We start from the raw sequence: 51,393 nt of genomic DNA on the forward strand, positions 1-51,393 counted from the left end.
GGGGTGGGCTATGGATAGAGTTGTGCGCAGGAGGGTGGATGTGCTGGAAATGAGATGTTTGAGGACAATGTGTGGTGTGAGGTGGTTTGATCGAGTAAGTAATGTAAGGGTAAGAGAGATGTGTGGAAATAAAAAGAGCGTGATTGAGAGAGCAGAAGAGGGTGTTTTGAAATGGTTTGGGCACATGGAGAGAATGAGTGAGGAAAGATTGACCAAGAGGATATATGTGTCGGAGGTGGAGGGAACGAGAAGTGGGAGACCAAATTGGAGGTGGAAAGATGGAGTGAAAAAGATTTTGTGTGATCCGGGCCTGAACATGCAGGAGGGTGAAAGGCGGGCAAGGATATGACACGCATGTTGTAGAAGGCGACTAAACGGGAAGGGAGCGGGGGGCCGGAAATCCTCCCCTCTCTTTTTTTCCCCCCCCCAGAAAAGAAGGAACAGAGAAGGGGGCCAGGTGAGGATATTCCCTCTAAGGCCCAGTCCTCTGTTCTTAATGCTACCTCACTAACGCGGGAAATGGCAAATAGTATGAAAAATATATATATATATATATATATATATATATATATATATATAGCAATACAGTGAATTGGAACAATGTGGTATACCGGGGTCGACGTGCTGTCAATGGACTGAACCAGGGCATGTGAAGCGTCTGGGGTAAACCATGGAAAGTTCTGTGGAGCCTGGATGTGGAAAGGAAGCTGTGGTTTTAGTGCATTATACATGACAGATAGAGACTGAGTGTGAACTAATGTGGCCTTTGTTGTTTTTCCTAGCGCTACCTCACGCACATGCGTGGGGGAGGGGGTTTTCATTTTCATGTGTAGCAGGGTGGTGATGGGAATCAATAAGGGCAGACAGCATGAATTATGTACATGTGTATATATGTATATGTCTGTGAGTATATGTATGTATACGTTGAGATGTATAGGTATGTATATGTGCATGTGTGGACGTGTATGTATATACATGTGTATGTGGGTGGGTTGGGCCATTCTTTCGTCTGTCTCCTTGCGCTACCTCGCTAATCCGGGAGACAGTGACAAAGAATAATAAATAAATATATATATATATATATATATATATATATATATATATATATATATATACACACACACAAGTTATTGACTAATTGGTTAGGGTATCTAATGTATGTATGGATCATGGTGAAGTGCCTGAGAATTTGCAGAATGCACGTATAGTACCACTGCACAAAAGCAAAGGAGATAAAGGTGAGTGTTCAAATTGTATGAGAGGGTATTGAATGAAAGGGTGTAGGCATGCACAAAGCATCAGATTGGGGAGAAGCAGTGTGGTTTCAGAATGTGTGGTGGAGGATGTGTGGATCAGGTGTTTACTTTGAAAAATGTTTGTGAAAAAAATTAGAAAAACAGATGGATTTGTATGTGGCTTTTATGGATCTAGAGAAGGTATATGATAGGTTGATACAGGTGCTTTGAGGAAGGTCTTAAGAATATATGGTGCGGGAGGTCAGATGCTAAAAGCAGTGAAAAGCTTCTATCAAGGATGTAAGGCATGAGTACGAGAAGAAAGAGAGGAGAGTAAATGGTTCCCAGTGAAGGTTGGTAAGTGGTAGGGGTGAGTGATGTTCCTATGGGTGTTCAATTTGTTTATGGATGGGTGGTTAGGGGGGTAAATGCAAGTTTTGGAGAGTGGGGCAAGAATGCAGTCTGTTAGGGATGGGGGGGCCTGGGAAGTGAGTCCGTTGTTGTTCGCTGACAAAACAAAACTCGCGGCTGATATGAGTAAGAAATTGCAAAAGCTGGTGATTGAGTTTGGGAAAGAAAGTGAAATGAGAAAGTTGAGAATAAATGTGAAAAATAGCAATGGTGGGGGTCTAGGGAGGGAGGAGCAATGCTAACAGTGGGAATCTTGGAAGGGAAAGACCATGCAGGGAATATGAGTTCTGGATGAGGAGGACTACACATGGTTGGGAGTTGTCCTAGGGTAGAGATATGCTGATGGTAGAGTTGTGGGGGTGGTTAGTGATAAAAGGTGGGGCTTGTGGATGTCTAAAGGGTGGGGGTTCTTGGAAGGGGAGGGTTATTCTAAGATGAGGAACTCAGTGGAGGGGATGGCAGTTCAAGGAGTTGGGGTTGGAGATGGGAAGGCCATGCTGGAAGTGGTTGCTGGAGGAGGGAAAGAGGCATTATCCTGGCCACTCTTCTCATGAACTCTCAGTATGTGTCACCATCCCCAAGGTTTGGGCCCATGGCATGCACTTGGCTGCTGCTGTCCATAGATTATGTGTAAAGACCAACCACTCAAGGATTTGCCGTTATGATATCTCTTTCTTCCCTTAAAAAGTTAAGCTGTGGAAACCTCTTCCTTCTTTAGTCTTTTCCTATACATATAACCTTTTTTCCTTTGACAGGTAGGTCTACAAACACTTGCAGAGCCCTGATTAATATCTAATTTTCCTAAATAACTTTTTTCTTTCACCTGAGATGTCTTTGACTGAGACATGTTATCTACTAATGCTATGCCAGTAAAGAAAGGGGAGGAGGGGTAAGGCAAGGAGTATGGATCAGGGAAAGGAAGGTCATGCAGGAAGTGGAGATCAGTTCAACAGTTGTGGGTCATGTTCAGGAGGGTCATTCAGGTGGTTGGAGTCTGGGGAAAAGAGGACAGTACATAGGGGGTGCTATGCTGGAGTGCAGGTCAGATAAGTGCTGGGGGTGATGGTCAGGGGAAGGGTAGGTTTTCCCACTGTTAGAAGTCAGGGAATAGAAGTAGTGCAAAGGTTGAGGGTTTGCGAGGATCATGCAAGGGGTAGGAATCATACATTGGAGGATATGTTATTCTGACCACTAAAGCATCCAGTGACAAACGCCTCAAATTATGTTCAAGGCAGCCTAAAAAAATCTACTGAAATTAATGCTACAATTCATGCTCAACAACTTTTATTCTGACTTCTAAAAAATTATACTACTACAGCTAATAATACCATTCAATATCTAAACCAGTTTCAGTGAGCAGTTGAACAAGTAAATTACCAAAATAAGATAAATATTAGATGCTAGGAACTGTTAAGTGTTGATTTCAGGTGTGTTTCACCTACTTTTATGTTAATCAAATCTAAATTTCATTAAGCACTACATTAAATTACAAAACAAAATCACATAATGTCCAAAGCTATTAGCACTACATGGCTAAAAAATAAAATATTTTGCTGCTGCGGGACGTACAGTTTTCATAGGTTCTGTTAGTTTCAAACACAGTGCACCAAGACTATATCAATTTACCTTAATATCAATAACCCTGTTCATTACTGCCTTATTATAATAAAATTTCAACATTCCAAATCGCGATCTGCAATTCATATTCAAAAACACCACACTGACTCAACATTCAAAGGTATTTTCAAAGTGTATCCAGTTATATTCTTCTGAGGATGATAATGGAAAATTATAATGTTTTCATTATCCTTGGAATTTATTGTGATGTATATGTTGATCTTCTTTGCATATAATTGGTGTATAAATTCTAAATACACAACTATTACTACAACTAATGCTAAAACTAAAAACTGTGGCTGCAACAATTGCATCACAGACATCACTCATAATGTACCAAATTGAACACTAATGTCATGTCTTACCTTAAAGTTCATGGCTAACTCTTGCATCAATCCCGCGCGATACTAACATACGAGTCCTGTAGAAATCAACATCCTCCGAAATCACGCTTTACAAACACCTTGTAATTTAACAAACTACGTGACAATCAAGTCAGGCAACAGAGCAGGGTCTGGCACTGCTGTTTCCACTCCACGATAAACAACGATATTTTTCCTTCCACTGCACTCGTATTTTCACTCACTTTATATTATATATAATACATCTCTCACATTACTTGCTGACTTACGGAAATTCCATCTTCAATTTGAATATAAGGCCAAGAAATAGTACAACTCAAATGAATTTCCACTGAATAAAAGGAAATTTTCTATCTGTCAACAATGATTACACTTTTGATTATTTCCCACTTCTGATATCATTTGCTCCAAGAATATTTCTTTATTATTCTCCGAAGCTTCAACTTACTTGATGAATCGTGGAAAATTGCTTGCTCGTCTCGTGTGTAGCAGAATCGTCATTTTTATTATCACTTTGACCACCCTCTTCATCCGAGGCAGCCATCTTCCTTTCTCAGGCTCACACAGCTCCGCGCATTGTGATTGGTCAGCCCAAAACATAACCTCTACTACAATATATTTGTAAAAATTGAATTACAAAGTGTTTATTCACTGAAATAAGTTATTTGTCCATAATCCTGTTCATATTCAGTGACACGACCACAAATCATAACACATTTAATTCATGAGATCATAAGATTTCCACAGAGGAGCATTGCGGGAATAGACATGATAAATGAGGAACATTATAGGAACGTGCCAACGCTGTTGTTGTTATTACCCAGCAGACGATGCCTGGCTACCTATTGCTACACATGTAAGTTCTTTACACTCACATTCTACTAAATGACCAAACGCAACATTTCTTATTTCTTCCATTGACTGTGATAGCTTGTATTTTTTTATTGCTGAACTAATTCGCCGTATGACGAGTAAATTATGCTCTGATTTTGTGAAACGATAATGGAAGGCCAGTTTTTTAAGGAAATGCGCGAATAAGTGTAAACAAGAAAATTGTAAGTCTGGTTCTTTACGTTACGATTTCTCCAGATTATTATAACGATCTTCGTAACATTATGCCACCATTTTTTTCAGTAACCCGTTTGGTGACACCTTCTGTAATATGTGTGTGTGTGTGTGTGTGTGTAGAAACGAGAAATAGAGTGTTATTAGGAACGTTTTATTGTATAGTATGATAGAAAGTAATGCAGGCTATGAAGTTCATCGAAGAATATTGAAATTTGAATGATCTTACAGCTTTCCATAGTGTAAATAAGTATCTGTAAATGTACTCGGTGTCCTTTCCTCAGTGTATTTTACATGTATATTTTACCAAAATAAACGCACACATATACATTATGCCTTTTATTTAACAAATATCTAAGTCATGATTACCAAAAGACTAGAAAATGGCCAAAGTGTGCTCTCTTTAAACATTGTTTCACTGAACAAATACCGAATGTCACCTAAACCAAACCACACAATAAATGTGAAACATAAAAGTAATGGAATAAGGGCTTTACGAATTTTCAGCACTACTACTATAAGATCACTGCCGAAATAACTTAAAAATTTGTATGGCAAACATATCAGTGGATTTGTGTTTTGATAGGTGTTGTAAACCCGATTTTGTATTTGTTACATTATTTTTCGGTGTTTAAAGAAATATGCAGACTATGATTAGGTAAAATGTGGATTAAAAGTAAATGATTCATTAGCAGCAATCAGCAGAACCCACCGAAAATCACAATTAACCTCATGTAGCATACAAGATTTACTAAATATTTGTTAGTATCATACTTAAAATATACCAGACAATGTCATCTTCCCTCTGCCACATCGGTTGGATCCAGTTGTAGAAAGTAAACACTCATAAAACATTAAATATGGTAAACAAACATTAAGCAACTAAATGCAGCCATGTTGACATGTTCTTTTTTTGAACTTACACCGAAAATATTGTAAATTTAGGTTTCCGGGGGAGATGATGTGATGTTTTCATGAGTGTTTTGAATGTAAAAACATTTCCTAACTTTACTTCATATTTTCTCAGATCATCGTATCCTACAGTCATCAATATATAATGTAGCATAAAATGTTTTGCTTTAAGTCACATGCCTTTAATGTAAAACAGTCTTTTTAAGTTTGTGTATTTCATTGATATACATTTCAAATTTATAGGTTGTTTCTGTGGTGCCCCTAAACTGGCAAATTACCAAACAAAATGCCACCTGGAGAGACATTTTGCCACCAGACTGTGAAGGACTTACTGCTGCAAGTAATACAGGCACCTCACCCTATTATGGATGGGGGTTCCATTTCTCTGAAATCTGAAACCTGTTATCTTTAGTAACACTCTTACTATAGAAAATGAATGAGGAAAGTTTGACAAGAGGGTATATGTGTCAGTGGTGGAGGGAACAAGAACCAGAAGACCAAGCTGGAGGTGGAAACGTGCTGTGAAAAAGATTTTGAGCGATCGGGGCCTGAACATACATGAGGGTGAGAGGCATGCAAGGAATAGAGTGAATTGGAATGATGTGGTATACTAGGGTTGACTTGCTGTCAATGGACTGAACCAGGGCATGTGAAATGTCTTTGGTAAACCAGTGAAGGGTCTGTGGGGCCTGGATATGGATAGGGAGCTGTGGTTTCAGTGCAATTCACATGACATCTTGAGACCGAGTGTGACTGAATGTGGGCTTTTTTTGTCTTGTTTTCCTGGTGCTACCTAGCTGAAGCAGGGGGTAGCAATGCTGTTTCTTGTGGGGTGGGGTAGCTCCAGGAATGGATTAAGGCAAGTATGAATATGTATATATGTATATGTGCATGTATGGGCATTTTTATATTCATAAATTTAGTTAATTATACTTTGTCACTGTCTCCTGCATTAGCAAGGTAGCGCAAGGAAACAGACGAAAGAATTGCCTAACCCACCCACATACACATTTACATACATGTCCACGCACGCACATATACATACCTATACATTTCAACATATACATATACACATGTACATAATTCATACTTGCTTCCTTTATTCATTTCCGTCGCCACCCCGCCACACATGAAATGACACCCTCCTCCCCCTGCATGCATGCGAGGTAGCGCTAGGAAAAGACAACAAAGGCCACATTGGTTCACACTCAGTCTCTAGCTGTCATGCAATAATGCACCAAAACCACAGCTCCCTTTCGACATCCAGGCCCCACAGAACTTTCCATGGTTTACCCCAGACACTTCACATGCCCTAGTTCAATCCATTGACAGCACATTGACCCCGGTATACCACATCATTCCAATTCACTCTATTCCTTGCATGCCTTTCACCCTCCTGTATGTTCAGGCCCCAATCACTCAAAATAGTATGTTTGAGGAAGGGAACCTGGATGTTTTTGGAGCAGCTGAGTGAGTGTGTTAGCAGCTTTGGTGCACAAGACCAGGTTATAGTGATGGGTGATTTGAATGCAAAGGTGAGTAATGTGGCAGTTGAGGATATAATTGGTGTACATGGGGTGTTCAGTGTTGTAGATAGAAATGGTGAAGAGCTGGTAGGTTTTTATGCTGAAAAAGGACTGGTGATTGAGAGTACCTGGTTTAAAAAGAGAGATATACATAAGTATACGTATGCAAGTAGGAGAAATGGCCAGTGTTATTGGATTACATGTTACCTGATAGGTGCATGAAAGATACTTTTGGATGTTAATGTGCTGAGAGGGGCAACTGGAGGGATGTCTGATCATTATCTTGTGGAGGCAAAGTTGAAGATTTGTAGAGGTTTTCAGAAAAGAGAGAATGTTGGGGTGAAGAGAATGGTGAGAGTAAGTGAGCTTGGAAAGGAGACTTGTGTGATGAAGTTCCTGGAGAAATTGAGTGCAGAATGGAAAAAGGTGAGTGCAAATGACATAAGGGAAGTGGGGGAGGAATGGGATGTATTTAGGGAAGCAATGACGACTTGCACAAAAGGTGGGAGGCGAGCATATTAGAAAGGGTAGTGAGTGGTGGGATGAAGAAATAAGAGTGTTAGTGAAAGAAGAGAGAGGCATTTGGACGATTTTTGCAGGGAAGTAGTGCGAATGACTGGGAGATGTATTACAGAAAGAGGCAGGAGGTCAAGAGAAAGGTGCAAGAGGTGAAAAGGAGGGCAAATGAGAGTTGGGGTGAGAGAGAGTCATTAAATTTTAGGGAGAATAAAAAGATGTTTTCAAAGGAGGTAAATAAAGTGCATAAGACAAGAGAACAAATGGGAACATCGGTGAAGGGGGCTAATGGGGAGGTAATAATACATAATGGTGAAGTGAGAAGGAGATGGAGTGAGTATTTTAAAGGTTTGTTGAATGTGTTTGATGATAGAGTGGCAGATATAGGGTGTTTTGGTCAAGGTGGTGTGCAAGTGAGTGGGTCAGGGAGAATGGTTTGGTAAACAAAGAAGAGGTAGTGAAAGCTTTGCGGAAGATGAAAGCCGGTAAGGCAGCGGGTTTGGATGGTATTGCAGTGGAATTTATTAAAAAAGGGGGTGACTGTGTTGTTGACTGGTTGGTAAGAATATTCATTGTGTGTATGGTTCGTGGTGAAGTGCCTGAGGACTGGCGGAATGCATGCATAGTGCCATTGTGCAAAGGCAAAGGGGATAAAGGTGAGTGTTCAAATTACAGAGGTATAAATTTGTTGAGTACTCCTGGGATATTATATGGGAGGGTATTAATTGAGAGGGTAAAGGCATGTACAGAGCAACAGATTGGGGAAGAGTAATGTGGTTTCAGAAGTGGTAAAGGATGTGTGGATCAGGTATTTGCTTTGAAGAATGTATGGAGAAATACTTAGAAAAACAGATGGATTTGTATGTAGCATTTATGAATCTGGAGAAGGCATATGATAGAGATGCTTTGTGGAAGGTTTTAAAAGAATATGGTGTGGTAGGTAAGTTGCTAAATGCAGTGAAAATTTTTTCCAAGGATGTAAGGCATATGTAAGAGTAGGAAGAGAGGAGAGTGATTGGTTCCCAGTAATTGTTGGTTTGTGGCAGGGGTGAGTGATGTCCCCATGGTTGTTTAATTTGTTTATGGATGGGGTGGTTAGGAAGGTATATGCAAGAGTTTTGATAAGAGGGGCAAGTATACAGTCTGTTGTGGATGAGAGGGCCTGGGAAGTTTCGGTTGTTTTTCGCTGATGATGCAGTGCTGGTGGTTGATTTGGATGAAAAATAGCAGAGGCTGGTGACTGAGTTTAGTAAAGTTTGTGAAAGGAGAAAGTTGAGAGCAAATGTGAATAAGAGCAAGATTATGAGGTTCAGTAGGGTTGAGGGACTAGTTAATTGGGAGGTAAGTTTGAATGGAGAAAAATTAGAAGTGAAGCGTTTCAGATATCTGAGAGTGGATATGGTTGTGGATGGAACTATGGAAGCAGAAGTGAGTCACACGGTGGGGGAGGGGGCGAAGGTTCTGGGAACATTGAAGAATGTTTGGAAGGCGAGAACGTTATCTTGGAGAGCAAAAATGGGTATGTTTGAAGGAATAATGGCTCCAACAATGTCATATTGTTGCGAGGCATGGGATATAGATAGGGTTGTACAGGGGAGGGTGGATGTGTTGGAAATGAGATGTTTGAGGACAATATGTGGTGTGAGGTGGTTTGATCATGTAAATAATGAAGGGGTAAGAGAAATGTGTGGTAATAAAAAGTGTGGGTGAGAGCGCTGAAAAAGGTGTGTTGAAATGGTGTGGACATATGAGAGAATGAGTGAGGAAAGGTTGACAAGGAGGATATATTTATCGGAGGTGTAGGGAACATTTAGAAGCGGGAAACCAAATTGGACGGGGAAGGATGGAGTGAAAAAGATTTTGAGCGACTTGGGCCTGAGCATGAAAGAGGGTGAGAGTTGTGGAAAGAATAGAGTGAATTGGAACGATATGGTATACTGGGGTTGACATGCTGTCAGTGGACTGAACCAGGGCATTTGAAACATCTGGGGTAAACTATGGAAAGGTGTGTGGGACTTGGATGTGGATAGGGAGCTGTGGTTTCAGTGCATTACACATGACAGCTTAAGACTGAGTGTGAACAAATGTGGCTTGTTTTTGTCTGTTTTCCTGACACTACCCCGCTGAAGCGGAGGATAGTGATGCTGTTTCCTGTGGGGCGGGTTAGCATCAGGAATGGATGGAGGAAAGCCTGTATGAATGTGTATATATACATATTTATATGAAGAATGTGTGGAAGGCAAGAATGTTATCTCGGAAAGCAAAAATGGGTATGCTTGAAGGAATAGTGGTTCTAAGAATTTTATATGGTTGCGAGGCATGGGCTATAGATAAGGTTGTGTGGAGCAGGGTGGATGTGTTGGAACTTGAATGTTTGAGGACAATATGTGGTGTGAGGTGGTTTGATCGAGTAAGTAATGAAAGGGTAAGAGAGATGTGTGGTAATAAAAAGAGTGTGGTTGAGAAAGCAGAAGAGGGTGTTTTGAAATGGTTTGGACACATGGAGGGAATGAGTGAGGAAAGCTTGACAAAGGGGATATATGTGTCAGAGGTGGAGGGAATGAGGAGAAATGGGAGGTGGAAGGATAGAGTGAAAAAGATTTTGAGCAATCAGGGCCTGAAAATACAGGAGGGTAAGAGGCGTGCAAGGAATAAAGTGAATTGGAACGATGTGGTATACCTGGGTTGACGTGCTGTCAATGGATTGAACCAGGGCATGTGAAGCATCTGGGGTAAACCATGGAAAGTTTTCTGGGGCCTGGATGTATAAAGGGAGCTGTGGTTTTAGTCCATTACATATGACTGTGAGAGACTGAATGTGAACTAATGTGGCCTTTGATGTCTTTTCCAAGTGCTACTTCAAGCACGCATGGGGGGGGGGGTTGTTTCATGTGTGGTGGGGTGGCAACCGGAATGGATGAAGGCAGCAAGTCTGAATATATACATGTGTATATATGTATATGTCTGTGTATGTATATGTGCGTGTGTGGGCGTTTATGTATTTTTTTTTATTATTTTGCTTTGTCGCTGTCTCCTGCGCTAGCGAGGTAGCGCAAGGAAACAGATGAAAGAATGGCCCAATCCACCCACATACACATGTATATACATACACGTCCACACACGCAAATATACATACCTATACATCTCAATGTACACATATATATACACACACAGACATATACATATATACACATGTACATAGTTCTTATTTCTGCCTTTATTTATTCCCATTGCCACCTCGCCACACATGGAATAACAACCCCCTCCCCCCCTCATGTGTACGAGGTAGCGCCAGGAAAAGACAGCAAAGGCCCCATTCATTCACACTCAGTCTCTAGCTGTCATGTAATAATGCACCGAAACCACAGCTCCCTTTCCACATCCAGGCCCCACACAACTTTCCATGGTTTACCCCAGATGCTTCACATGCCTGGTTCAATCCATTGACAGCACATCGACCCTGGTATACCACATCGTTCCAATTCACTCTGTTCCTTGCACGCCTTTCACCCTCCTGCATGTTCAGGCCCCGATCACTCAAAATCTTTTTCACTCCATCTTTCCTCCTCCAATTTGGTCTCCCACTTCTCCTCGTTCCCTCCACCTCTGACACATGTATCCTCTTGGTCAATCTTTCCTCACTCATTCTCTCCATGTGACCAAACCATTTCAAAACACCTTCTTCTGCTCTCTCAACCACACTTTTTCTATTACCACACATCTCTCTTACCCTATTATTACTTACCCGATCAAACCATCTCACACCACATATTGTCCTCAAACATCACATTTCCAGCACATCCACCCTTCTCTGCACAATTCTATCTATAGCCCATGCTTCGCAACTATACAACATTGTTGGAACCACTATTCCTTCAAACATACCCATTTTTGCTTTCCGAGATAATGTTCTCGTCTTCCACACATTCTTCAATGCTCCCAGAACTTTCGCCTCCTCCCCCACCCTATGATTCACTTCTGCTTCCATGGTTTCATCCGCCACCAAATCCACTCCCAGATATCTAAAACACTTTACTTCCTTCAGTTTTTCTCCATTCAAACTTACCTCCCAATTGACTTGACCCTCAACCCTACTGTACTTAATAACCTTGCTCTTATTCACATTTACTCTCAACTTTCTTCTTTCACACACTACCAAACTCAGTCACCAGCTTCTGCAGTTTCTCACATGAATCAGCCACCAGCGCTGTATCATCAGCGAACAACAACTGACTCACTTCCCAAGCTCTCTCATCCACAGCAGACTGCATACTTGCCCCTCTTTCCAAAACTCTTGCATTCACCTCCCTAACAACCCCATCCATAAACAAATTAAATAACCATGGAGACATCACACACCCCTGCCGCAAACCTACATTCACTGAGAACCAATCACTTTCCTCTCTTCCTACATGTACACATGCCTTACATCCTCAATAAAAACTTTTCACTGCTTCTAACAACTTGCCTCCCACACCATATCCTCTACCACTTCTGAAACCACACTGTTCTTCCCCAATCTGATGCTCTGTACATGCCTTCACCCTCTCAATCAATACCGTCCCATACAATTTACCAGGAATACTCTACAAACTTATACCTCTGTAATTTGAGCACTCACTCTTATCCCCTTTGCCTTTGTACAATGGCACTATGCAAGCATTCTGCCAATCCTCAGGCACCTCGCCATGAATCATACATACATTAAATAACCTTACCAACCAGTCAGCAATACAGTCACCCCCTTTTTTAATAAATTCCACTGCAATACCATCCAAACCTGCTGCCTTGCCGGCTTTCATCTTCCACAACGCTTTTACTACCTCTTCTCTGTTTACCAAATCATTTTCCCTAACCCTCTCACTTTGCACACCACCTCGACCAAAACACCCTATATCTGCCACTCTGTCATCAAACACATTCAACAGACCTTCAAAATACTCACTCCATCTCCTTCTCACATCACCACTACTTGTTATCACCTCCCCACCTCACTGAAGTTCCCATTTGCTCCCTTGTCTTACGCACTTTATTTACCTCCTTCCAAAACATCTTTTTATTCTCCCTAAAATTTAATGATACTCTCTCACCCCAACTCTCATTTGCCCTCTTTTTCACCTCTTGCACCTTTCTCTTGACCTCCTGTCTCTTTCTTTTATACATCTCCCACTCATTTGCATTTTTTCCCTGCAAAAATCGTCCAAATGCCTCTCTCTCTTCTCTTTCACTAATAATCTTACTTCTTCATCCCACCACTCACTACCCTTTCTAATCAACCCACCTCTCACACTTCTCATGCCACAAGCATCTTTTGCGCAAGTCATCACTGCTTCCCTAAATACATCCCATTCCTCCCCCACTCCCCTTACGTCCTTTGTTCTCACCTTTTTCCATTCTGTACTCAGTCTCTCCTGGTACTTCCTCACACAAGTCTCCTTCCCAAGCTTATTTACTCTCACCACTCTCTTCATCCCAACATTCTCTCTTCTTTTCTGAAAACCCCTACAAATCTTCACCTACGCCTCCACAAGATAATGATCAGACATCCCTCCAGTTGCACCTCTCAGCACATTAACATCCAAAAGTCTCTCTTTCAAGCGTCTATCAATTAACACGTAATCCAATAACGCTTTATGGCCATCTCTCCTACTTACATACGTATACTTATGTATATCTCGCTTTTTAAACCAGGTATTCCCAATCACAGTCCTTTTTCAGCACATAAATCTACAAGCTCTTCACCATTTCCATTTACAACACTGAACACCCCATGTATACCAATTATTCCCTCAACTGCCACATTACTCACCTTTGCATTCAAATCACCCATCACTATAACCCGGTCTTGTGCATCAAAACCACTAACACACTCATTCAGCTGCTTCCAAAACACTTGCCTCTCATGATCTTTCTTCTCATGCCCAGGTGCATATGCACCAATAATCACCCATCTCTCTCCATCAACTTTCAGTTTTACCCATATCAATCTAGAATTTACTTTCTTACACTCTATCACATACTCCCACAACTCCTGTTTCAGGAGTAGTGCTACTCCTTCCCTTGCTCTTGTCCACTCACTAACCCCTGACTTTACTCCCAAGACTTTCCCAAACCACTCTTCCCCTTTACCCTTGAGCTTCGTTTCACTCAGAGCCAAAACATCCAGTTTCCTTTCCTCAAACATACTACCTATCTCTCCTTTTTTCTCATCTTGGTTACATCCACACACATTTAGACACCCCAATCTGAGCCTTCGAGGAGGATGAGCACTCCCCAATTGACTCCTTCTTCTGTTTCCCCTTTTAGAAAGTTAAAAGACAAGGAGGGGAGGGTTTTTGGCCCCCCACTCCCATCCCCTTTAGTCGCCTTCTACGACACGTGAGGGGATGCGTGGGAAGTATTCTTTCTCCCCTATCCCCTATGTATATGCATATGTATATGGGTGGCTTGGGCCATTCTTTCGTCTTGTTTCCTTGCACTATCTTGCTAATGCAGGAGACAGCGATTAAGTATGATAATAATAAAAAAAATAAGATATGTATTTGTGTGTGTGTGAGGGTAGCGATGCTGTTTCCTGTGAGACAGTAGCGCCAGGAATGGACAAGGGCAAGCATGCATGAATATGTACATTTGTATATAGGTATATGTCTGTGTATGTGAAACGTCTGGGGTATATATGTGTGTATATGAGTGGATGAACCATTGATCCATTCCTGGCACTACCCCATCCCACAGGAGCCAGCATCGCTACCCCCTGCTTCGACGAGGTAGCACCAGGAAAACACAGAAAAGGCCACATTCATTCACACTCAGTTTCTAGCTGTCATGAGTAATGCACCAAAACTGCAGCTCCCTATCTACAGCCAGGCCCCACAGACCTTTCCATGGTTTACCCCAGACGTTTTACAGGCCCTGCTTCAGTCCACTGATGGCATGTTGACCCCAGTATACCACATTGTACCAATTCACCCTATTCCTTGCATGCCTTTCACCCTCCTGTATGCTCAGGCCCTTATTGCTCAAAATCTTTTTCATTCCCTCCTTTCACCTTCAATTTGGTCTCCTGCTTTTCCTTATTCCCTTCACCTCTGTCACATGTATCCTCTTTGTCAATGTTTCCTCACTCATTCTCTCCATGTGTCCAAACCATTTCTATCTCCTAGCCTCATATATGGCCTATTGTACATGTGTATCTCACTAGAAGTTCATTTCAAAATTATTACATTTGATTCGTAACTTAAATTATAGTACCTGGGATTTTGCAATTAACTACTATAGTATAGGTATACAAATCAAAGGTCATATGACATTTGCTTTTTTTTTTTTATTTACATGAATGATAACTCTGAGCAACTTTTGGCTTTATTTATAGGCTATACACAAACTTCTAATTCTTCTTATGGAATGTTACATACTGCTTTGCATATAAACTATCTAGAGTCCTGCCAGTCTGCCTTACATGAGCATAGTTATATATCATGCTCAAGCTTAGTTGACTGTCCCTCTTTTGATACCCTGAGATGGAGAGGGTTAGGCTCTCATATGCCATTAATGGTGATTAATATGGATGATGTGAATTTTTTGTGAAAACTATATGTAGACATTTAAAGACCACATTATCCTTATGTTTTCACTGAACATAATAAAACTCAAAGCTAATAGAAGATATATCTAATGTATAATATACAAATGTGTACTAACAAACAACAGTACATTACTTATCATTGTGCTTTAGGTATCACAGAAACTATCCAATGCTTGTTCAAAGGATGACTTATTGATTATTCTAATAAGACTTTACTTTCTAGATTTTATCAGAGGAAATTATAGGCACTCATTATAAAGAAATCATATGAACTCTTAAAAGTAATTGAAGATACTGCATTTATTAAAATATGTGCTTGCACTTCATATAAGTTTACATAATATATATACAAAACAAATTTGCTCCAGAAATATAAATATGGTGTACTTATCATCTACAATGAATATAAGCATTTATTTTTATAACTATCAGATGGTCTGGTTCACCTTAAGGCTTTTCTAAAAATGCAAATAAAGACAGTATTTATATATGACATTTAATATATGACTGAGGTCTCCTACAATATTTATAGAACCCATAGAAGAAACAGGTTATAGCTAGTACTCAAGAAGTTTCAGATTTTTTGGCCTCTTGTTGCTTATATTCCTTTATCTTAAGGGTATCCCTTACAGTATTTCAGGATCTTTTCCTATACAACACCACATCAGTAATTACATACACTGACTAGACATACTACCAGAGACCATGTATGTCATTATAAAGGACATGAAAGTTTTTCCAGTACATAACATGATGGAATGAAAAGATCCTTACTTAAGTAAAAACAGAACTTGTTTTTCACCATATACAAGTCTCAAATACACACCTTAGTAATTAAAGAGCTAATGCAAAAAATAAAAAAATTGCTAATTTAATACATATCATTGATTTTCATCAAAAGTTTAGCACAAAACAGATCTGATAACACTGCATTGTTACTTCTTGAGGGGAAAACGATTTTCCACATATTCAAAGACCCAGCATGTTTTATCCTACTAAACAGACTTAACTTTTCATATTCCATTTTTTCCACATTTCAGTAACATTATTTTTATTAGCAGCATTCTCCTGTGTATTTAAATACCTATTTGTACTGTATGGGGAGGGAGTTCTATACTCATGGGGCCCCAATCTCTTAAACTTTCTTTAATATCATACAACTTTTTAAACTTAAACTGCATTCACAATTTCTTCATTCAGGTTATTCCATTCATCCATAATACTTATACTATAAAAGTAACCCTACATCTTTTCTATTAAGTTTGCTACTTCATTTCCTAATGTGGCCTCAGGTTGTTCTATTTTCCATCTTTCAAAGAAATGTTCACTTCAGCAAATAGGTTAAAAAACAAAAAAATGTGACCAACCAACCCTTACCCCTCTGTCTCCAATGGTGGGCAAATCTAAAGCCTCTCAGTCTTTCCCTATACTTCATCTCTTAATTTTGGTACCATCTTCATTACCCTCCTCTAGACTTTTTGTATTTCTTTTAAGTGCAAGGGCCAAAGTTGAGAGATATATTCTAGTTTTGGCCTAATGTATGATATAAATTGCATGCTGAATATTTCCATTTCCATTCTTGAATAATATTCTAATATATGCTAGCAGACAGATGGGGCCCCATCTCTTGAACAAAATCTATTACACAACTTTTAAAATTTCTTCATGCTCTCTGCATTTACCATGTCTTCATTCTTCCATTCAACCACCACTCTTTTTTTTTTTTTGTAATTTTCCAAAAGAGGGAGCAGAGAGGGGGGCCAGGTGAGGATGTTCCCTCAAAGGCCCAGTTCTCTGTTCTTAACGCTACCTCGCTAACGCGGGAAATGGCGAATAGTTTGAAAGAAAAGAAAGAATATATATATATATATATATATATATATATATATATATATATATATATATATATATATATATTTTTTTTTTATACTTTGTCGCTGTCTCCCGCGTTTGCGAGGTAGCTCAAGGAAACAGACGAAAGAAATGGACCAACCCCCCCCCATACACATGTATATACATACGTCCACACACGCAAATATACATACCTACACAGCTTTCCATGGTTTACCCCAGACGCTTCACATGCCTTGATTCAATCCACTGACAGCACGTCAACCCCGGTATACCACATCGCTCCAATTCTCTCTATTCCTTGCCCTCCTTTCACCCTTCTGCATGTTCAGGCCCCGATCACACAAAATCTTTTACACTCCATCTTTCCAAAATATATATATATATATATATATATATATATATATATATATATATATATATATATATATATATATATATATATTATATATATATATATATATATATATGGTTGCGAGGCGTGGGCTATGGATAGAGTTGTGCGCAGGAGGATGGAGGTGCTGGAAATGAGATGTTTGAGGACAATGTGTGGTGTGAGGTGGTTTGATCGAGTGAGTAACGTAAGGGTAAGAGAGATGTGTGGAAATAAAAAGAGCGTGGTTGAGAGAGCAGAAGAGGGTGTTTTGAAGTGGTTTGGGCACATGGAGAGAATGAGTGAGGAAAGATTGACCAAGAGGATATATGTGTCGGAGGTGGAGGGAACGAGGAGAAGAGGGAGACCAAATTGGAGGTGGAAAGATGGAGTGAAAAAGATTTTGTTTGATCGGGGCCTGAACATGCAGGAGGGTGAAAGGAGGGCAAGGAATAGAGTGAATTGGAGCGATGTGGTATACCGGGGTTGACGTGCTGTCAGTGGATTGAATCAAGGCATGTGAAGCGTCTGGGGTAAACCATGGAAAGCTGTGTAGGTATGTATATTTGCGTGTGTGGACGTATGTATATACATGTGTATGGGGCGGGGTTGGGCCATTTCTTTCGTCTGTTTCCTTGCGCTACCTCGCAAACGCGGGAGACAGCGACAAAGTATAATAAAAAAAATATAAAAAAATATATATATATATATATTTTTATTATTATTATTATTTTGCTTTGTCGCTGTCTCCTGCGTTAGCAAGGTAGCGCAAGGAAACAGACGAAAGAATGGCCCAACCCACCCACATACACATGTATGTACATACACGTCCACACACGCAAATATACATACCTATACATCTCAATGTACACATATATATACACACACAGACATATAAATACATACACATGTACATAATTCATACTGTCTGCCTTTATTTATTCCCATTGCCACCTCGCCACACATGGAATAACAACCCCCTCCCCCTCATGTGTGCGAGGTAGCGCTAGGAAAAGACAACAAAGCCCCATTCGTTCACACTCAGTCTCTAGCTGTCATGTAATAATGCACCGAAACCACAGCTCCCTTTCCATGGTCTACCCCAGACGCTTCACATGCCCTGGTTCAGTCCATTGACAGCACGTCGACCCCGGTATACCACATCGATCCAATTCACTCTATTCCTTGCACGCCTTTCACCCTCCTGCATGTTCAGGCCCCGATCACTCAAAATCTTTTTCACTCCATCTTTCCACCTCCAATTTGGTCTCCCACTTCTCCTCGTTCCCTCCACCTCTGACACATATATCCTCTTGGTCAATCTTTCCTCACTCATCCTCTCCATGTGACCAAACCATTTCAAAACACCCTCTTCTGCTCTCTCAACCACACTCTTTTTATTTCCACACATCTCTCTTACCCTTACATTACTTACTCGATCAAACCACCTCATATATATATATATATATATATATATATATATATATATATATATATATATATATACATACAGGGTGTTAAAAAACGATAGGTACAAAATTTGACAGTAGACAGGGACACCCAAAGCAAACACTTTTTCAAGAATACCAAATATTGCAAAACTAGTTAGTTTTCGAGATACCGAGCTTTAAAGTTTTAACTTTGGTATGTCTGAATTGTAAACTTTAAATGTAATATTAGTTTACAATCTGGCAACACTCAGTTGATTAAGGTGTGGCAACACTCGGTGTTTACGAATTAGTTCACCGTTGCATGTCGTGGTGACAACGTGGCATATTTGTCTAATCAAGAAATCATTGCAGAAGATCCAAGAATGTTGTCTCGTGTCCAGCAGTCCTTTCAGAGGAGGTGTCAGGTCTGCATTGAAGCAGAAGGCAGACACTTCGAACAGCTATTGTAGATTGTGATCGATAATACATCTGTTTACACAATATTTGTTTCATTTTTCACTATATCATCTGTTAGAAACGAAAATGCCTGTGAATAGGTGTCAAGTTAAAACTTTAAAGCTCAGTATCTTGAAAACTAACTAGTTTTGCAATTTTTGGTATTCTTGAAAAAGTGTTTGCTTTGAGTGTCCCTGTCTACTGTCAAATTTTGTACCTATCGTTTTTTTTAACACCCTGTATATATATATATTTATATATTCATTTATTTTATCCCTGGGGATAGGGGATTAAGAATACTTCCCACATATTCCCTGCGTGTTGTAGAAGGCGACTAAAAGGGGAGGGAGCGGGGGGCTGGAAATCCTCCCCTCTCGTTTTTTTTTTTTTTTTTTAATTTTCCAAAAGAAGGAACAGAGGGGGCCAGGTGAGGATATTCCAAAAAAGGCCCAGTCCTCTGTTCTTAACGCTACCTCGCTAACGCAGGAAATGGCGAATAGTTTAAAAGAAAAGAAAAATATTTATTTATTTTGCTTTGTTGCTGTCTCCCGCGTTTGTGAGGTAGGGCAAGGAAACAGACGAAAGAAATGGCCCAACCCACCCCCATACACATGTATATACATACACGTCCACACACGCAAATATACATACCCATACATCTCAATGTACACATATATATACACACACGGACACATACATGCACATGCACACTTCACACTGTCTGCCTTTATTCATTCCCATCGCCACCTCGCAACACATAGAATAACATCCCCCTCCCCCCTCATGTGTGCGAGGTAGCGTTAGGAAAAGACAACAAAGGCCCCATTTGTTCACACTCAGTCTCTAGCTGTCATGCAATAATGCCCGAAACCACAGTTCCCTCTCCACATCCAGGCCCCACAGAACTTTCCATGGTTTACCCCAGACGCTTCACATTCCCTGATTCAATCCATTGACAGCACGTCGACCCCGGTATACCACATCGATCCAATTCACCCTATTCCTTGCCCGCCTTTCACCCTCCTGTATGTTCAGGCCCCAATCACTCAAAATCTTTTTCTCACCATCTTTCCAACTCCAATTTGGTCTCCCACTTCTCCTCGTTCCCTCCACCTCCAACACATATATCCTCTTGGTCAATCTTTCCTCACTCATTCTCTCCATGTGCCCAAACCATTTCAAAACATCCTCTTCTGCTCTCTCAACCACGCTCTTTTTATTTCCACACATCTCTCTTACCCTTACGTTACTTACTCGATCAAACCACCTCACACCACACATTGTCCTCAAACATCTCATTTCCAGCACATCCATCCTCCTGCGCACTACTCTATCCATAGCCCACGCCTCGCAACCATACAATATTGTTGGAAACACTATTCCTTCAAACATACCCATTTTTGCTTTCCGTGTAGGAAGAGAGGAAAGTGATTGGTTCTCAGTGAATGTAGGTTTGCAGCAGGGGTGTGTGATGTCTCCATGGTTGTTTAATTTGTTTATGGATGGGGTTGTTAGGGAAGTGAATGCAAGAGTTTTGGAAAGAGGGGCAAGTATGAAGTCTGTTGGGGATGAGAGAGCTTGCGAAGTGAGTCAGTTGTTGTTCGCTGATGATACAGCGCTGGTGACTGATTCATGTGAGAAACTGCAGAAGCTGGTGACTGAGTTTGGTAAAGTGTGTGAAAGAAGAAAGTTAAGAGTAAATGTGAATAAGAGCAAGGTAATTAGGTACAGTAGGGTTGAGGGTAAAGTCAATTGGGAGGTAAGTTTGAATGGAGAAAAACTGGAGGAAGTAAAGTGTTTTAGATATCCTGGAGTGGATCTGGCAGCGGATGGAACCATGGAAGCGGAAGTGGATCATAGGGTGGGGGAGGGGGCGAAAATCCTGGGAGCCTTGAAGAATGTGTGGAAGTCGAGAACATTATCTCGGAAAGCAAAAATGGGTATGTTTGAAGGAATAGTGGTTCCAACAATGTTGTATGGTTGCGAGGCGTGGGCTATGGATAGAGTTGTGTGCAGGAGGATGGATGTGCTGGAAATGAGATGTTTGAGGACAATGTGTGGTGTGAGGTGGTTTGATCGAGTAAGTAACGTAAGGGTAAGAGAGATGTGTGGAAATAAAAAGAGCGTGGTTGAGAGAGCAGAAGAGGGTGTTTTGAAATGGTTTGGGCACATGGAGAGAATGAGTGAGGAAAGATTGACCAAGAGGATATATGTGTCGGAGGTGGAGGGAACAAGGAGAAGTGGGAGACCAAATTGGAGGTGGAAAGATGGAGTGAAAAAGATTTTGTGTGATCGGGGCCTGAACATGCAGGAGGGTGAAAGGAGGGCAAGGAATAGAGTGAATTGGATCGATGTGGTATACTGGGGTTGACGTGCTGTCAGTGGATTGAATCAGGGCATGTGAAGCGTCTGGGGTAAACCATGGAAAGCTGTGTAGGTATGTATATTTGCATGTGTGGACGTATGTATATACATGTCTATGGGGGTGGGTTGGGCCATTTCTTTTGTCTGTTTCCTTGCGCTACCTCGCAATCGCGGGAGACAGGGACTAAGCAAAAAAAATATATATATATATATATATATATATATATAGGGGTGTGTGATGTCTCCATGGTTGTTTAATATGTTTATGATTGGGTTGTTAGTGAGGTGAATGCAAGGGTTTTGGAAAGAGGGGCAAGTATGCAGTCTGTTGGGGATGAGAGAGCTTGGGAAGTGAGTCAGTTGTTGTTCGCTGATGATACAGCACTGGTGGCTGATTCATGTGAGAAACTGCAGAAGCTGGTGACTGAGTTTGGTAAAGTGTGTGAAAGAAGAAAGTTAAGAGTAAATGTGAATAAGAGCAAGGTTATTAGGTACAGTAGGGTTGAGGGTCAAGTCAGTTGGGAGGTAAGTTTGAATGGAGAAAAACTGGAGGAAGTAAAGTGTTTTAGATATCTGGGAGTGGATCTGGCAGCGGATGGAACCATGGATGCAGAAGTGAATCATAGGGTGGGGGAGGGGGCGAAAATCCTGGGAGCCTTGAAGAATGTTTGGAAGTTGAGAACATTATCTCGGAAAGCAAAAATGGGTATGTTTGAAGGAATAGTGGTTCCAACAATGTTGTATGGTTGCGAGGCGTGGGCTATGGATAGAGTTGTGCGCAGGAGGGTGGATGTGCTCGAAATGAGATGTTTGAGGACAATATGTGGTGTGAGGTGGTTTGATTGCGTAAGTAATGTAAGGGTAAGAGAGATGTGTGGAAATAAAAAGAACGTGGTTGAGAGAGCAGAAGAGGGTGTTTTGAAATGGTTTGGGCACATGGAGAGAATGAGTGAGGAAAGATTGACCAAGAGGATATATGTGTTGGAGGTGGAGGGAACAAGAAGTGGGAGACCAAATTGGAGGTGGAAAGATGGAGTGAAAAAGATTTTAGAGTGATCGGGGCCTGAACATGCAGGAGGGTGAAAGGCGGGCAAGGAATAGAGTGAATTGGATCGATGTGGTATACCGGGGTCGACATGCTGTCAATGGATTGAATCAGGGCATGTAAAGCATCTGGGGTAAACCATGGAAAGTTCTGTGGGGCCTGGATGTGGAAAGGGAGCTGTGGTTTCGGGCATTATTATATAACAGCTAGAGACTGAGTGTGAACGAATGGGGCCTTTGTTGTCTTTTCCTAACGCTACCTCGCACACATGAGGGGGGAGGGGGATGTTATTCCACGTGTAGCGAGGTGGCGATGGGAATAAATAAAGGCAGATTATGAATTATGTACATGTGTATATATGTATATGTCTGTGTGTGTATATATATGTGTACATTGAGATGTGTAGGTATGTATTTTGAGTGTGTGGACGTGTATGTATATGCATGTGTATGGGGGTGGGTTGGGCCATTTCTTTCGTCTGTTTCCTTGCGCTACCTCGCAAACGCGGGAGACAGCGACAAAGCAAAATAAATATACATATATATATATATATATATATATATATATATATATATATATATATATATATATATCCCTGGGGATAGGGGAGAGAGAATACTTCCCACGTATTCCCTGCGTGTCGTAGAAGGCGACTAAAAGGGAAGGGAGCGGGGGGCTGGAAATCCTCCCCTCTTTTTTTTTTATTTTAATTTTCCAAAAGAAGGAACAGAGAAGGGGGCCAGGTGAGGGTATTCCCTCAAAGGCCCAGTCCTCTGTTCTTAACGCTACCTCGCTATTGCGGGAAATGGCGAATAGTATAAAAAAAAAAAAAAAAAATATATATATATATATATATATATATATATAAATAATAGATAATATATATATATATATTATCCCCGGGGTTAGGGAAGAAAGAATGTTTCCCACGTATTCCCTGCGTGTCGTAGAAGGCGACTAAAAGGGGAGGGAGCGGGGGGGGCTGGAAATCCTCTCCTCTCGTTTTTTTTAATTTTCCAAAAGAAGGAACAGAGAACGAGGCCAGGTGAGGATATTCCCTCAGAGGCCCAGTCCTCTGTTCTTAATGCTACCTTGCTAATGCGGGAAATGGCGAATAGTCTGAAAAAAGAAAAATTATATTTTTTTATATATTATTATACTTTGTCGCTGTCTCCCGCATTTGCAAGGTAGCGCAAGGAAACAGACAAAAGAAATGGCCCAACCCCCCCCCCCCCTCATACACATGTATATACATACGTCCACACACGCAAATATACATACCTACACAGCTTTCCATGGTTTACCCCAGACGCTTCACATGCCTTGATTCAATCCACTGACAGCACGTCAACCCCGGTATACCACATCGCTCCAATTCACTCTATTCCTTGCCCTCCTTTCACCCTCCTGCATGTTCAGGCCCCGATCACACAAAATCTTTTTCACTCCATCTTTCCACCTCCAATTTGGTCTCCCTCTTCTCCTCGTTCCCTCCACCTCCGACACATATATCCTCTTGGTCAATCTTTCCTCACTCATTCTCTCCATGTGCCCAAACCACTTAAAAACACCCTCTTCTGCTCTCTCAACCACGCTCTTTTTATTTCCACACATCTCTCTTACCCTTACGTTACTTACTCGATCAAACCACCTCACACCACACATTGTCCTCAAACATCTCATTTCCAGCACATCCATCCTCCTGCGCACAACTCTATCCATAGCCCACGCCTCACAACCATACAACATTGTTGGAACCACTATTCCTTCAAACATACCCATTTTTGCTTTCCGAGATAATGTTCTCGACTTCCACACATTCTTCAAGGCTCCCAGAATTTTCGCCCCCTCCCCCACCCTATGATCCACTTCCGCTTCCATGGTTCCATCTGCTGCCAGATCCACTCCCAGATATCTAAAACACTTCACTTCCTCCAGTTTTTCTCCATTCAAACTCACCTCCCAATTGACTTGACCCTCAACCCTACTGTACCTAATAACCTTGCTCTTATTCACATTTACTCTTAACTTTCTTCTTCCACACACTTTACCAAACTCAGTCACCAGCTTCTGCAGTTTCTCACATGAATCAGCCACCAGCGCTGTATCATCAGCGAACAACAACTGACTCACTTCCCAAGCTCTCTCATCCCCAACAGACTTCATACTTGCCCCTCTTTCCAAAACTCTTGCATTTACCTCCCTAACAACCCCATCCATAAACAAATTAAACAACCATGGAGACATCACACACCCCTGCCGCAAACCTACATTCACTGAGAACCAATCACTTTCCTCTTTTCCTACACGTACACAAGCCTTACATCCTCGATAAAAACTTTTCACTGCTTCTAACAACTTTCCTCCCACACCATATATTCTTAATACCTTCCACAGAGCATCTCTATCAACTCTATCATATGCCTTCTCCAGATCCATAAATGCTACATACAAATCCATTTGCTTTTCTAAGTATTTCTCACATACATTCTTCAAAGCAAACACCTGATCCACACATCCTCTACCACTTCTGAAACCACACTGCTCTTCCCCGATCTGATGCTCTGTACATGCCTTCACCCTCTCAATCAATACCCTCCCATATAATTTACCAGGAATACTCAACAAACTTATACCTCTGTAATTTGAGCACTCACTCTTATCCCCTTTGCCTTTGTACAATGGCACTATGCACGCATTCCGCCAATCCTCAGGCACCTCACCATGAGTCATACATACATTAAATAACCTTACCAACCAGTCCACAATACAGTCACCCCCTTTTTTAATAAATTCCACTGCAATACCATCCAAACCTGCTGCCTTGCCGGCTTTCATCTTCCGCAAAGCTTTCACTACCTCTTCTCTGTTTACCAAATAATTTTCCCTAACCCTCTCACTTTGCACACCACCTCGACCAAAACACCCTATATCTGCCACTCTATCTATCATCAAACACATTCAACAAACCTTCAAAATACTCACTCCATCTCCTTCTCACATCACCACTACTTGTTATCACCTCCCCATTTGCGCCCTTCAATGAAGTTCCCATTTGCTCCCTTGTCTTACGCACTTTATTTACCTCCTTCCAGAACATCTTTTTATTCTCTCTAAAATGTAATGATACTCTCTCACCCCAACTCTCATTTGCCCTTTTTTTCACCTCTTGCACCTTTCTCTTGACCTCCTGTCTCTTTCTTTTATACATCTCCCACTCAATTGCATTTTTTCCCTGCAAAAATCGTCCAAATGCCTCTCTCTTCTCTTTCACTAATACTCTTACTTCTTCATCCCACCACTCACTACCCTTTCTAATCAACCCACCTCCCACTCTTCTCATGCCACAAGCATCTTTTGCGCAATCCACCACTGATTCCCTAAATACATCCCATTCCTCCCCCACTCCCCTTACTTCCATTGTTCTCACCTTTTTCCATTCTGTACTCAGTCTCTCCTGGTACTTCCTCACACAGGTCTCCTTCCCAAGCTCACTTACTCTCACCACCCTCTTCACCCCAACATTCACTCTTCTTTTCTGAAAACCCATACAAATCTTCACCTTAGCCTCCACAAGATAATGATCAGACATCCCTCCAGTTGCACCTCTCAGCACATTAACATCCAAAAGTCTCTCTTTCGCGCGCCTGTCAATTAACACGTAATCCAATAACGCTCTCTGGCCATCTCTCCTACTTACATAAGTATACTTATGTATATCTCGCTTTTTAAACCAGGTATTCCCAATCATCAGTCCTTTTTCAGCACATAAATCTACAAGCTCTTCACCATTTCCATTTACAACACTGAACACCCCATGTATACCAATTATTCCCTCAACTGCCACATTACTCACCTTTGCATTCAAATCACCCATCACTATAACCCGGTCTCGTGCATCAAAACCACTAACACACTCATTCAGCTGCTCCCAAAACACTTGCCTCTCATGATCTTTCTTCTCATGCCCAGGTGCATATGCACCAGTAATCACCCACCTCTCTCCATCAACTTTCAGTTTTACCCATATTAATCGAGAATTTACTTTCTTACATTCTATCACATACTCCCACAACTTTCTTATATATATATATATTTTATTTTTTTTTTTTACAAATGTTTTGCTTAATGGCTTATTTCCTCTGGTTGCTCTACCCATATGTCTCTTGATGAACTTCATCCTCTAAATCAGTGATCTGTTTAAAAAACTTAAAGACTGCGATTAGGTCAACCCTTATTCTTCTCTTGTCCAAAGCAGGTAATTTCATTAGCCTTTCCCTGTAATTCAGCTATCAATTCTGGTACCATCTTTATTGCTCTCCTTTGGACCTTCTTTATTAGTTGTTTATGCTTCTTTTGGTATGGCAACTGAACTTGAGAAGCATAGCAAAGTTCTGGGTTAATGTTGGATATGAACAGCTTGTTGAATCTTTCCTTATCCATGAACTTTGATAGAAATTAAATCTTTGTAAGCAGAAAGTTGTTTTCATAACTTTCTTAAGGTGGGGCTCTGGGGACACTTAGGGATGATGTTGACTCCCAAATTTTCTCCCATACAGATTCCTGCACCTCATTTCCTACTAAATGATAAACTCATTTCCTACTAAATGATAAAAATATCTATGTCTTTCGCTGTGACCCTTCCTCATTACTTTACATATACTTGGGTTGAACTTCATAAACCATGTAGCAGAACAAATTTGGTGTTTGTCAAGATCCCTTTGTAAACTGATGCAATCTTCCTCACTTTTAACTTCCCTCATAATCCTTGAATCATCTCCAAATATATTCAGGTAGGAGTCCTTACCTTTTGGCAAGGCATTCACTTAGATCAAGAAGAGTAACGATTCCAGAACAGAACCCTGTGATACTCCACTGGAGACCTTCACATATTTCAAAACTCCTCTGACAATTCTTTTGCTCCCTTTCCCTAAGATAATTTCTATTCATTGGAGTCTCCCTCTTATTCATGACTGACGATCCAGCTTCTTACCCAGCCTCCCAATTGGTACTATGCCAAATGCTTTCTGGCAGTCCAGATACGAACAGTCCCATCCCAGCCATCCCTTTTGTCTAAGACAAAGCTCATTCTGTCTGAGAAATCTAAGAAGTTCATTACACACAACCCTTTTTCCCCTAAAACTGTACTGTCTCTCACTTAAGTAATTTCTCCACTGTAGAAAGTCATCCATTTGCTTTCTGGTTATCTTTTCTAGAACCTTACAGACCACGCTCATTAGGGAACTAGTCTGTAGATCAGTCTTTTCTTATCGATAGGCATGATGTTTGCCCCTTTTCCCTTCGCTAGGCACTTTGACTTTCTCAGCAATATCTTGAATAGTATTTCAAGAGGTTTATCTAGATCTAGTATCTCCACACACCTTAGGAACATCAGGTGAAGTTTTATCAGGATCATGAGCTTTTGTATGGGTTAATAATTAATGTCTTTTCTAAGTATCTCACTGCTTTTCAAAACTTTCCCATTCCATCTTACTGGTGTTGCCTTTCTTATCTTAATATAAAGTCTTACATCTTGCAAGAAGGAGTCACGCGGGGAGTGCTCATCCTCCTCGAATGCTCAGACTGGGGTGTCTAAATGTGTGTGGATGTAACCAAGATGAGAAAAAAGGAGAGATAGGTAGTATGTTTGGGGAAAGGAACCTGGATGTTTTGGCTCTGAGTGAAACGAAACTCAAGGGTAAAGGGGAAGAGTGGTTAGGGAATGTCTTGAGAGTAAAGTCAGGGGTTAGTGAGAGGACAAGAGCAAGGGAAGGAGTAGCACTACTTCTGAAACAGGAGTGGTGGGAGTATGTGATAGAGTGTAAGAAAGTAAACTCTAGATTGATATGGGTAAAACTGAAAGTGGATGGAGAGAGATGGGTGATTATTGGTGCATATGCACCTGGGCATGAGAAGAAAGACCATGAAAGGCAAGTGTTTTGGGAGCAGCTGATTGAGTGTGTTAGTAGTTTTAATGCACGAGACTGGGTTATAGTGATGGGTGATTTGAATGCAAAGGTGAGTAATGTGGCAGTTGAGGGAATAATTGGTGTACATTGGGTGTTCAGTGTTGTAAATGGAAATGGTGAAGAGCTTGTAGATTTATGTGCTAAAAAAGGACTGGTGATGGGAATACCTGGTTTAAAAAGAGAGATATACATAAGTATGTGTATGTAAGTAGGAGAGATGGCCAGAGAGTGTTATTGGATTACGTGTTAATTGATTGGCGCGCGAGAGAGACTTTTGCTGAGAGGTGCAACTAGAGGGATGTCTGATCATTATCTTGTGGAGGCGAAGGTGAAGATTTGTAGAGGTTTTCAGAAAAGAAGAGAGAATGTTGGGATGAAGAGAGTGGTGAGAGTAAGTGAGCGTGGCAAGGAGACTTGTTTGAGGAAGTACAGAATGTAAAAAGGTGAAAACTAAGGATGTAAGGGTAGTGGGGGAGGAATGGGATGTATTTAAGGAAGCAGTGATGGCTAGCGCAAAAGATGCTTGTGGCATGAGAAGCGTGGGAGGTGGGCAGATTAGAAAGGGTAGTGAGTAGTGGGATGAAGAAGTAAGACCATTAGTGAAAGAAAAGAGAAAGGCATTTGGACGATTTTTGCAGGGAAATAATGCAAATGACTGGGAGATGTATAAAAGAAAGAGGCAGGAGGTCAAGAGAAGGGTTCAAGAGGTGAAAAAGAGGGCAAATGAGAGTTGGGGTGAGAGAGTTTCATGAAATTTTAGGGAGAATAAAAAGATGTTTTGGAAGGTGGTAAATAAAGTGCATAAGACAAGGGAACAAATGGGAATATCTGTGAAGGGGGCTCATGGGGAGGTGATAACAAGTAGTGGTGATGTGAGAAGGAGATGGGGTGAGTATTTTGAAGGTTTGTTGAATATGTTTGATGATACAGAGGCAGATATCGGGTGTTTTTGTCAAGGTGGTGTGCAAAGTGAGAGGGTTAGGGAGAATGATTTGGTAAACTGAAAAGAGGTAGTAAAAGCTTTGCGGAAGATGAAAGCCGGCAAAGCAGCGGGTTTGGATGGTATTGCAGTGGAATTTATAAAAAAAAAAAGGGGGGGGGGTGACTGTATTGTTGACTGGTTGCTAAGATGATTTAATGTATGTATGACTCATGGTGAGGTGCCTGATGATTGGCGGAATGCTTGCATAGTGCCATTGTACAAAGGCAAAGGGGATAAAAGTGAGTGCTCAAATTACAGAGGTATAAGTTTGTTGAGTATTCTTCGGAAATCACATGGGAGGGTATTGATTGAGAGGGTGAAGGCATGTACAGAGCATCAGATTGGGGAAGAGCAGTGTGGTTTTAGAAGTGGTAGAGGATGTGTGGATCAGGTGTTTGCTTTGAAGAATGTATGTGAGAAATACTTAGAAAAGCAAATAGACTTGTATGTAGCATTTATGGATCTGGAGAAGGCATATGATAGAGTTGAGAGAGATGCTCTGTGGAAAGTATTAAGAATATATGGTGTGGGAGGCAAGTTGTTAGAAGCAGTGAAAAGTTTTTATTGAGGATGTAAGGCATGTGTTCGAGTAAGAAGAGAGGAAAGTGATTTGTTCTCAGTGAATGTTGGTTTGCAGCAGGGATGCGTGATGTCTCCATGGTTGTTTAATTTGTTTATGGATGGGGTTGTTAGGGAGGTGAATGCAAGAGTTTTGGAAAGAGGGGCAAGTATGCAGTCTGTTGTGGATGAGAGAGCTTGGGAAGTGACTCATTTGTTGTTCACTGATGATACAGTGCTGGTGGCTGATTTGGGTGAGAAACTGCAGAAGCTGGTGAATTAGTTTGGTAAAGTGTGAGAAGAAGAAAGCTGAAAGTAAATGTGAATAAGAGCAAGGCTATTAGGTACAGTAGGGTTGAGGGACAAGTCAATTGGGAGGTAAGTTTGAATGGAGAAAAACTGGAGGAAGTGAAGTGTTTTAGATATCTGGGAGTGGGTTTGGCAGCGGATGGAACCATGGAAGTGGAAGTGAATCATAGGGTGGGGGAGGGGACGAAAGTTCTGGGAGCATTGAAAAATATGTGGAAGTCAAGAACGTTATCTTGGAAAGCAAAAATGGGTATGTTTGAAGGAATAGTAGTTCCAACAATGTTATATGGTTGTGAGGCATAGGGTGTAGATAGAGTTGTGCGTAAGAGGGTGGACGTGCTAGAAATGAGATGTTTGAGGACAGTATGTGGTGAGGTGGTTTGATCGAATAAGTAATGAAAGGGTAAGAGAGATGTGCGGTAATAAAAAGAGTGTGGTTGAGAGCAGAAGAGGGTGTTTTGAAATGGTTTGGTCACATGGAGAGAATTCTTGAGGAAAGATTGACAAAGAGAATATATGTCTCAGAGATGGAGGGAACAAGAAGTGGGAGACCAAATTGGAGGTGGAAAGATGGAGTGAAAAAGATTTTGAGTGATTGGGGCCTGAACATGCAGGAGGGTGAAAGGCATGCAAGAAATAGAGTGAATTGGAACGATGTGGTATACCGGGGTCAATGTGCTGTCAATGGATTGAACCAGGGCATGTGAAGCGTCCGCGGTAAACCATGGAAAGTTTTGTGGAGCCTGGATGTGGAATGGAGCTGTGATTTCGGTGCATTATACATGACAGCTAGAGACTGAGTGTGAACGAATGTAGCCCTTGTTGTCCTTTCATAGCACTACCTCGCGCACATGCAGGGGGAGGGGGTTGTCATTTAATGTGTGGTGGGGTGGTGACGGGAATGAATAAGCGCATCTTGCAAATGCTAACTGGCTTGAGAGCCACTTATATTTTTTCCATCAGTAAAGCTCCTTTGCTTTTAGATATCTTTTATGAAACCACTCTTCCCTCTTTCTTAGCTTTTTCCATGTGTTTGAGACCAGAGGTACCATTGTTCCAATTCCTTCATTATAAATTTAACAAACACTTTTGCCACAATGCCCTGATTTGTGGCTACTCAACTTCATTTTTTAATCAAAGTTAGCACAGAAAGTGTTGAAGTTTGTGTAATTTCCATAATGAATTCTCTCTTTAGGTCTTGTCTAATCTAATTTTCTTTCAACATCCTCATTTACCAAAATAAACCAGCATAACATGATAATTTTTCTTATTGGCATATCATATATAATACTCTCAATATCCATACTAGTGTCTGTGAAGATAACATCTAATGTGTTCAATGTATACACTCAAAAAACTTGTCTCCATAACTCCATCACTGTGGGAATCCAATTTCCCATAGCCTTCCTCCTTATAATTAAAAGCACTTATTATCAGAACATTGTCACTGTTGTCATTGTGCATTTGCTCCTGGGGTGTTAAAATTCTCTGAAGGATTATGTAATACAAACACTATATACTTCTTTTTTACATTTACTTTTCCCATTATATGTGTGTGTTTTTGCTTAAAAGCAGGGTTTACCTAACCTGGACTGACTGACTGGCCTGATTTTTGTTGCATTATCTTATTTGCCTGATACGTGCAGTAGTAAAGGTCTTAATTTGTCCCCTAATTCCTTATATTAATAGTAAGCATTTTAGCTTAAAATACTATCTGTTCAGAAAAAATGTAGGTATATCACTGGTATATCAATTGGCAGTCATTTTTTTCACATTCACTCTATAGGATTTCTTTAATAAACCTCTTTATTCGCTCCATGTAAGTTATTCAGTCTTTCTTCTGGCTGGATATTCTTTACATAAACAATCATTTAGAATCTTAGGTGGATGACTTTGGCAACACTTATGAGCATTTGATCAGAATTTTCTGATCTTTCCACCCCAACAGCAATTTCATTCCTTAATTTGCCTTTGTGAATTCATATTTTTCAAGAGAAGTGTCATTGAGGGACCCCATAACCCCCCCTCCCCTTGCACAAAATAAGCATGGGAAGCTGAAACCCCTCCAAATCTTGCTAAGAATCATGGCAATCCCATTTGCAACTGCTAGCATTTGTAATTACCATCTTGTACTGTACAAGGATGGAGTTCTACGCTTGTGGGGCCCCATCTCTTAAATTTTCTCTCCCATCAAACAGCTTTACAAACTTCTGTATGATGTACTCAGTTTATTCCATTCATCCACCATAATTCTGTCAGAAAAGTACTTTTAAACATCTTTTCCAAAGGCTTCTTCCTAAATTTAATGTTAAGGCTTCTGATTTCTCTATCCCTGTATCTTTCAAAGGATTTTTCACTGCTGACTTCATTGAACTGGAAAAAAAAAATCAAGTCACCCCTGACTCTTCTTTCTTCCAAAGAGGGTAAATTTAAGGCCTATAATCATTCCCTGTACCTCACCTTTCAGCTCTGGGACTATCATATTGCCCTCATGAAGATCTTTTCTATTATTTCTTTGTTGTTATTAAAATGCAGTCACTAAACTTGGAAGCATAGTCTAGTTTTGGCCCAATATAACATGTGAACAGCATAACAGCATGATGAATATTTCTTTATACTTAAATGCGATTACTTGTACAATTTGTTAACTATTCTCCTAAGGTAGGACTCTGGTGACTGGTTAGGTCTGATGCAAATCCCTCTCACACACCAATTCTTGTAGCCTATATCCTATTAGATGCTATTCGTACTGAAGCCTTCTTTCACATCCTTGGGTTAAATTTCATCAACCACAAATCAAACCAACTTTGAAGATTGTCTATATTCCCTTGTAAATTGATGCAATCCTTTCTAATTTTTACTTCTATCTTGACATTGGCATTCACAACATATTCAGGAGGAAGTCCCACCCTGCTAGAAAGTCATTCACATAGAACATCAGTCCTACTAGACAGAACCTTACGGCATGCCAATGGTGACCTCGATCCATTCTGACAAGGCTCCCTTGACATGCTTCCTTTATTTTCTTTCTGCATGATAATCTTCAATCCATTAAATTAGTCTCTCATCTTATTCCTACTTGAAGATCCAGCTTCTTTACCAAACTCCTATAGTTTCTCCTCTGTAGAAAGATATCCTGTAGGTAGTATTTGGTAGGCAGTCAATGACCAGGGAGGTATATTACCAGTTCTACCTGCCTAGGTATCATGAGGGTTAGTGACATTTGCTTGGTGATCCAGCAATTTACTGGTTGTCAAGTTGCACTCCTCTGACCTAGGTAGTTGTCTTTTTTTTCTGCCTCACTAACATGTGGACTACTGGCATTCTGTCCACAAACATAAAATCTCTCCTTGTCATATGTAACACTTGAAAATGCAGAACTCATTCTAATCATTCTTCATTGATATTCCTGTGGTGAGCACTATGCACTAGCCCTGCCTTTTGGCAAAATAGTAGAAACAGTAGATAGAAGGTAGGAACATTAAGTAGAAACATTAGGTAGAAGTAGTAGGTAGGAGCATTATGCAGTAGTCAATAAGATCATTAGGTAGGAGCCTCTGCAAACAGTGCACTTGATTTGCCCTCTGCCAGTGGCCTGTTAAGGTTCTGGCACTGAATGCTAAGAAGCAGGACTGGAGTTCTTTAGTTATGGACCTCTAATGCCATGGCTACCCCTTTGAGGGAGTTCCAATTGGAACAGGCATCAGAGATATAAAGATATCTATTTTCTTTCTGATTATCTTTTCAAGTACCCAATAAACCACACTTGTCAGGAGGGCTAGTCTGTAGTTCAGGCCTCCTTTCCTATAGATAGGTAAGATGTTTGCCCTCTCTCCACTACCATGGTACTCTACCTTCATTCAGTAACACCTTGAAGAACATTTCAAGCAGTCTGTCAAGTGTTTCTGCATGCATCTTCAGTATATACGAAGAAATTTCATCAGAACCATGATATTTAAATATTTTTATTATATCTTCTTCAGATATTTCAATGTTCTCTCATACCTCCTCTCCATTTTACCTCTGGTGTTGGGCCTATATTATCTCTCATTGTGAAAACACAAATTTGTCCAGTTTCTTGAACAGCCTCATATTTACATCATCCATTATGATTCTTTCTCTAGAATCCTTTGGCCTGGTTAGCTGATCTTTACCTGATAATTCTGATTAAGAACAAGTTTTGGATTATTCCCAATCTTGTCCACAATTATAAAAAAAAAATTCTCTTTGTTCCTCCTTTCTTGTTCACATGCAAATGCTAGCTGGCTGGAGTTCCAACTATGTCTTCAACACATCACCATGAAATTCCGTCAGTTTTTAACATCTCTGACTGAAACAATCATCCCTCTTTATTTGAGGCTACAGGTACCCATGTTCCCACACCTTCACTGCAGTAATTACATATTTGTATTGTACAAGAAAGGAGTTTTATGCTCATAGGGCCCGATCTCTTGAACATTCTCTACTAACATATAGCTATTTAAACTTGTATGCTTCTGCAATTACCACATCCTCAGTCATTTTCTTCCACTCATCCACCACTCATATTATAAAAGCATTTATTTTAAGTTTTTTACTTAATTTCATGCCTTGTGCTTTGGCTGTCCTGTCCCATCTTTCAAAGAGCTGTTCATTATGTAAATACTTAATCAGTTTTAAAAATGGTAAGGGTTGTAATCAGGTTACCCCTCACTCTTCTCTCTTCCAAAGTGGGCAAATTTAAAGCCTATGACCTTTTCCTTTAATTATCTTTCTTAATTATGGTACCATCTTTGTTGTTCTCCTGTGGACCTTTTCTGATGGTTCAATGTGCTTTAGATTTGATCAAACCTAAGAACCATATTCTAATTCTGGCCTTAAATATCCAAGAACCTGAATGCTATAGTACTTGCTAACAGAAAGTTGATCTTAACTATTCTCCTAATGTGGGGCTCTGGCATCAGGTTAGGACAATGTCAACTTGCAAATCCCTCTCACACATGGATTCCTGCTACCTGTTTCGTGCTTGATGATAATCATCTCAGGGTCTAGTTTCCTTTCACTTTGACCCATGTTCATTACTTGAAATTTACTCAGGTTGAACCTAAGCAATCACATATCAGATCAGCTTTGAAGTTTAAGATCAGTTACCATGCAAGGTGATGCAATCTTCCACATTCTTCACTTACTTCATAACCTTTAAATCACCTGCAAACATATTCAGGTATGAGTTCATACTTTCATAAAAGTCATTTCTATAGATCAAGAAGATTAATATTTTCAAAACAGAACCTCTGGCAGAACCTTGACTCTTTTGGAGGGATCCTTTGACATGCATCCTTTGTTCCACTAAGATACTTGTCTATCCACTGAGGGAATTATCCCCTCAATACTGCCTGGTGATCCAGCTTCTTAATCAGCCTCTTGTACAGTACATTGCCAAATACTTTCTGGCAATCGAGGTACACATAATCTGTCTAGTCTTCCCTTTTTGTCCAAAACAGAGTTCAGTCTCCTAGAAATCTAAGAGATTTGTTACACATGACCTCCTTTCCCTTAAATTGTGCTTTCTTTACCTTACATAATTTCTCCTTTGCCAGAAGTCATCCATTTGCTTTCAAATTATCTTTTCCAGAACATCACGGACCACACTCAGTGTGTGTGTGTGTGTGTGTGTATAATCACCTGTGTATGTATTATGGGGATAAAGGTTTTCACTCATGAGGCTCCATCTCGAGCTTCTTATACCACCAAGAAGACTTTTAAGTATTTGTATGCTGGCATTCACTTTCTCCTAGCTTGAACAATTCAAATCATCCTTCATTATTAAAATAGACCAGTATTTCTTTTCCTTGACCAGCCTCTTACTCTGCTTCTCCATCCTTAAACTACACCATTTTTGTTTCACCAGCTTTCCCCTCAGCTTCTGATCTTCACGTCTACTAATGCTGATACCAGACCTCATAAACAACAATCTATCTATCTGTCTATATTTCTGATGGCTGTTCCCTCCAGGAACTCCCATCAAGTTGGTGGCCATAGCAAAAGTCTCCATTTTTTCCTTACAAGTTACCCTAGCACACATCATTCCATGCATTCTTCCACCTTTTCTCTATTACTCTACCACTCCATTTCCCATGTCACTGGTGGTCTTACTCTCACACCAACCCCTTTAATCATACTATTAGACATGCTCCTTGTAAACTCCCCATCCCCATCTTGCATTCTTTCCACATGCCCAAACCATCTCAAAATATTACATTTCACCCACTCTACAACTCCACAATCCACTCCCTTTGTGTATTTCCAGCCATTCTGGATCTCTCATACACCCCATCATTTCTTTCCATCCAGTTATACCACAAGCTCCTCTCAAATAGCTTATTTCTACAGCCTGGATTCTTGACTTCTGTAGCTCATTCCACGTCCATGTTTCAGCTACACAGGTCAGGCTCGGGAGGACTATGCTGTCCCTTAATCCTTTCTTCATTTATGTGCTTACACCTCTAACCTTCATTATTTTATTAAGGAAACCCAGTGACTCTTCTACCCTTACTACTATCTCCCTTATTTCTCCTACCATATCACCAAACTTCCCAAGATAGCTCTCAAATACCCAAATTCTGTCACCCCTTCCAGTCTTTCTCCCCCTTTATCTATACTGCAGTTTAGTACACTTTCTTCTCTCACGTTATTTCTTTTTAAAGCCAGACCACCTCACTTGGACCTTGGGGCTGTATCTATGTAACTCTATAGGGCTTGGCAAAATCAATACTTTCACTTCGTTTCCTTTCAAACACTCTTACTGTAACTCGCATTTACCTTCAATTGCTTACACTTACACACATCATAAAGGACACTTACGACTTTCTGCAACTCCTCGTCACTCTCTGCGAACAACATAGTATCAACTACAAACAGGCATGTCTCTAGCCACCATACTTCACCATCAGGCTCCATCTCTGCACCCCTTTTCCCTAGTTTTGCTTTCATCTCTCATATCACTTCATTCATATATATGTTAAAGAGCCATAGTGACCATCACACAGCCCTGCCTCACATCCACATGGATACACAAACTTTCACACAGTTTTCCATCCACAGTAACACATTAATTTGCTCCTATATACAGGGCTTTTACACCATCCAACAGTTGTATCCTTATCCCAAATATCCTTAACACATCCCAAAAGCACTCCACTTGAGTCTGTCATACATGTTTTCCAGATCCATAAAAGCTGCATGCATCTTCTTACCTTTCACTAGATACTTTTCCACAGTCATTCTCATTGCAAAAAATCTGATCCACATATCCCCTACCTTCCCTGAAACCTCTTGGTCCTCTTTTATTATGCATTCAGTCACTTGCATCACTTTTGCTTAAACTATTTCTGGTATACTTAGGCTTATTTCCCTATAATTGCAACATAACATTCAAGCACATTTTCTTTTGAAACGAATAATAATAGCTTTCACCTAATCCTCACGCACAAACTTCTGCTTCCATGCTAAATTACATTTCTGTCTTCTTGTCTCATTTGGCTTCTATCATTTTTTGCCTTCTGACTCTGTACTTTACTTTTTCCCTATCTTCCCTTGGTCTATCACACTTTATTAATGTTCTACTGTATTCCACCTTGTTTACAACTTTCTCAACTCGTCTTAGATGATTCCAAATCAAATGTAACTATAACTGGTCATCCCTTTATGTCTGCCTATTTCTATTATTACTGAAATTGTATCTGATAATTCTATTGTTTCTAGTAACCCTTTAATGAACACTACCTCTTCTTTTCCCTCTCCTCTTTATTCAGTTTGTGTTCTTCCTCTAGTTAAAAAATAATCAAAGATTTGAGCTTGTCAAACTCCTGTTTACTTAACTTTCTAATTCGGGTGCCACCCACGTACATCAGTTTTGGTTCATCAAGCTTTGTGCCACCAGCTTTCTCTGTAATCTCCCTTTTTGCTAATAAGCATCAATCCTGTGTACTCTGCACTTTTCTGAAATTCTCATCTATCAGACCATAAACTGCTCTAAAATTCAAACAGAACATATTCTGTTTATTGCTTTACTCAGAGCCCTAAAAGCCTCAATTTTGTTTGTGTGCCTGTGTAATTACCTATTTGTACAGTACAAGGAGAGAGTTCTACACTCATGGGGCCCCATCTAAGCTTTCTATTCCACTCTAGTAGCTTTTTATACTTAGTAAACTGCTAGCATTCACAGACACATTGGTTAGTTTGTTCCAACCTTCCTAACTACCCTAACTCTAAACCAGTAATTGTTAACATCCTTTCTAACAGACTGTTTACCCAATATTTTGTTATGGCATTTGGTTACTCTGGTGCTGCATCTTTTGAAAATGTTACCTCTTCAGTATCATCCAGCTGATTTAAAAATTTGAAGGGCTGTTATTAGATCCCTCTTCTCTTTTCTCTCCTGCACAGTGGACTGCTTTGTAGCCCCAAGCCTCTCATTGTAGCTCAATTAATCCTTTATCTCGCTCATGATCTTAGCATCATCCATAAAGCATGTTTAGATATGATTCAAGTCCAATAGGCAAGTCATTTATAGACAGCAAGATCCACAGAGTTCCAATGCTGAGCCCTGTGGACTCAATAATAATTTCATGAGATCTTCCTGCATTTATTTGGGGTGAATTTCATCAACCATATATATTACACCAACTTTAGAGTCTAAGTTCCCTTGTATATGCAGTCCTACTTGCTTTTCACTTCCCTCATGACCCTTCCATCATCTGCAAATATATTAGGTAGGAGTCCATACCTTAAGGCAACACATAGATCAAGATTAACAGTCCCAAAAGAGAACACTGGGGCACTCCAACCTTCCCATTTGAAGAAGCTCCTCTGACATGTCCTCTGTTCCCTTCCATTAAGAAAATCAGTCCGTCAGTCTCCACCTCATTATTGCTTGGTTATCCTGCTTCTTAATAATGTGGTACAGTGTCAAATGCTTTCTGGCAATCAAGATACAAACAGTCCACTAAGCTTTCTCTTTTGTCTGAGATAAGAGCTCACTCTCTCATAGCAATCTATGATGTTTGTTAAATGTGACCTCCTGTACTTAAAACTGTGCTATTACTCACTTTGGTAATGTCATCCAATTGCTCTCTAATTATCTTTTCCATAAACTTACAGACAACACTCATCAATAAGAATGATCAGTAGTTCAGTGCTTCTTCCCAATCCTTTTAAAAGTATGCTGTTCACCCTTTTAAATCCCTTGGGGCTCTGCCTTTCTTCAGCAACATCTTAAGCCCTATTTCAAGAGATTTTTCTAGTGAATCTGCAAACATCTTCAGCACGAATGATGAAATTTCTTCAAGACCATAAGCCTTGTACGGGTCATAACTGATTAGGTTTTGGTTAATGTCTTTTCCAGGTATCTTAATCTGTGTGTAATTATCAATTTGTAGTATACAGAGAGGGAGTTTTACTCTTGTGAGATGCAATCTCTAACATTCTTTTTAATTCATGGGAACCCATCTCCTGAACATTTTCTATCATACAACTTAAATCTATGTATTCTGTTTGCATTAACCATGTCTTCAGTCATTTTAATCTATTTGTCCAACACTCTTATATTACCAAATTTAAGTTTCTTGCTCAGTTTCATGCTATGTTCTCTGGCCCTTCTATACTTACATCTCTTGAAGAACTGTTCACCGTCTCCATCATCGATGGATCACGTCACCCTTCACTCTTCATCTCATTTAGACAAAAGGCATCCTTGAGGCTGCACACTTATTCTTTGATTTATATAACTTTTTCTCCTTTTCAAAATATTCCATTTCCTGTTTACCTCTTCTTTGTCTGTTACCACTTTTCCATCTGTCCCCTTCAACTGGCCCAGTAAGAGGGAGGGAGTATCGCTGCTTAGGAACTCAGACCTAAGTTCCTATTTTTTCCAAAACCTAATTTAAATTTAAAGCCAAAAACCCTCTTCCTCACACCCTCCTGTTCTTGGAGTCCTATCTATATTCTACAGGGCTCCCACAGCACTCAGGAAGCTGGCCATGTTCACTGATTGGGACTGCACATCATAAAGTATGGTGATGTTGGCTGTGTTGTGTATGTGGGAAGAGAGCACGGCAACTGAGCAGTAAATGTTCAGTATCTTCATTATGTTAGATGAACTGTATGTTTGAAGGGTGTTCCTCATTTCTACAAAATACTGTACATGCATTTTCCTTTGTGTATGAGCTTGTTGCTATACAAACTTGGGATCTTACTTTTTTAAGTTTTCAAAAATTTAAGAATGAGATATAAAGGGCCTCTTACCATACTACTGGACCTCCTTTCCAAAAGGAAAGTGGGGATGGGGTTAGGTGAAGTTAGCCCTGGTGTCCATGATGGCTCTTGATGCCCCTTCCCTTCACTGATGGTCTAATTTGGTATCTTGTCTTCCTCATTGTATTTTGATTCTTTTCCAAGGTTGGGAAATTTAAACTCTCTAGCCTTCCCTGGAACTAAGCTCTCTTAATTTTGGTACCATTTTTGTTGCTCTCTACTTGCTCTCTGTGCTTCTTTAAGTGTGGTGAGAAGCATATAATAGTTCTGGAATTACATATGATATGATCAGCTTCCTGAACTTCAATGATTTCTCATATTTGCTAGCAGACAGTTGGTCTTGTTAATAATTCTCCTGAGGTGGGATTCTAGTGACGGGTTTGGGACAATGTTGACTCCTGTCTTCCTAAATAATATGTTCCAGCAGCTATTTTCCTACTAGCTGATAACCTACCGAGGCCTTCTGTCACTGTGTGTATTTACCCATTTGTACTGTATGAGGAGGGAGTGTGTACAATTGTACACTTGTGGGACCCCATCTATTGTGTGTATACACAAAATTCAAGGCAAAACAAAAAAGCAGTATCACTACATGATTACAATAAGTATGTGATCAAAGTATGTTAACCAATATTATAGAAGAACTTGTAGAACAAATAAGTTTTGCAATGGATACTTATTTATTCAAACTTGATATTATCATCAAAGCATATGCTATGATGTTATGATTATCAATGATTATGAAGTATGGAAATAATCTGTATCTGAGCCATACTGTTAATAGAGAGGAAATGTTACATATCAGCTATGGTTTTAGTTCTCTGTCATTCCTGCTGGGTGTTATGACAAACAGATACAAGAGCACTCTGCCTTAAAGATTTAACATATTCAACATAATTTTCCTTTTTTCACACCAAAATATTGAAATAATTATGATCCTTACAACTATGCAAACTGCTTAACTAATACATACATCTGCTTGCCCAACTGCTAAGCGACATACATTTTGATTACAAGTCATTTCATTAAAAGCAATGTGAAAAGATATAAAGAAAAAGAGAAGACAAAATAAGGGAATGAAGAGAAAATAAGAACATTTCAATATGTTAACCTTTAGCAATTTTCTACATTTATGACAAAAAATTTACCTGTTACTGATTTGCTTTGACTAAGCCTCATTATCTCTGATATTAGTTACCATGGAATGGAAGATCATAGCTGAGCCTTTTGCTCTAAGTAAAGAGTAAGTGATTTTTTTTATGACTCTGCTATTTCCTGTGCATTAATTTAAAAGCAAACATATACACACTTACTAGGTGGAGCACAACGCCATATTAAAATGAAACCATAATACAGTTAGAGAATTAAAAAAATCTAACTCTTAGAACCATTCACATTGTCTGGATTCTGGAATTTTACAGATTTTAGAAACATGAACCAAAGAGTGTGGATTCACTGTAACCCTAAAAGTGTGTTTTGCACACATAAGCACGTTCAACATTTTATTTATTTACAACTACAAACATTCAACACCTATACAATGAAACGCGGATCTTCCCAATGCAGTCCCACTGTAACATCATTTGCAATCAATTCTTTGCAGCAGCACAAACCCCGCATATGTACCCAAACCTCTCCATAACTAACCACAAAGCCCCGTGTAGAAATTAAAAGCCTACCCATATCTCATATTTCAGCAACCTCTTCTAACAGATCCTCCCAACCCATAAAAACACAGCACAACAAAATACACAGACTGAAATGACGTGATAAGCTTTCAACACCCACCCTCCCAACTCAGTCTTAAATACCACCCCACTGAAAACACATCCATCTGATGCCACATTCCCAAACATATGTGGGTCACACTTTCCCATGTATGATCAGAATATCATCCAACTTTACACTACTATAACCGTATATTCAAAACATCCCAAGACCCTTCATGCCCATGATACAACTACCTAATTGTAAGCACTGAACACTTGCTGCTACAATGCCCTGCACTCTCCTCACAGACACACACAGCAACATTTAACTGTATTACATAGAATCCTGCTCAATGGCCATGGCCAGGTTTCCGAGAAGTGCAGGAGTGCCAAAGAGAGACTCCTGGGGCAAGTATAAATATATTTTTATTTATTTATTGATTATACTTGATCGCTGTTTCCTGCATCAGTGAGGTAGTGCCATGAAATAGATGAAGAAAGACCCATCCACTCATATACACATGTATATACATACAAACACATGTACATATACATACATATACAAACACATATCAACATATACATATGTACATATTCATACTTGCTTACCTTCATCCATTCTTGGCTCCACCCCACCCCACAGAAAACAGCATCACCACCCCTTGCTTCAGCGAGGCCACATCCGCTCACACTCAGTCTCTTGCTGTCATGTGTAATGCACCAAAATCACAGGTGACTACCCAAAACCAGGCCCCAGAGACCTTTCATTGGTTTACCCTGGACAGGAGATAAAGAATATTGCCCATGTATTCCCTGTATGTCATACAAGACAACTAAGAGGGGCAGGAGTGGGTAGCTGGAAATCCTCCTTTCCTCTTTTACTTTTCAAAAGAAGGAACAGAGCAAGGAGCCAAGTGAAGAATTTCCTTTCTAAGATTCGGCTATCTGCTCTTGATGCTACCTTGCTCATGTGGGAAATGGTGAGCATGTCTAAATAAATATAAATGTAATATATAGGTTTGCGGCAGGGGTGTGTGATGTCTCCATGGTTGTTTAATTTGTTTATGGATGGGGTTGTTAGGGAGGTAAATGCAAGAGTTTTGGAAAGAGGGGCAAGTATGAAGTCTGTTGGGGATGAGAGAGCTTGGGAAGTGAGTCAGCTGTTGTTCGCTGATGATACAGCGCTGGTGGCTGATTCATGTGAGAAACTGCAGAAGCTGGTGACTGAGTTTGGTAAAGTGTGTGGAAGAAGAAAGTTAAGAGTAAATGTGAATAAGAGCAAGGTTATTAGGTACAGTAGGGTTGAGGGTCAAGTCAATTGGGAGGTGAGTTTGAATGGAGAAAAACTGGAGGAAGTGAAGTGTTTTAGATATCTGGGAGTGGATCTGGCAGCGGATGGAACCATGGAAGCGGAAGTGGATCATAGGGTGGGGGAGGGGGCGAAAATTCTGGGGGCCTTGAAGAATGTGTGGAAGTCGAGAACATTATCTCGGAAAGCAAAAATGGGTACGTTTGAAGGAATAGTGGTTCCAACAATGTTGTATGGTTGCGAGGCGTGGGCTATGGATAGAGTTGTGCGCAGGAGGATGGATGTGCTGGAAATGAGATGTTTGAGGACAATGTGTGGTGTGAGGTGGTTTGATCGAGTGAGTAACGTAAGGGTAAGAGAGATGTGTGGAAATAAAAAGAGCGTGGTTGAGAGAGCAGAAGAGGGTGTTTTGAAGTGGTTTGGGCACATGGAGAGAATGAGTGAGGAAAGATTGACCAAGAGGATATATGTGTCGGAGGTGGAGGGAACGAGGAGAAGAGGGAGACCAAATTGGAGGTGGAAAGATGGAGTGAATAAGATTTTGTGTGATCGGGGCCTTTGAGTATGATGGTCTAAATCACCTGCTTTGAGCTTCATTCCCCTTGAGTGTGACAACTGGAAACTCCTTTTGCCCATGTAAAAATGTGTACCCTCACCTCTTGTGAACTACAGTTTTCTTTGAATCTTGCTGTAGCATCTACACACCAGTACATACTGCCATCTACTGGATCCAAGAATAAACAAAAACGTACACAAATACGGTGTCAGTCACTCCCATGCAGTGCTCTCAAGAGATTACCAGATGGCAACATTGATTCTTCCTTCTCTCCTCATTTACCAAAAACCAGACATGATAGGGATATTATAGCATCATGTTACGATTTAAGACTGAACAGTATGCATAAATACTCTTACATATGAAAATATATACATGATATACCATGTTTTGATGAGAAATAAAGATGGAATAACGTGGTGTCAGCTCAGCTAGCAAGCATATGCATCCCTTTAAACTGTTGCTTTAGTCTTTTAAACTTTTTCCATATTTTTCACCAAGGCATTACACGTATGAAAAGGAAGGCAACACTACAGATAAGAAATTTAAGCTGGTTGTGTTCTCTGACTTTGTGAACAAGGAATCTCTGACATCTGTTTAAAAAAACAGTCATTAATAATCCCAGCCAGCTAGTGCCAAGAGATAACACTGCTTCTATGGCTCCATCCAGTAACAGTGTTTATAAATATACAAATCCCTCACATTTCAGAAAGAACAATGCAACATCATCCAATTCATAACAATTACATAATTTTCTATGGGTCTCCAAGGACAATAACCTGTGCAAGGTTCAGAAAATGTTACAACATATAAGTATTTTCTGAGACATTTTCCCAACACTTTCCAGAAATTGTTACAAGGGAAACTAATAGATACAATAAATACAGATTAGTTACATTCAGCCCTTTACCACACAGCTCTAGGTTCAGTAAGCAGATGGATGTTTCACCATCTGATATTAAAGTATTTGTTGCTGTAGAGATCAGTGTATGTTGGTTTTTACCTCCTTACACATGAGAATTTATAGATGTCTACAATTGTATTTACCTTTTTACACTAATTCCTATCTAAACAACATTCTTATTGTGCTGTTTTCATTTCTATACAAATCAGTTTGATGAATTTTTACACAACATAAATGTAATTTATGTGTGCAAATGAGACCATTTTTTTTCATCTTTTCCAGGCACTACCTTGCTAAAGGGTCCAGGCACTACCTTGCTAAAGGAGGAAATGGTGAACATTTATTAAAAAAAAAATGAATTAAAAATCACTTTATGATTTATAACACATTTTACATTCCACTGGATTAGGTTTAGCTCATCAGTAAAATGGATGGGCAAATATAATATACTTTATTGGAAATTACTTCTTTCATAATTTTGGATATATTTTGCATAAATGTGTATAAGAAAAATTTGCTAATATTGGTAGTTTGTATTCTACTACAATCTATGGTTTCTTATAATTATTTTATACTTCTGGATTTGTTTTGGTCCCTCAAAAAAAAAAATTTACTGAGAATAATTTTTTTAACAACCGTATTCTCTACTGTATGATTGGATTTCCAATAAAATCAAATGCCAGAAATGGAAACCTTAGTCATGGTTTTCTTATGATCAAAAGGTAATAAAAAGTTCAAAATGGTGATTTCATTTTTTGACGAGGAAATTGAACTCCTGGAGGATTCCCTTCAAACTTTGACACGGTCAAAGGGTTAAAGAACTCTCCTGCAGCAAAGCCCGACAACATATCAAACTTCACATACAGCGTTTTATCCTATTGTAATCAAGGTGCTTACAGATATCTTCAACCACTCCCAGCAACACAACAAAATTTCTAACATCTGAAAACTTGCCAACATAATGCTAGTCCTAAAATCCTCCAAACCACCCAACAATTTTCTTCTTCCTACTGCCCCATATCACTTCTATCTTCATTATCAAAAATCTGTAAAGAACTGATTCACAACAGAATCAACAATATATCCCTGGCTCAACCACATAACATGGCTTCAGACCAAAACACTACACCACATGTTACACAATGCCTTTTTCACAAAATATCCGACTAGGCTTCAACCAACCAAAGAACTCCTCCCATACAGTACTAGCAGCAATGGATATTAGCAAAGCATTTGACACTTACTTGACATCCTCACACAGAAGATACATAACATCACCTTTCACAGTAGTGACAAAAATTGGATGGCCTATTTCATATCCAGTTGTCACAGCAGTCAATCACAATGGCTCCAACTCTAAAACACTTAACCTCCAAAATGGAGTTCCCAAGGAGCACTTCTTTCTCCATCTCTTCAGTCTCTTCCCACATGACCTCCCATTACCTCTACAAAACCAGAACATGAAGATCCTTTCAAGAGCAGACAACCTCACAATCACATCACAACATCCTAATACCACATTAGCAACAACAAATACACATCACTATATTATACAATTGGAACAGTGGCTCATCAAGAACAGACTGTAAGAACAGACTGTGTGCATCTCCACAGAAGTCTTCAATCACTTTTTTCACAAACAGAAATGAATCCAATTTGCATCCTTAACTCACAGTTAATGGATAATCGTTCCCACTGAATGAAACACCAACCAATCAAAGCATGACATACTTAAAGACACACCTGACATTCACTCTCCACACCAATAACAATAACACATATTAAATGCCCTCAGAACACAAACTGGTACCAGAATTAGATAAGAGAAAAGAATCCATCAACATCCTCTAAAAACCAATCATCCTCTCAACATTCAACTATGATTCATCTAGCTGGTCTTCTATCTTCTCAAAAGCTAATACAACTAAGCAGCAAACCATACAAAATAGTGTGCTCAGAACAATCACTGGCTGACTACAAACCACAAACTCTCATCATATACACAATGAACCACAGTTTCTCCTAATACAGTCCGACTAGAACATACTTTGCACACAATTTCAAGCAATGGCACTAAACCCCTCTCACCTAAACCACTTCAAAACTAACCATCAATCCAAGTAAAAACAAAAAGCTCACTTTACCTCACATCTCAATAATATTGACTCACAGGTCCCCCAATATACAATACTGACAAAAATAAAATTACACACTGAGATAACTGAAAATCACTAAACATTCACCCTCCCAATTCAGTCTTTAAACTCCAAACCCAAAACACACCCCGAGAAAAAATCACACTCCCCAGACACAACCAAGTCAAACTCTACCATCCCTACAAGACAAACATCATTTCAACATATACCAAGAACTTTCATGTACATGATGTCGTTACCATAACAAACACACTAAGCACTTGCTACTCAATTCCCCTGCACTCTCTGCAAATACCACTACATTTTATGACCAATAGTCCCAATCAGTGGATGCGAGAAGCTTCTCCAAATGGTGCATGAATCTCAAAAAGATAGAAGAGACTTCTAGGGCAGATAGTACAAAAGTATGTGTATTTATATACACAGGGGTACCCAGTTGAACACTCAAGATACATTCCTGAAGAAAAGATTTAAATTAATCATTTTTCAATTGATCAATTTGATATACGAGATATGTTCCTAATATCATTATTTTGTACTTTAAGTTTCTAAAAGGGGAAACAGAAGAAGGAGTCACGCGAGGAGTGCTCATCCTCCTCGAAGGCTCAGATTGGGGTGTCTAAATGTGTGTGGATGTAACGAAGACGAGAAAAAAGGAGAGATAAGTAGTATGTTTGAGGAAAGGAACCTGGATGTTTTGGCTCTGAGTGAAACGAAGCTCAAGGGTAAAGGGGAAGAGTGGTTTGGGAATGTCTTGGGAGTAAAGTCAGGGGTTAGTGAGAGGACAAGAGCAAGGGAAGGAGTAGCACTACTCATGAATCAGGAGTTGTGGGAGTATGTGATAGAGTGTAAGAAAGTAAATTCTAGATTGATATGGGTAAAACTGAAAGTTGATGGAGAGATAGGTGATTATTGGTGCATATGCACCTGGGCATGAGAAGAAAGATCATGAGAGGCAAGTGTTTTGGGAGCAGCTGAATGAGTGTGTTAGTGGTTTTGATGCACGAGACTGGGTTATAGTGATGGGTGATTTGAATGCAAAGGTAAGTAATGTGGCAGTTGAGGGAATAATTGGTATACATGGAGTGTTCAGTGTTGTAAATGGAAATGGTGAAGAGCTTGTAGATTTATGTGCTGAAAAAGGACTAGTGATTGGGAATACCTGGTTTAAAAAGCGAGATATACATAAGTATACGTATGTAAGTAGGAGAGATGGCCAGAGAGTGTTATTGGATTACGTGTTAATTGATAGACACACGAAAGAGAGACTTTTGGATGTCAATGTGCTGAGAGGTGCAACAGGAGGGATGTCTGATCATTATCTTGTGGAGGCGAAGGTGAAGATTTGTGGGGGTTTTCAGAAAAGAGAGAATGTTGGGGTGAAGAGAGTGGTGAGAGTAAGTGAGCTTGGGAAGGAGACTTGTGTGAGGAAGTACCAGGAGAAACTGAGTACAGAATGGAAAAAGGTGAGAACAAAGGAGGTAAGGGGAGTGGGGGAGGAATGGGATGTATTTAGGGAAGCAGTGATGGCTTGCGCAAAAGATGCGTGTGGCATGAGAAGCGTGGGAGGTGGGTTGATTAGAAAAGGTAGTGAGTGGTGGGATGAAGAAGTAAGATTATTAGTGAAAGAGAAGAGAGAGGCATTTGAACGATTTTTGCAGGGAAAAAATGCAAATGAGTGGGAGAGGTATAAAAGAAAGAGGCAGGAGGTCAAGAGAAAGGTGCAAGAGGTGAAAAAGAGGGCAAATGAGAGTTGGGGTGAGAGAGTATCATTAAATTTCAGGGAGAATAAAAAGATGTTTTGGAAGGAGGTAAATAAAGTGCGTAAGACAAGGGAGCAAATGGGAACTTCAGTGAAGGGGGTTAATGGGGAGGTGATAACAAGTAGTGGTGATGTGAGAAGGAGATGGAGTGAGTATTTTGAAGGTTTGCTGAATGTGTTTGATGATAGAGCGGCAGATGTGGGGTGTCTTGGTCGAGGTGGTGTGCAAAGTGAGAGGGTTAAGGGAAATGATTTGGTAAATAGAGAAGAGGTAGTAAAAGCTTTACGGAAGATGAAAGCCGGCAAAGCAGCAGGTTTGGATGGCATTGCAGTGGAATTTATTAAAAAAAGGGGGTGACTATTGTTGACTGGTTGGTAAGGTTATTTAATGTATGTATGATTCATGGTGAGGTGCCTGAGGATTGGCGGAATGCTTGCATAGTGCCATTGTACAAATGCAAAGGGGATAAGAGTGAGTGCTCAAATTACAGAGGTATAAGTTTGTTGAGTATTCCTGGTAAATTATATGGGAGGGTATTGATTGAGAGGGTGAAGGCATGTACAGAGCATCAGATTGGGGAAGAGCAGTGTGGTTTCAGAAGTGGTAGAGGATGTGTGGATCAGGTGTTTGCTTTGAAGAATGTATGTTAGAAATACTTAGAAAAACAAATGGATTTGTATGTAGCATTCATGGATCTGGAGAAGGCATATGATAGAGTTGATAGAGATGCTCTGTGGAAGGTTTTAAGAGTATATGGTGTAGGAGGCAAGTTGTTAGAAGCAGTGAAAAGTTTTTATCGAGGATGTAAGGCATGTGTACGTGTAGGAAGAGAGGAAAGTGATTGGTTCTCAGTGAATGTAGGTTTGCGGCAGGGGTGTGTGATATCTCCATGGTTGTTTAATTTGTTTATGGATGGGGTTGTTAGGGAGGTGAATGCAAGAGTTTTGGAAAGAAGGTCAAGTATGCAGTCTGTTGTGAATGAGAGAGCTTGGGAAGTGAGTCAGTTGTTGTTTGCTGATGATACAGCGCTGGTGGCTGATTCATGTAAGAAACTGCAGAAGCTGGTGACTGAGTTTGGTAAAGTGTGTGAAAGAAGAAAGTTAAGAGTAAATGTGAATAAGAGCTAGGTTATTAGGTACAGCAGGGTTGAGGGTCAAGTCAATTGGGAGGTAAGTTTGAATGGAGAAAAACTGGATGAAGTAAAGTGTTTTAGATATCTGGGAGTGGATCTGGCAGCGGATGGAACCATGGAAGCGGAAGTGAATCATAGGGTGGGGGAGGGGGCAAAAATTCTGGGAGCCTTGAAAAATGTTTGGAAGTCAAGAACATTATCTCGGAAAGCAAAAATGGGTATGTTTGAAGGAATAGTGGTTCCAACAATGTTGTATGGTTGCGAGGCGTGGGCTATGGATAGAGTTGTGCGCAGGAGGGTGGATGTGCTGGAAATGAAATGTTTGAGGACAATATGTGGTGTGAGGTGGTTTGATCGAGTAAGTAATGTAAGGGTAAGAGAGATGTGTGGAAATAAAAAGTGTGGATGAGAGAGCAGAAGAGGGTGTTTTGAAATGGTTTGGTCACATGGAGAGAATGAGTGAGGAAAGATTGACCAAGAGGATATATGTGTCAGAGGTGGAGGGAACGAGGAGAAGTGGGAGACCAAATTGGAGGTGGAAAGATGGAGTGAAAAAGATTTTGGGTGATCAGGGCCTGAACATGCAGGAGGGTGAAAGGCGTGCAAGGAATAGAGTGAATTGGTACAATGTGGTATACCGGGGTCGACGTGCTGTCAATGGATTGAACCAGGGCATGTGAAGTGTCTGGGGTAAACCATGGAAAGTTCTGTGGGGCCTGGATGTGGAAAGGGAGCTATGGTTTCGGTGCATTATTACATGACAGCTAGAGACTGAGTGTGAACGAATGGGGCCTTTGGTGTCTTTTCCTAGCGCTACCTCGCACACATGAGGGGGGAGGGGGTTGTTATTCCATGTGTGGTGAGGTGGCGATGGGAACAAATAAAGGCAGACAGTATGAATTATGTACATGTGTATATATGTATATGTCTGTGTGTGTATATATATGTGTACATTGAGGTGTATAGGTATGTATATTTGCGTGTGTGGACGTGTATGTATATACA

General features: G+C 40.2%; 1 long non-coding RNA gene across 1 annotated transcript; it reads left to right on the forward strand.

The window, feature by feature from the left end:
• Positions 1-4,387: 4,387 nt before the first annotated feature.
• LOC139756528 (uncharacterized) lies at positions 4,388-46,034 on the forward strand. Its single transcript, XR_011714374.1, has 3 exons — positions 4,388-4,481; positions 5,846-5,942; positions 45,620-46,034. It is a non-coding gene; the product is annotated as an uncharacterized lncRNA (long non-coding RNA).
• Positions 46,035-51,393: the final 5,359 nt, after the last annotated feature.

Source organism: Panulirus ornatus, chromosome 22 (assembly GCF_036320965.1).
Source record: "Panulirus ornatus isolate Po-2019 chromosome 22, ASM3632096v1, whole genome shotgun sequence".
Taxonomy (NCBI): Eukaryota; Metazoa; Arthropoda; class Malacostraca; order Decapoda; family Palinuridae; genus Panulirus; species Panulirus ornatus.